Source organism: Oryza brachyantha, chromosome 1, assembly GCF_000231095.2.
Source record: "Oryza brachyantha chromosome 1, ObraRS2, whole genome shotgun sequence".
NCBI classification, from domain to species: Eukaryota; Viridiplantae; Streptophyta; class Magnoliopsida; order Poales; family Poaceae; genus Oryza; species Oryza brachyantha.
Genome location: NC_023163.2, coordinates 21,701,701 through 21,768,355, shown reverse-complemented (window position 1 = coordinate 21,768,355; position 66,655 = coordinate 21,701,701). Strand labels below are relative to the sequence as shown.

The following is a 66,655-nucleotide window of genomic DNA, read 5'->3' as shown; positions in this document are numbered from 1 at the left end:
TCTCTCAGGACCCAAACCCATCTTCCAGAACTTCTTTCAAAAGCTCAAAACCCACCTTAAGTATGATCAAAGCACTTTTTCGTCGGTCAAACTCGTCCACTGACTTTTCCTATTACCCCTATTTTGCCACTTCCGTGTAGTAACACGAAAACTAGAATACAACATGACGACTAACAACATATCATGATGGATTTAATTTTTTAATCACTTTTTAAGCATCATGGTGACTATTAGCAACGAGTCATGCTTATGGTCACAATTTCTATGTTACTATATTTCTATCATGGTGTTACTGTAATTGTGTAGTAACAATGCACATATTTTATTCATTATAGTGTTAGTATAATATGCTATCATATGTAAACAACTATATTCTAAACTAATTTAGTATGTGACTTCAATTTATATGGTAGCGTAGATATGATATCCATACAGAACCATCTGAGGACGCATGAGCGTTATTACGTTGAACTTGCAACATTACCACGTAGTTATTTGCCATATTATTAGTGTATACTGATAAATGCTCTATAGATATTCTTAAGAATCCTCTAATAGGCCTAAACCCATATATGTGATAGATAATGGCCTGGTCCGCAACGCTTCGCCTATCAACTCATCCACGACAGACCCTTTTACGGATGGCGAAATAAAAGAAAAAAATAATTTGTGTAAAACGCATATGCGACGGGTGAAACACATGTGATTGGAGTAACCTAAGCTAGGTGTGAAAATTCAGTCTAATTTTGTTCGTCTCTTTGAAAATTTGGTCTCTTTAAAACACCAACAGAAGAACGTGCTAGAAAAATTAAAACCAGGAGAAAACTTACTAACGGTTAGATTTTTTTTTGTACGGTTTTTACCCATGGCCATCCCGAAAAATTTCCGGGCCATGTACGAAACTCCAAACGGATGCCAATACTTGAGTGAAAAAATTAAAAAAAAATAGCGATGTATTATATATTATAATATAACCTGATTTGAAGAAGACACTCCTTGCAAGTTGGGACAACGAAACGCTAGCCATCTGAACAAAAATAAGTCTCGGAGAGTTCGATACTTGGGCCTCGTACCCGACAGTTTACATGAACGCGACCTCACCAGAAAATAAAAAAACAAGCAAGAACAAAATTCGAATGGAACGCTATACCTCAGTTCGGTTCAGTGTGGTTAGCTTCGGTTTCGATTTCTGGTTTATTTTTGACCATACCTAGACGAGCTGGACTGCTTATCGAAATACCTTAACGAAAAAAACGAAAAGAAGTTTCAATAGTATGAAGAAAGCGCCTATAGATGGTATATGCCATGCTATCATGTGAGAAATGTTGAGAGTTGTCATCAGTCTGTGTTTTGTACACTGAGCAATGTAATAGGAATGAGAAATGTGGCACTCTTTGGCAATGTCACGCCTTCTTCTCGACTGTCCACCTCTTTGGCTAGTTCAGGTAGAGTTAAGCTTTTAATATAAACAATTCAACAGGCCAGGCTTATTTTCTCGTTATGCATGCTAGAGTGCATGGCTTTGCCGTATTTTCATCGTATCATATCATATCTTATTATGTATACATTGTTCAAATTAGCAATACTATCGGATTGAATCGTAATTTTGTTGTGTCCGACATTCCTTTGCACATAAATAATAGATTTGTTCAATTGATGAGAAGTAGAAGAAACATCTTGTGTTTTCTTGTACACGTACTTCATAATTCTACGAGTTAAGAGCGACGATTTTCACCGTGATAGGCCAATACTAGAAATTACTCAGAGACTTAATCCGTTCTTTAAACTGGCCGATTTGCGAAAGATTTGGCCAACATATCAGATTCAGGCTCGTTGACAGTTCAATAAATTTTGGAGTCAACATTATCCACTTAGAAGTGTCGTTCACATAGCATAACTACAATATTATTAAGAAATCTGGTGAAGATAAGTTAGCATCAGAATACACATCAAGGCATGGTTCATGAATGCAGAGTAAAATGCCTAAAATGATACTACATTGCTACGTAATGTATCCTTCTTGGGAGTTACCTAGGACTTCATTTTACAGATAGATCTAGAACTAGAACGATACATTTACAGGGGTGTTGCTGGAAGCCTGGTAATTGGACAGTTGAACATAAATTATGAAGTTCTTGCGTCCTCGGTCTCCTCAGGAGCCATATGTCACGAAACTCAACTGCAGGCAAGTTAAATTGGTCATTTAATAAACCTGGTGCCCAAGAAATTAGAACTAATATTTCTTGTAACTTAACCAATTCGTGGAGTATCAAGGCACAAGGATAACAAAGGAGAACACCCGCAATTAGCTAAAAGTGAATACCTTCTGCAATTTGCACCAACGGAGAAAAATGCACTTAAATAATTAGCATTACGGTGGTGAATTATTCTGGATCTGGTATTCCAATAGATATACTCCGGTAGTCAAGTGAATAAAAAAAAATCTGTAGTGTTCTTTTTTAAAAAAAAAAAAAAACTGTACTGGTTTCAAGAAACACACACACACACAATTGATTGCAAATGGAGAGTAAAGAAAGTTTATATGAAAACATATAGAAGACACTAATTAATTAATATTAGCTAATATTGAGATCTGAAGTCGTGAGTGTAGCAGGATACAAGCCTACAGGTACAACTATTACGCTCTACAATTTTCAGTTCTAGCAAATGATACTTCACGTAGCTGATAAAATATTTAATTATTATTTATTTCCCTTATGCATTTAAGCAGTTGTTGCAAACAAGAATTCATGGCTAACTCAATTAGGTGGCTTTTAAGCTTAGCACCATCTGACATCAGTGCACATGAATTTCTAAATCAATATAATGCCATGTGACTTGAACTGCCAATGCATACTACTCCTATTTGAAAGTACAAATATATTGTTGAGCACATAAGCCAAAGCACAACGCTGGATAACACTATATTCTTGAACATATTCTTTGCACAAGACTACGAGATATAGATTTGATCCTCAATGCCTTGCAAGGTTTTCAAAACATAAGCAAACACAGAAAGTCAAACACATCAATATGTAAGCATAAGTACTGAAGCTCCTCCCAAACTTTCGTCACGAGAACACCACGTAAATGCATATCTGGAAAAGATAAAGGTACGAAATTAAGCTTAAAGCAGTGTGTCCAATATATTACCTATTTTGGTAACACAATAAGTTCATCACCACGTGCTGCTTTGTCATCCGCATGACCGTCTGAACTAGTAACTGTAGAAGCACCAAACAAATCATTCAAGTTAACATGCCCTTTAAGGGAGAAAAAGGAAGCTAATAAGGTTGAACTCAGTGTTACCTTCTGTATCTTCCCGCAACCAATCTTGTGCACATACCAATCCCTGCACTGTTGAAGGGTCCATAGTGCTGAGATACTCATTTAGTGTCCGGGCTTCACTGTCCAATGGGATAATAGATACAGGAATAGCTAAAATATCACGCGCCATTTGAGAAAGGACAGGATACTTTGCCGCAAAAGACCTCCACCATCCTAGGATGTCAAAATTATCTAAATGCCCTTCCTTTTGGCGATAGACCGGTTCCTCGAGGTACATGTCTAGGTCAGACTTAAATGATTGTCCTGATGATGTCTCCTGTATATATTGATCAAGTCCCCTTCGAGCATCAGATAGTGTGATACGGGAGAAGGTCTTAAAATCGTCACCATTGCTGTACACCGAACTCATGCAAGAATTACTGGTTCCAGAATAGAACAGAGCAGATGGATTCTTGAATGAATTTGCTGACTGTTCATATTCACTGCACAGATTGGTAAAGGTCTGCCGAATATCATCTATTGTTGTCTTTGCTCTAAATTGATCAGCGGCATAAATGAGCCTACAGAAGTACTCAACAGACTTCATCTTATACCGAGGATCCAGAATAGATGCAAATGCCATTACTGGCCTAGTAAGATCCCAGTATCCCTCGAATTTTGTCAACATGTGGTCAGCCACTTGTGCAACAACAGGAGATGGACTATTGCGCCAGGTATTTAAAAGCACATGCATCTCACACATGTCATTAAAATAGAGATTTGCAGTTGGATTTTCCACAGGAAACTTCTCCATAGTATGATAGAGTGCATCAAGTATTTCAGTAAGGGCTTTCACATCGGCCCACTCCTTCGCAGTCAGAAAAGCACTGTAGTGAGCTTCCTGTTCTGCAAGCCGCATGAGTACATCATGATAGTAACATGCAGAATCAAACATCAAGTATGTAGACGGCCAGTTATTAGGAGAATCAAGAACTAGCAGTTTTTGGTCCATCTGCAGAAGTTTAGCAGTACCCTGAAACTTTTCAAACCTTTCTTGTGAGAACTTGACATTCTGAATCATCTCACGGACTCTAGTAATTATACCAGATGTCTGTTCCAAGCTTTCTTGGACCGTAAGGTTCAGAATGTGTGCACAGGAGCGCACCTGGAACAAGTTCCCATTTAACAGGAGTAGTCTCCTAGGCTGCAGAGCTCCGAGAAGCTCTCTAGCAACAATCTCACCAGAGGTGCAGTTGTCTAGTACAATGGCAGCTAGCTTGCCGTCAATACCCCACTCATGCAACTTCTCTAGAATGATACTAGCAATCTGTTCAGCTGTAAAAGGTGCCTCCACATGCACAAAGTTCAGAATTTTTTTCCTAATTTTCCATTCATCATTGGCATGGTCAATGTAGTGGCAAGTCAAACACAAGTAGTCCATCTGTGTATTCGATCGCCACATATCAACTGAGATACTTACTCGGCAAGGGATCTTCAGGAGCACATCCTGCAGCTTAAGCTTCTCACTTTCATAAATTGTCATGCTATCAGCCCTCACTGTCTCATATGATACCATCCTAAACTGTGGTTGGAGATTCTTGACGAACTTTTGGAAGCCCACATCATCCACTATTGAAAACCGGTACCCATGCTGGACAATCATATGGGCGAGGTCTCGCCGACTCAGTTCTTGATCAAAATGTGTGCTATCATTGTCATGGTCCTCTCCTGAAGCATGCCCATCACCAGAATGGCCATCATTGGAGGTTTTGTTGTGGAGAATACGGCGTACGATAAGCTTCCGGCGCTTACCAGCGCGGCGTGTGGAAGTGGTAGTGCAGATTGCAAGGTGGTTGCGTAGATGTGTGGTGCCTGACCGGCTAGTAGCTGTGAGCTGCTTCTTACAGTGGTTACAGACAGCAACACAGCTGCCATCAGCACGGCGCTCCTTAGTGAAGTCCTGCCAAACTGCAGAACGCAGTTTCCGTGCTCGTGGATTGTGCACCACAGGAACAGGCACCACCGCAGTGTTCACTGAGCTAGTAATTGGCACTTCCATAGCTAGTGGCTCCAGCATGCTCTGTTGTATCTGAATATGATCGCCCACTGCAGCACATCCAAACAAGCACATCATGTAAAACCAGTAGCAATATATATAGTATGTAAAGATCATACAACCATACAAAAGAAAAGGTAATAACATCATTTTGACTCTCTTCTCCAGACAAACTCTCACGACCTTCGTCCAAAACACTGGAAAGCACTGAGTGACCTTTGATGTTACTGCATTTTCTCCATGCTCTGTTCTACAAGCTATAGCTATACTTCACGCGTTAAGTAGAAAATGGCAGGAACAGCTCATGTCCGAAGCAAACGATCACACTACAGAACGCCTCTGATAACACATAATCCCCAATGAAAAACCGCGAGATGCAGTGCAGCAGAGCTGCCATCCCGCCACGGCGATGGAACACGCACAAAACTACCTTCCATAAATCCCCTCACCCGCCCCGCCCGAATCCCCAGTGTCCCAAACTAACGACGCAATCAGCTGCAACAAGGAAGCGATCTGGAAAATACAGGACGAATCGGAGCCTCCAGGGGTCCAATCCCCGTACTCGAAGCCCATGAAATCGGGCACGGAACAGCTCGTAGACCGACCGGCGCCCTCAGCTAGGGTTTATGGCTACGGATACCGGACCCGATAGCGCGACGGAGGAGGAGAAGGAGGAGGAGGCAGCGGGTGGATAGGGTCGGAGCGAGGATGGGGCGGGGGGACTGACCTCGTCGGAGGCGGCCGGCGGCGAGCGGTGGTGGGTCGGGGGGGAGGAGGGGACCCGCAACCCGATCCGAGGGGGCTTAGCAGATCGGAGCCGGGGGCGGAATGCGTGGGTTGGGTCGCGACCCATTTCCGCGCGCGGTGAAGCTTTTGGGTTTTCTTTGCCGTGGCGGGTTTTCGGGTCCGCGCCTGCGCGATGGACGGCCGCGATGCAATCTGGCGCCGCCCCGACTCGGGTTGGGTGTGGGCCGCCGCGCGACCGCGACGTGGCTGCGAGAGAGAGAGGAAAGAACGGAGCCGGAGCCCAGGGTCGAAGAAAAACCGAATCCAAGCCTACGCGTGGCTCCGTTTGGGCTGGATTCCTTCCGCCTCCAAGGCAGCAAAACACGGGGGAGGGAGGGGAGGTCGCTTGTGAGCTTGTCGTGTTGGGTGCGTGAAGGCTGTTCCTGACAAGCCGGGTTCACCCTACCGTCAGCAGGGTGAATGCGTGATCATTGATCCAAGACGGCAGCATGAGTATCGCATGATAAGTGATAAATTTGTATTTTAAATTATCAATCTAAATTATTAAATTCCGAAGGATAACATTTGATAATCACACGGTAAGATGAGGCCACTATAATACGTTAAAGCTACATAGAGAAGAAATATAAAACACGACAAATAATCTAAAAATTTAGATATCTCTAACAAACTAATATAATACTCCATTCGTAATATAAAACCTTAGGAACTTCCGGTAACCGAAATTCTAAGCTCAAATATCTTCGGAACTTCCGGTGGGTCCTCCTCAGAACTTTTGAAGACTTACAGAACCGAAATCAAGATCTCAGCTTTCTTCGGAACTTCTGTTGACACACCTTTGAAACTTTCGAAGAACTTACAAAACCGAAACTCACGGCAAAATAGCTATTCAGAAGTTCTGGTCAACACATTTAGAACTTCTAGTCAAACATAGCACAACTCCAATAAGATAGCAATATATATATAATTTAAAATTATTTTCGAGCACCAAATTCATGACTAGATTTCATGCAAAACCCCTCTTTATATTACGATATTCCTAAATGACTCACAATCAAACTAAACACGCACACCAACACGATTATACAGTTTTCCTTCTCTTTTCAACATGGGCAATGCAATTACTTTGTTTCACGATGACTAGCCATTTCCTTAACAATCTCACATAAAATATTAGTACTCGCCAATTGATTGTCATTAATCACCAAAACAAATTAGGGCCTAGATGCACTTTCAGCTAGCTTGTTGATTGACCTGTGCACATGATTAATGAAAGATATGAATAGTTAACTAATAAACTGATGATTAGTCGTACATAGCAAGCAACCAAGAGCATCTACAAGAGGTATTTAAAGTTGATCTTTAAAACTTAATTTTGGGAATTAGGCTGGAAAATATATCTCTAGTAGGCTCCTAAGTATATTCCTAATATTTACGCATCCATAAAATCAGGACTCTTGTATTCTAAATTTAGGGTAAAATATGTGTTCTCAATACAAGTTATTTAGTTTTGGGCTTCTTTGAAGTAGGGTTCAATTTTTATGCTCAATATTTCTTTTGATGAACCTAAAGTTTTTGAGAAGTAAAGTATTAGCATTCTTTTGAAGATGTTCTAACATCCATTACATATAGGATGCAAATCCAATGCATGCATCCATGCAGACGAAAATAATTGGTTCCAAACAAAATACTTAATATGGTACAAAATAAGTGAGAGTTTCTCTACCCATTGTGCAATGAATCTACAACCACTTCACGGTATGCATAGATACCTTGCTCGTTGTTTGGTGCATTTTACCAGGTGCACAATGGAGGTGAAACTAGTATTATCTAGTAATCATTGTATAGTGGGTGATGCGTTAGGAAATAGGGGTCTCGGTTGTCCTTCTTAAAATTGTGTAAAGCAAAGGCCATGTGGATAGTCTTCGTCTGCACATTACGATCTAGAAAATATGGAATGCATGATAGGGGGTGGCAACAAAAGAGGAGGAAGGGGTAGCCATTGAAGCTCTAGCTTGAGCTCCAAGTGGGGGTAGAGTGAGACGGAGCTCAATGGCACTTATAGGTTGAGGGAAAAACTTGGCAACGAAGCTAGGTGGTGAGGACATGGGCCGAGGCTGGCGGCAGCAGTCTGGGTGGGGCGGCGACGACTGTTCATGAGTCTGGTGTGGTATGGGACGTGCATTGCAGCGTTGTTGGTCGTGGTGGTGGTAGGGAGGCAAGATTGGACGAGCGGCATGGATGTAGCGATGTAGGGTGGCCAATGGGATTCATAGCAGGCTACGTGTGCGAGTAACAACGAAGATGGTGTCAATGGCTAGGGTAGGGTTGCGGGGGACAACCTTTCCATAGGGATCCACTACGTGGCATGGCATGGGTGTCGTGACATGATTCTTGGAGATGAAAAGCCATGCGTCACATTGGCCAACGAGTGCGGTGCCATGAGCCATCCTGGAAGCATTTTACCGAACACTTGATGGGTGTGCTCGAGGGAGAAGGGGGGTTGTGGCCCATGGGCTAAGCATGTGTATGGGCCATGAGTAGGGAGAAGTTAGGAGGAGCGAGGTGGTTGGGCGAACTCGAGGCCATGGCCTAGGTAGGAAGGGAGGGATAGGTATTGGGGTAGAGGCAAAAAGAAAAGAGGAGGTCGCTCAAATGGATAGTAGCTTTGCAAATTTTCTTTAATTTGATTTTAGTGGGTATTTGGAATAGATAGGTATTCTAGGAAATCAAAGGAAATGTAATCAAGGGAGTTTTGGTTTTTTTTTTTTAATTGGGTTCTGTATATGGAAGGATTTTGAGACGGTGGCATAAGAAGGTTTTAATTTGGGGGTACTTTTTGATTTTGAATTATTTTGAAAGATGTCGGAACAAGGGGTTCCAAAGTGGTATTTGATCTTGGGATTCAAGTTTTCGGAGGTTATTCACAAGGAATATGGGGAAGCGGTTTTAGTGCCAGAAGGATTGATTTAAAAGAGATATATATTTGGCTCTATATCCTTAATACTAACAAAGAACCATTTTTTAAAACATAGGTTTTTTATTAAAATATTTTTTTACTATTACAAGGAAATCAAGGTGTTACAGATTGTCATGGCGGGGTTAGGAATTTTATGAGCTCAACTTAGACAAACAGCAACTTTTATTGATAAATGGTAACAAAGTGTGGCTAGCAAATAGCAATCAAACAACCCTGCATCATTTTAATCACATATACATGTTCCTTGCGTCAAGGGAGGAACACCGCTAGGGACCTCATCCCTGCCTCCTTAGTATGGGGGTGATCTTGGCGTATGGGCATTCAATCCTATAGTTAAAAAAATTAAATTTTGGTTTATAAGTATAAGCAAAAGCAATCATGGTGTATGCATCTTAGACAATTATGGTTGATCAGCTGAAGAATATCAATACAACGTGTATGAAGAAATACTCTTTGACTTATTGAAAAATTTTCAATATAAGCAGTCAGACCGACTCCATAACTGCTGACACAATAAAAAGATGAAAAAAAATTGACTTGTTGAAAAAAGATCAATGTAAGCAGTCAGACAAACTCTATAACTTATCATACAATATAAAAATGTATGAAGAAATATTTTTTAACTTATTGAAGAAATTTCAAAGTAAGCAGTGAGACAACTACATAGCTGATGATTCAAATAATTTGACATCATATCCATGGGCTAGGTTCATGGGATTTAGGTTTGGAGAGGGTGGTCAGGGAGTGCTTTACAATAAGATTTAGATGACAATGTCATATTTTCGCTTCTGCTTATGCTTATAAATCAAAATTTAAATTTTTAACCTTAAATTTGACCTTGATTTTAAGGTCCTCGCCAACTTTATTTTTTAGCCTTGCCTTTTAGATCGAATATGCATATAAAAGTTTTGTTCATAAATTATTTTTCGTTTGCATTTGACTTCACCCAATTAGAATTAATGACCCATAGCACTTCTGTACTTTACTTTAGAGAGTGTGTGTGCGCTCTTGCACATTTTAGGGTGTGTTTGGTTGACGTGTAGCTTCTATAAAAGTGAAATACTAGCGGGCAGTATTCTGTCCGGATGGGAGGGTCGACAGTGCCGCTTCTCCTCCGTATACCGTCCGAACGATATCCCGTGGTGTAGCCAGACTCAAAGAAAAAAAAAGCTACTATGAGATGTGGGAAAGCAGCTGTGGGGAAAAGGCAGAAGGCATTTGGTAGTAGAAGTTGTGAAAATGCACGCTATTGACGAAATACCCATAAGGCCTTGGGACTGTTTTATATGCAAATTACTCGTAAAAAACTAATCTATTCCATATTTAAATAGTTCCTTCATTAATTTTTGATATTTATACTGGAGGTGTTGGAGACGTTGGCGGGGCTTGAGGGCACCGGCGGGTGGAGGGGCTGGAGGGCGCAAAGCCGCTAGACATCGGCTAGAGGGAGGCCATCGGGCGTCGGATGGAGGGGCTAGAGGGCGCCAGGCATCGGGAGGAGGGAGGGTGCCAGTGGCTGAAGGGAGCCGGGCACCGGCAGGTGGAGAGGCGTTTTCTGGAGGGAGGGGCGCCGTCTAGAGGGGGCCAGAGGTCGCTAGCGGTCCGAATGGCGGCAACGACCCAACCCTAATAAGGGGTAGCACGTATGGGAGATGTATGAAGGGGAAGGGCACGACAAAAAGAAAAATAAAATGAAATGTTTTTTCTCATAACTAGTAGCAGGTGGGTAAACATTTTACCCCAAAAGACAGAGAAAGCAGGGGTAGAGGTGATTTGGATTTGTACTACAATAAAAGTAGTTTTTTTTTTACAAAGCGGACTATAACTTTTGGGCCCTTTGGTTGGCTTTTGGCTTTCGCAAAAACAAAAGCAGGTTGAAAAGCCCAACCAAAGACACCCTTAATTATGCATAGGCTAAAAATTAACGTTCTCAATTTAATTATATTACTCTAACGTAATTGGCTGAGTTTTATGAAACTTTCCTTACTAAAAATTGTCGCCTACACTCCTCACTTCCGGTGCGTGAGAGATTGTTGGATACTGCAGGTAAGTGTATCTGTCCCCATTTCGTGTGTATGAAAAAGTTGTCAGATGTAGCACTGTTTAGAGGAAGACGTTCATGTGCAAATACGCATGTTAGAACAAAGATAAGAAAATCCCTTGAATTGATTAAAGATGCTCATCGGCTAAATTCAATAGGTACATTAAAATTTGTGGTTTCACATCCTCTATCGTTATTACATTCACGGATAGATGTGTCCGTAGAAAAATGAAACTTATATATCAGTAACTATAATTTCAATGTCACGAGAATCTGCACGCAGTTGCTCGAAGAGATAGTCACTGAAGGTAGTTATCAAAGAAAAGCTTAACTTTGCAACTACTAGAATTCTAACAAAAAAAACTTTGAAACAACTGAGATCCATGCAACTGGATTCTTAGAGTTCACGTCGCCCAATTGCACAATTACACAGCTGAAAACCAACTGATCAATACGGAGAACAGTGCATATACAGGCGCGCAGGTCAAGAGGAGCGGGAGCAGATGTTTACCTGACGATACCGCATCTTAAAGAAACCGTCGCCGCCAAAATCGTTGCCGCGGGGAGGTCGAGGAGGCTCTCGCGATCGTGTTCCGCTTCGGAAAAGAGTCCTGTCCGTCGACCAGATTACACAGTACACGTAGCTCGAGTGCGATTCTTTTGCTTGAAAATCTGTATCGATCTCGAGTAGGATTGTGGGTGACCCTCCTCGAGTTCGAGTCGAATTGAACGACGCGTGCGCCCGCGAGCCATATAAACGCATGCAGGTAGCGGCTAGTTTCGCATCGATCAGAAACCAAAAAAATTCGGCGACGTACAACGAATCGACGATGAGGACACTCATGGCTCGGGGTTTTACGGCGGCGTTTCTTGTGCTGCTCGGCCTCGCGTCGCTGCTGGTGTCGCCGTCCGCGGCCCAGCAGATCAAGACCACCGACACGCGGTGGAGCTACCGCCTCCCGCTGCCCGACGGCGCCAGCGGCGCCGAGAGCCTCGCCTTCGACGGGAAGGACGGGGTCTACACTGGCGTCTCGGACGGCCGCGTGCTGAGGTGGGGTGGCAGCGCCGCCGGCTGGAGCACCTTCGCGTACAACGCCAACTACAGGAGGATCCCTCTGTGCTCGTCGTCCGTGGTGCCACCGGAGGAGAGGGAGAGCATCTGCGGGCGACCCCTGGGGATCCGGTTCTTCAGGAAGACCGGCGAGCTCTACATCGCCGACGCGTACTTGGGGCTGATGAAGGTCGGGTCTGAGGGCGGCGAGGCTCAGGTGATCGCGACCGAGGCGGACGGCGTCCCCTTCCACTTCCTCAATGGCCTCGACGTCGACCAATCTAGCGGCGACGTCTACTTCACCGACAGCAGCAGCACCTATACCCGCAGGTTCAACGGCGAGATCACCATGAACGCCGACGTGACCGGGAGGCTGCTCAAGTACGACGCGCAGACGCGGGGAGTCACCGTGCTGAAGACCGGCCTGCCGTACCCCAACGGCGTCGTCGTCAGCCGCGACAGGACGCACATCGTCGTGGCGCACACGGTGCCGTGCCAGGCGTTCCGGTACTGGTTGCGGGGCCCCAACGCCGGCGACTACGAGCTTTTCGCCGACCTCCCCGGGTACCCTGACAACGTGAGGCGCGACGGCAAGGGAGGCTACTGGGTGGCCTTAAACCAGGAGAAGATGCGGCTGGGCGCGGAGCCTCCGGCGAAGCACCTGGTCGGCGTACGGCTCAACCCCGACGGCGTGGAGGTGGAGGAGTTGACGGCCGCCAAGGGCGTCACGCTCAGCGAGGTGGCGGAGCAGAAGGGCAAGCTGTGGTTGGGCTCCGTCGAACTCGATTACATTGGCGTCTTTGCTTAATAGTGCTAATTAAATAGCGCGTAATCACGTCCTCTACGAGAATTAGCGTAGGAGTTTATGCTTGTTGTTTAATTAGAGAATAATTAAGCCTTGCCTAATGTTTCAATTTGAGAAAAAGTTTTCTAGTATATGCCGTGTGCTTGTGTCATATTTTGTAATTCGATGTCTGACTTTTTTTTAAGTAATGTTTAACTATTTGTCTAATTTAAATATTTTTAAATATTATTTATTTTGCTTATGAATTACTACCTCTATTTCATAATATAAGATGTTTGTCTTTTTTGGTTGTAACGTTTGACCATTATTCTTATTTAAAAATTTAGTATAAACAGAAAAGATAATAAGTTGTGTTTAAAGTTCTTTTGATAATAAAGTAAGTCAAAAGCAAAATAAATAATATTTTCATAATTTTTTGAATAAGATAAATAGTCAAACATTACTAGCAAAAAGGTTAAATATCTTATATTATGAAACGGAGGCAGGACTTTATTATCAAAATAAACTTTCATATATTCACATGGGCTAACAAACGTGCGCATCTTTCTCCAAGTTTTGTGATTGACGCGAGTACGCAATACCGTTCTTGGATACTTAAAAACTTATCACCTAAGAGCATCTTCAAGAGAATGTTTATATCACTTGTCATATTTAAATTTAGCAATTTTATAAAAAAAAATGTTCTCTAATAGAGTGACTATTTAACTTGACATGTTATTTGAATGGCTAAATTTGACTCTTAAATCTGACAACTCATTCCCCCGTTAGTAAAATTGATATCCATGAGTCCCACTTAGATGAAACCCCCTTATCATCCTCCCCTTTGCTCGGATTTAGAGAGTAAAGATGAAGAGTCTTTTAAAAATACTTTCAGAATTTAAGTTGTCAATACTAAAATGAATAGCTAAATTTCGATTTGGAGAATTAAAATTAGCCATTCTCTTGGAGACGCCGTAACGAAAGATGATATTAACCGGTTGTACTCAATGTGTCGTACTATAATTCATGCGACATTTGTATCGGGATTATTGCTAGAGTAGAATTTGGGCTACTACTAGGGATAGGGATAGAAATAGACAGAAATAGACCTAAGACTTGTGGGTTCTTTTATAACCCTATTTAATTCTTAAATTTTTTTAGCTTAAAACTCTATATAATTTTATTTTCATTTTTAGCTTAAAACTCTATATAATTTTATTTTCAACCCGGCCCTTAAATTTGGTTCGGCCCGTTGCCACCCCTAGCTACTACTTTTGGACCTCAGTACTTGAAACAGGTTTCCTTTTGGGTTCTGGCAACCTTCATAGTTTATGAAGCAAAATAAAATAGAAACGCCACTTCAATTGACTGGGCAAGTAGGCAAAACCTTGATTAGAAGTACGCTGCTGATCAATCACATTGTACAGCACATATGATCCCACAGGGTATTACAGTGTTTCTAGCAGCATTGCTCTGATTTTTGCTCTCAACTCACTTGGGACTTCAGTTGTTACCTGGGAAGATTGAGCTGCATCACCAAGGGCCTTCTCTGACTCAAAATTATGACCTGATGTGTTCTGGGAGAGTTCTAGGCGAGTTTGATTGTTCTTATCTCGGTCATCGTCCTTTTTCCTTTTTGAACTGGAACGATGATCCCTCTGGTGTCTATGTGAACTCCTATGATCATCATCCCCGTGATAGTCATTCCTGTGCCGATGCCTCGACTTGGAACTCCTGTGCTCATGCTCATCTTCCGAAGAGCTGTGGTGGTGCCTATGATTCCTGGGTTCCAGATCCTTCTTGGAGTGCTTCTTGTGCTTATGTTTGTAAGCGTCACTGGTATGGGCTCTAGAATGCTCTGAATGATGCCTCTTCCTGGAGTATTTATAGCTTTCCTCTGAATCATAACTCTCTTCATCGGTTTCTAGGGTATGTTTTTTCCTATACTTCCTTGCCCCGCTCTGTTCATCATCAGAATATTTCTCCTGCTTGGCCATAGTAGAACCTTCACGCTCAAATGGCACAGAGCTACCTTCGCGTTCCTTAGCTGAAGTTTGTGGATCAGACCCAGATAAGTTCAAATCACCAGTAGAGGTCTTTTCAGTTTCATTAGTGGCATCAACTGATGTTGACAGATCAGCCATCTTGCTACCACCACTCTTAATAATAGAGGCAAACATCTTTGCACGTCTAAGCCTCTCGGCCTTTAACTTCTGCTCTTTTGTCATTGAAGCTTCAGAGGAGTCAGCCTCTTTAGAGGCTGCAACAGCAGCAGCTTTTGCGATAGTGTTTGCAATCCAATCGTCATCAATAATTCCAATGCCTTCAGTTTTTAGCTGACCACTACTTGTGAGTGAAGTACCTGCCTCGCTATTTGAAACAGGTTTATACAGTACATCTGGGTCCTGAAAAGAGGAGAAACTTCCAAAGCTTGAAGTCTGGCCATTATCTCCACGGGTCTGACCAATGCCACCCATGTCCTTGGGTGTGTTTGTTCTAGTATTGGCAGGAACAAGTCCACGAGTAGCTGCCATAACAATAGCAGCAGCTTCATCTGCAGTGACATTCCGAGGAGGTTCCTTCTTAGCCCCACTAATGATCATATGGAACTTTCCCTTCCCTTGTTTCTGTTTGTCATAAAGCTGCTTCTCCGATGGTTCAGCAGAGCTTCTATCAGAAGAACTGGCATCCTTGCTAGTACTTAACCGCATCTTGCTTTTAGTTTCTTCCCTACCATGACTACTGACTTTGCGCTCCGAAGAGCTTCTTCTTTCCTTGTGCTCTGAAGAGCTTCTTCTGTCTCTATGCTCTTTGCGCTCTGAAGAGCCTCTTCTGTCTTTGAGCTCTGAAGAATTACCAGAAGACTTGGACTGAAAAAATTATTTAGAATTTAAATCAATGAGTTGCGGTTACAGTTTTCCATTTGCTTATTACTACAGGGACTACAAAACCCCTCAAACAAATAACCTAGAAGTTTAAAAACATTGTATGTAGTAATATTCTCCAGGTAAAGAAAAACTAGAAACTAAACACAGTCTGGAAGTCTGAGATTCTTCTCAAAAGCATGAGTGCACAGAACGGAAGTACATCAATATAGATGGTTTGATTGGCCAATAAAATCAGCACTGAGAAAGAAAAAAAAAAGCAACTGACAATTTACAAATAAACATGCCAGCAAGTAAATCAAGCATGCAAATAGTAACACAAAACTCCAAAACAAGAAGAAAAGCTTCCAATCAATGTGCTATTCTATGATCCTAGAAAGCATGACAATATGGAATAAAACCAAATATTTTATTACTGGCTGGAATTATCAATAGTAAATATAGGGGGGAAAGGTAGGTAGTGCATCAGCAATGAAATATGTCCACATATGAACTTACCTGAAGTTCAGAGATCAAGTGTAAGACATCATGTGCACTAAAGAAACAAACAGCAGGAGAACTTGGAACAGAAAAGCCATTATCATTTCAGGCACTAGTACAAAATGCTGAAGAATCATAAATATGTGGAAAAAGATATAAAGGAAACCAAAAGTAAACATGTGATAAATTAACGCGTGTCTTGTTCAAAAAGAAACCACTCACATGAGCCAATTAGGATTTCTGTCAGCCCACTATCACAAGATCTTATGCGAACATGTTGTTTTCACCAAGAAAAATATTGATGGACAATCAATCAAAGGATTGAATGTGTGAAGTTCTGAGAGAAGTTCAGTCAGATAAAACACTGGATAAACCAGTAAAGATGAAGGAATATATCAAACAATGCAAACCAAAGGGACTAAATACTTTTGAGTCTAGTAACAGCAAGGGAATAATAAGGAAATATTGTAAGCATAAAGCATAAACAAGCAGTTCGCATTACCTCTTGAGTTTCCTCGAGAAGCTTCAGATAATATGAGTGATATGGATTGGATGGCAGAAGAAACGGAAACCTTCCTGTTGTTCTGTCTTGTTCAATGAGTTTTCCTTCAAATTCTTTCCCATTTCTGAGAATAAATTCAACTATTTTCTCCATTGTACGCTTCAAGAAGGATGGTGGTTCCAGAACAACATCTGTTTTGTCAGAAACATCTGACTTACTTGATGCCATCATCGCATCTTTGACCTTCTCTTGACGAGCAGCAACAATGCTGCTGTCAGTAATCATTGGGTTCTTCTTGGTCAAAATAGATTTATCTTTAACTGCAACAGCAGCTGCTGCCATTGCTTTCTGAATATCCTCTGCTTCTTCATTGCGACATATACCAGATGCAGAGTTTTCATGGCCTTGCTCATGTGCAACCATGTCTTTTCCAGGAGCCGTGACTTTTTGACTAGGTGGAAGCATGCCTTCATCCTCATCTCCAGACTCATAGACAGCCCCAAGCAATGATAAGGCCCCACCTGAGGACACAGCAAGCTCACTCTCACTATTGGCAGTTTTGCAGCCTTTGTTGGAATCAGCATCTACACCATCTTTCAACACCTGAGGATGATCGACAAGGTACCGAAAGTAGCTGTGGAGATGATGGTCAGGCATCAAGAAACCAAATGTTGGATTACTTCCCTGTTTCACCCTTAACACAATCTCTGACTGCCCCCCATGCTCACTGACAAATAAAGCAGTTCTTGCAATTATTTGATGAACCTTCTCAGAAGGAGGCTGCAAATTAAAAAATATGGGAGAAAGCATTCTCAGTAAGGGTCTGAGTGCATTGAAGTACAAGATTATGATCAAAATTCAAATGAATTAGCTAGTATATCATAAGAACATGTATCCCATGGCAGTACTCTTTTCTGTTATGTGTAGCTTTTACATCATTCTAATCCCACCTGCCTATTCCTTACGTCATGATATATGTAAGGTAACAATGTGCATCACTAGTAGGAACCCCATCTCTGCTCCAACCATCTGAAACAGGCATTTAATCCTTAGAAGAACATATGCACCTTGGATATTATGGCTGGATCAGCTGAAGAATATTAATACACAAATGTATAAAGAAATAAATTTCCAACTTATTAAAGAAGCTCAATGTAAGCAGTCAGATAGACTCCATAGTCCACATACTTACCAGCTTATTCAACACTTTGTCAGGCACAGGAAAAGATGGGCGATAATATGAGCTTAAATTATTTGGATCATCTGAACCAACAGTACTCCAATATAAGAAAGGGACAGCATTATAATCAGCCTGCCCTGTATCTGTTCCATTTCCTGTATAAAGAAAAGATGTCAGATGTAGCATTGTTTACCATAAGCAATATAAAATCTAATGTTGAGTGAAGAGGAAGATGTCAATATGCAAATATGCATCTTAGAAGAAATAGAAGAAAGCCCCTTACTTGAACTGATTAAAGATGCTCATCAACTAAATTCAAGCATCCTTCCTGCAAACTTACAAAAGGTACAACACAAATGTATGGGTCCAATTAGCACTGCTAGTTGTGCTACATGTGCAAGTATTACTCACTCTCATCATATTGAGCTCCATATTAATGTAACTATTCCCTAGTTTGGGTGCTAAAAGAAAACATAGTCACTACAGGTATTCAACAGAGAAAAGCTTATCTGTATTACTAAAATTCTAACAAAAGAACTTTGAACAAACTGAGATTCATTCAAGTGCGATATTTCAGCAGATTGAACTAAATTAACATTTTAATCCAGCAGATCGAATATCTGCAGATCATCCAGGTGAACCCCCTTCGATCATACAACCCTTAGCTTCATCGGGATCAGCTCAGAGATCAGAACGATGTGAGGTCGCACCCATTTCATGGACTTATGATGAATCTTGGTAAGGCTTTGTTTCGTGGTTCAAAACAGCGTCATCAAAACCATCCAAATGAAGCCTTGATAAGATTTGAAAAGTCACACAACTGAAACCAAACAACATTATTACATCACAAATTATCTTTGGTGTCCTTAATATTGCAGGGGCAACTCTTGCACGCAGATCTCAGCAACATAATGTATGTTCCCTTAGGTGTTTAACTCTAGTTTGATCCCTACCAGCTACAGCAGATTTTATTCGATCACTTCGCTTCCCATTGAGAGCAAAGGAGACTAGAAACTACTGAGTATTTGGTTTCCAGCTTCTGTTAAGAGTATGATTCCTAAAAAGTAGAAAGTACTACTAAGACTACTAAGATGATAAGCAACACATGATTCCTAGAGCTCGCATCCCCAAATTTCAGCTGCTGATGAATACGGAGAAAAGTGCAATACACGATAAGGACAGACCGCAAAGGCAGGTCAAGAGGAGCGGGAGCAGACATATACCTGAAGAGACCGCATCTTGAGAGCCTTCCCCGCCGAAATCGTTGGCGGGGAGGTCGAGGAAGCGCTCGCGGTCGAGTTCCGCCTCGGAAACGCCGTCCGGGGAGGGGGCGGAGAGGAGGGCCGCGGAGTAGGAGCGGCGGGGGCGAGGAGGGACACGGTCGAGCAGGTGGCGAACGTCGTGGCGGTCTAGGAGGAGGTCGTCCGCGCCGACGGCGGCCCATGGGACGAGGGATCCGCCGGAGTTGACGACCTCCGCCGTCGGGTCGTCGTCGAACAGCAACGCGTGCCGGCCCACGATCTCCAGATCCATGGATGGGTGAAGCGGCTGCGCCTTCCTTCTCCTCCGATTCGATTCCGCAAGGCGGCGGACTATCCGGGGCCGGGGGATCGATGGAGTTAGGGTTTCTTCGATTCGATGGCAGAAACGGGACGCTGCGGGCAAATGAGTTCCGTGGAATATTCCTCGCTACCCTGAGTCCCTGACCATGAAGGGTCCGACCATGAGGCTACAGATATGCTACTGCACTTCCAAGCGCTTTTACAGAGTATAATTAACTACTGACCCTAATTTATCTGATAACTAATTTATATAATAGTTATATATAAAACATTAATATATTCTTTCTCATATCATACATATTTTGTGTCTTGAATCTTGTGTTATAGCTAACTACAAATTAGTGGTTGACTGCTCTTCTCTCCTCTCTCTTATCTTTTTAAAATATGTTTACAGTTGGGTTATAATCTACAATTAACATGTTCTTATAGCAAAGTCAAGAGAAAATCTAATTGCTACCTCTAAAATCTTTTTATATCATTATTAAATAGCATATTATATATATATAATAAAAATATATTATTATCAAGCGTAGCTATTTCATTCACGTCTAAGGTGTAGAAACATATTTATGCATATTTCTCTTCTAACCCAATAGAAAGCAAAAACATCATTAAATCACATATAAATGATGCAAATATGTATACAGTATGTGTTTTTTTAGTATGAGCACAAATATATATAAAGTTGTTTATACACTTTAGACATAAATGGACTAACTATACCTAGGCCGGGTTCATTTCCCCATATCTAAACACTACATTCCCTTGTTTTCTATGCACGCATCCCAAGCTACTAAACTGTGTATTTTTTTAAAAAAATCTATAGAAAAGTTGCTTTAAAAATTCAGGTTAATCGATTTTGTAGTTTAGAAAAATTCAAATCTGGATTAAAATTTTTAATAATTGATATTGAGGGAATAGTCCATCTATAAATACAACGTGGAAAAATTTTGAATTAACAATTAAAAAGTAATTATTATCAGGATAAGAGACACTAGATAGCTACAATTTATAATGATGTGAGGCCACCATACCAGTTATACTATAATCTAATCGCACAAAAGAACATGTGGAAGGTGAATGAAGAAATATTTTTTCACATACATAAATCGAATTTTTTAAATTTTGAATTTTATTCATTAAATAATTTATAAATTTAATTTTATATTTCAAAAATTCACAGAACTAACCTCCTGCCGCCCTCTAGGAGGATGGAATACTGACGTGGCAAACGGACACCCGGCCAGGAGGGACGACGGGCAATGGCGGGTCGGCCCATTTTGCATTTAACTCCTTTCCGCCCTCTGTAAGGGCGGCAAGGGGTAAATGCAAAATGGCCGCATGCGGCTGGTAATTTTTTAATTGAACGCAGTTTAGTATAAATATATGTATAATATATGTAACTATGTTTAATCACAAACATTTTCTTGGTTCAGTGGTCACCACCACTCCCTTCTATCCTGATGAAGTCGAGGGGTCGAACCTTCATAGGAGCATATTTTTTGTTTGCGGTGGGTAGTGACCACTAGGTTAAGGTAGTGGTTGTGATCAAATAATTACATACGTTATATATATATATATATATATATATATATATATATATATATGTATGTATCAACCCGCGGTTAGATCGAAAAGCTCCGGACGCATACTGTAAGGATGGCAAGAGACAAATTGCAAAATTGCCACCGTGCCGTTGTCGCTTGTCTCCAACTCCCTCTCCACCGTTTGCCACGTCAACATTTTGTCCTCCTAGAGAGCGGCACGAGGTTAGTTTTATAAATTTTTAAAATACAAAATTAAATTTGTAAATTAGTTAATAAATAAAATTCAAAATTCAAAAAATTCTACATAAATCCGAGTCTGTATGGGCCGGAGCCTGGGACGAATCTAATAAACCAGACACGGTCTCTTAACGCCGGGTGGCTCACGTAGAGCTGGCGACACCGCAACGATCCGGAGTAACTTTTTGCTGTGCGAGCCTAGTAGGGCCGTAGGCACGCCATGTACAGCCACGTCGTAGTTGGGTCGGCTCGCTTGGGTCATTTATCTTAGCGAGTTAGGCCCCGTTGGGCATGAGAGGAAGAGGGTTAGTTAGCCGGGAGAAAATTAGTGCTACATCTGTACCTTTATCCCATAATATACGATGATTTTAACTATTTATTTATAATTTTAATTATTTATCTTATTCAAACATTTAGCCAAAATATAAAAATTTATAAGCAATACTTAAACTATTTTAATAAATAAAATAAAATAATACTTTCAAACTTTTTTTTAATAAGACAATTAGTCAAAGGTTGCAAACAAAAAGTCAAAATCTCATATAATCTGGGATGGAGGGAGTAATATATTAGTATATAATTAATTATTTATTTATTATAAAAATTATGAAATAGATTAATATGTTTTTTAAAATTTTTTTATAATTTTTTTTATTAAAAATATATTGTTTATCAGTTCGGAGAGAGTATACGCAAATAGTGAGAGAATTTAGGGTTAGGATGGGGAGAGCTGGACGCGGTCTTACTCGGTTCCAATCGTTAACGTTAAAGAGCGCTGGACAAGTCTCGTGATCTGAGTCGTTAATATATCTTATTTAAATAATTTCTATAATTTATAACATTATTATTTTTATCATATATTAATCTAAGAATAGTCATCAACTAGTAAAGATTTCACTAAATACAATGATTTAGATATCATTATAACTACATAATAGTTAGAAAGTCCTGAATACATAAAAGTATAATGATATTTTATACTTAAGGAGCAGCTCGTGAGATGACTCCTTAGAGCATTTATCTATTCCATCCCTCGTCCTGAAAAGAGAATGAGAGATAAAAATAAGCTCCAACAGAACATCTATCATATCAGATGTTATCCATATTATAAGAAAAACTCTATATTTGGAATAAAATTGATGATATCAAAATTAGATTGGCTATTGGAGATGATCGCTCAAGAGCTAAAGTCTAGTTTAATTCAAAACTATTTGTTCCAACAAACATATTTACAAATTATATATATATATATATATATATATATATATATATATATATATATATATATATATATATATACACACACACACTAGAAAAATGCCAGTTGCACCAAGTCAAGTTAATTTTAATTATTTAAATTAAATAATTTTAAAAATAATTGCATATCGAGTTATAAATAGTAAATTGTAATCCATATATAGTTGGTTTGAGATGCTACATTGAACCCTGTTATATGATTTTCAACCAATTCCTCTAATTACTACTCCCTTTAAATTTTTATTTGATGCAACCAAATTAAAATTTGAGTAGAGAAAACACAGAAAAATTCAAATTATATAGAAAAACACATAAAAATGAGAATGAGTAGAAAACATATGAAAAGTTTCTACATAAATAATTATATGTAGAAAAACACAAAAAAAGAGATTGTGTAGAAAAACACATAAAATGAGAAAATGTAAAAATACAAAATACTAAAAAATGAGAATGTGTAAAGAAACATAAAAAAATACTTATGTAGATAAAGAACATAAAACTGATGTTTTTTTTTATAACGGACATCACTCTAACCATATGAGCTAACAAGCTTTATTTGCTTATTTTTGACAACTGCAACAGAAGGCACGTAGAATCACTTTTAATTTTTATAATAGTTATATATAAAAACAAAAATGCCCATGTGTTACATTGCGTGAAGTTAATTTTATTGTGCGCACTAAAATAGACTTTGAAAATAAGTTTTAAAAATAAATTATGTAATTCTATAACGGTAAAATCAAAACTGATACGAATTGAACGTGGATTTTAAGTTCGATTCGATTTAGACGAAACATCTGTTTGGTTTGTTTTTTAAAAAAGCAGAACCCTGAAGCTATTGCAAAAAATCAAATTTGCAATTCCAGTTTTTCTAAAAAATAAATAAAGGTAAATTGACTCACTTTACTGATTGACGATGTGCACACACACGGAGAAACGGATAGCTACTGCTGAAAAAAGAAGTTAAAATACAAAACATCTCAACGGGGGATCGAACCCACGATCTCTCTCTTGTATGAGACCAACACCTCTTCCACGGGACACAAAAGTAATTGAGCGCGATATTTATTTATAGATTAATACAACACGATAAAACACGGAAACAGATGCCACGGCAATCAGTGACCGACTCGGTCGTGGTTAGGCGTCGAAACGACGGACCAAAGGTATAGTTAGAATCATTATTTTTTTATAATAGTATAATATAGATATATATTCTTAGCCATCGAAACAAATGCTTAAAAATAAAATACTATTAGAAAATCAAAATCAATGCTAAATTTATCCGCACCGCAAGATCCGCGCGGACGTGCCACGGACCTGGTGCACCGCACTATCCAAACAAACGGAAAAGCAGAGCTTATTACGGAACAGAAACGCCTGCTATTTCTCCCACGCGCCGCGGGCAGCACGGGCACCATCTTCTTCAGCGCAACTCGCAGGTGCCACGGCGCACGCTGACACTGCGACCCCACCTCGTCGCCGTGGCTGGCACGCATGCTCGCCAGGTGGGGTCATGGCCCCACATCACTTCGTGGGGCCCACGAGTCATGGAGCCATAGCGAAACTTCCCAATTCCGTCCCAGTTTTTTCTCCTTTTTTCCGTTCCACCAAATCCATCGGCCCACCACTCTCCGCATATAAAAGGGATGCGATAAGGAAGGCGAAACTAGACTCGCCTTTTTCACGGCGCATTTCCCACTCCACCCATCCCCATCGCGTAGTGGAGCCAGAGAGAAACCACACTCCAAAACCCACACCGTTCCCCATGGAGAAGGGCGACCAAACCCTCGCCAACCGCCCCGCCGCCGCCGTCGACGGCGAGAAGGCCATGGTCACCGGAGGCGCAGTCGGGGGCGACTTCACCGCCACCGCCAACGGTCATCCCATCAAGTCCTACGCCGACGTGGCAGCCGAGAAGACCATTCCCAACGGCAACGGCAGCGTCGCGGAGGATGAGGTCGCCGTCACCGCCGCCGAGAACCCCGTCAAGTCCTACGCCGCCGTCGTCGCCGAGAAGACCGAACACACCGGCAGCGTCGCAGAGGACGAGGTCATCGTCAACGGCGCCGAGAACCCCGCCAAGTCCTACGCCGCCGTCGTCGCCGAGAAGACAGAACACACCGGCAGCGTCGCAGAGGACGAGGTCATCGTCAACGGCGACGAGAACCCCACCAAATCCTACGCCCCAGTTGCCGCCAAGAAGACCGTGCCCGACGGCAGCGTTGCAGGGGATGAGATCACCGTCATCGCCTCCGACTCCGACTGCGTGAACCCCACCAAGTCCTACGCTGACGTCGCCGCCAACGCTGAGATCTGGGACCTCCGCACCGCCACCCGCGCAGTGGAGGAGAGGCTCGCCGCTGCCGACCGTGAGTACAAGGGGTTCTCCTCGAAGACCGACAGCTTGAACGGGAGCGTCTCTCAGGCTAGGGGAAACTTGGTCAAGCTCGAGTCCGAGGTCGCTTCTTCCGACGCGAAGGTGGCCGCGCTGCGGGAGGAGCTCAAGGAACTGGAGGAACTCTTCAAAGCAGAGAAGGATAAAAGAAAGGCGGACACGCTCAACTCCGAGCAGCTCGACGGCAAGGTGAACTCCTTGCGCCAGGTGAGGCCCTGGCTCCAGGAGGAGATCGATGCCCTGAGGAAGAAGGCCGCTGAAGCCGCCGCTGGCCCTGCCGTGGAGGAGGAGAGCGTGGTTCCTCCGTCGACTGGGGAACGGGTCGCGGTGAAGGCTGGAGCCGTGGCCGTCGGGGCCGCCGTTGCAGCCGCTGCCGTGCTGATCTGCCTCCGTCTCAAGAGGTAAACTGGTGATCTGATGCACAGGAAGTTTTGATCTGCCGCAACAGCTTATGGAAGATTTGATGAGTTTTTTTGTGTTGATGATGGTAGAGTACTGGACTGAGAATAGTATGACTTCTATGAACTTGTTGTTGCTTAATAGCCTACCAAAACATAGGGATCTGGGGATTTTTTTTATGTTCCATCACTGTTTTTCGTTTTAGCATTCTACGTATGACGTGGTGACACCAAATGTCTAAACATTTTGTGATGCGTAACTGAGAAACGCCGTATGGTTCTTGGCGGTTATGCCATTTTCTCCATCCTGAGCTTCTGATTAGTTGTTACTGATGGTGTGCAGTTTGCATATCTGGATGTGTGCGCTTCAGTATATTGCTTGATGGTTTTGGGATATCCTTTTTAATGAATTGATTGATGGAATGCGCTGATATGTGATATGTGTTACAGTTGATTAATATGCTCTGCGAGTTTGCTATCTGACCTCTAGACATTTTGTGCTAATACTTGCGGTTTCTAGTTGTAGTTCCAGAATCGGCTTCCTATCACGGAGGAACTATAGCTATTATGTCTAGTGTTGTTTTTATGCCTATTCACTGTATCTGTCTGGTACATGCCTTTTGACCTGTACGTACTTCCTCTGTAGATGGTTATTCATTCCGGAAAATATGTTGGGCGGGGCAATTTTTCACTGTCTCACTTATATTCATTTTGGGGTCTAGGATTGGTGCCCTTGCATGTCCTTGAATTTGGAAAGAAATGTTTGATATGCACTGTAGCTGTGATTGATTGATGCCAATGGCCTTGAAATTTTTTTGGGACTGTTTTAATACAAAAAAACGGTGTGCCCTACTTTGGTTATGTGGTTATATTTGTGCATTTTATTTGCATGCTTATGTTGCCGATTATGACTATGGTCTATGGGAAGCATTTGCTGTTTATATTTCAACATATTTTGACTTGTTTTACAATAAATTTACTGTCTGGGATTTTGCAAATGAACGTTGTAAAATATATGTTAAAGAGTATAGGGTGATTCATTTATCCTAATGTGTTAGGTTATTGATATTGACAAGCTAAAGATAGCTCGATTTGTTTCTTGATTGTAGTATTTGGTTATTTTATAATTGGGTTCAATTGTCTGTTATTCTGTTATCATTTTGGATACCGTGGTACTCCCTACTATCTGTTACCATTCTGCAGCTTCTGATTGACTATTTCTGATCATCAGTGAATCAATCTTACAATGGAACTTTAGTCTGACTCCTTTTATCTAGAATGAAAGGATTCAACACACCACTTTCAGAATTGAAGGTTTTGATCATTATCGGAGTTTATAAACCATATTCTTATGAGCGCTGTTTCCTACTTCATTTGTTAGTAGTACCTAGCCAAACCATTTAATTTGATAAATGTTGTATCTTGTAAAAATGATTTGTGTTCATGGTGAATTTTTTTGTTGCGATGATTTAAGTGTACAGTGCAGTTAGTCAGCCAAATAGTAATTCAATATGCAATCATACACTTCTGTGTGAATTGCAAAATGTAGCCAGTTTGCTATTTGGTTGCATCTCAGTAGTCAGTTGTTCCTGAAACGATTGTCTCTGGTTAGTTATGGAGTCGCTTTAGTCTTTAAGTTGATTTTGGAACTGAATTAGTAATTGCCTATACAATACATCGTACAGTAGGTAATTGGTGTGTTGCAATTTCTGCATAACTTTTCTACGTTTATTTACTGCGAAGTATGAAGTCTAGCGGAATATCATATTTCTGGAGATGATCTGTGCCATTTTTTTCTGGCTAGCGAGCTTTGTTGATGAGGATTGTCAGTTACTCTATTTAACTTGAAAGTCAACACAATGTTTTTATATCCCATTTCGGAATAATCAGCTCTCTGAGATAGTAAGTGGGATCTGATATGCGCGAATTATATGTTCTTTGGTGTTCCTAGCCGCTGTGTTCAGTTTTCTTTGAATTAACTCTGTTGCTGATTCTTTTTGTTGCTAAAGCTTGTTGATCTCTCTTTGAGCTAGCCATCTAGGCCTATGAGTTTACCTCTGGCACAGTTCATCAATCTATAGCTGAAGCCCCTGTTTTGAAAGCTTTATGTTGTGGTATAGTAGCAATGCCTCTGGCATGGTGCTGTGCAAGTGCAACATTTGTTGCCTGGTTCCGTTCACTGGTTGTAATGTTGCATGTAAAAGTGTTGGGTAGCATCTGATCAAGGTCCATTTAACCAGCCGACATGCAATTAGAGACGGTTGGACGCGTTGCGTTTGCGGAGTAACTCATCTCCTTTTGAAGAATGGGGGTGGACTGGTGGCGCATTTGGCTCCATAGCTTCTGTTACTGATTTTCTCCGTGATGCAATTTGGTTACCGCCCCTCATTTATCGACTCAGGCGATAGTAAAATAAGCTAAAAAAAGCGAAAAGACATATTTACAAACAAAATAATTTATAAATAAAACATTTATAATATGCTTTAGCGATTTAAAAGTTAATGTTGAAAACTAAAAATCCAAAATTAACTTTGATTTTAAGATTAAAAATTTAAATGAAACTTAAACAAAAGCGATGGGCCGTCACCTGTCAATTTCAGATATTGAATGCAATTTTCGATGATTTTGATAAGATCTCCGAGAAAAACTAATGTTAATTTGAGTTACAAGTATGAATTTGGACGCACTAGGTTTTTCCTTTGTGATGCAATACTGCAAGTCTGCAAGGGCGCTGTCATGTCACATCACACTACTATCGCCAGTTGCATAATAAAATTTAAATCTAAACGTATTTGTTCTCGAAACTTTAGAAAGATATAATATTACCTCCGTCCCATACGAGAGTCATAGATTATATGAGATTTTAACTTTTTTTTAGTCTTACCCGTCTTTTTTTAAAAAATTGAAAGTATTATTTATTTTTTTATTTTCTTTATTATTAAAAGTAGTTTAAGTATTACTTATAAATTTTTATATTTATATCAAAATTTTGAATAAGACAAATGGTCAAAAATTATAAGTGAATAGTCCAAATTCTCTATATTATGGGACAGATGGAGTATCTAATAGTTCATCTATTTTAATATAAGAATATAACATATGATACGTAAATATAATAAAATGTTATATATTTTTATTCTAATTTTACCTCTAAACAGATGTACTAGACATACTTATGACGATGAACATACTTATATTTGTATAATAAGGGAATAAAGAAAAAGCCAAACATCATATTTGTAAATAAAAAATATTTTACGAATAAAATTTTTATATAGATATCCTAAAATAAAACTTCGGTGAAAAATTCCTAAAATCAACTAAAATTTAAGTTTGAAAATTTAAATTTTAGCTTATAAGGATAAGTATAAGCAAAGATGCAAATTTAGGCCCTCTTTGATAAGTAAATTCATATGAATTTTAGAGGATTTTATTTCTATAGGAATTTTTCCTACAAAGCCCTTTGAATAAAAGGAATGAGCCCTATGAAATCCTATGAAATTCCTATGGAATGTCATTTCCCATATAAATTTTGGAGGAAATTTAACAAGAGTTAGAACATCATGGAAAAAATCCTTTGAGTTTTATCTTTCCTTAAATTTCTATTTTTCTCCTGTGGTCGAATCAAACGGTTATTCCTATGTTTTTCTGTGTTTTATAATCCTTTGTTTTACGCTTACATTTATATCAGAATCTTATATTTTTTCTATTTCTCAGTTTTTTTATTTCTGTAATTGAAAGGGACCTTATATCGATTGGATCATTGATAACCCACCTATTCCAGAAACACCACCTAAAGACGGAGGCACGCGCAAGCTCAAGGGCAGTAGTCCAATGCACACCAATGGACTAATGGAGCAGCGGACCCCGTCTTCATCACGTGTTTCCTCTTCGGTGGCAATCTGATGCGCCCTTGATCGACCACGACGGCCGATTCATTGATCTTCGCCATTTTTCTTTTTCAGTGTCGGGCAGCGTAGACTGTGGATGGATCGAGAAATTAACACAGGTGTCTTGTTGATGACTCTGCTACGTGCAATTCTGTTATAGGTTAGTTTGGTCGTTCTTCTTTTTCACTCTGGTTCTGATTTAAGACATGGTGATTTGCTGAAATGAGATACGTTAATATGTAAATCTGTGTTTGCCACGTTTGTCCGTTGTTTCGAATGATTGTAACGAGATTTTGCATGTGTGGGAGTGGAACGTGAGAATTTTCCGTTGATCCATTATAGACGAGAGCGAGTTAATTTGTTTGATGAGAGCCTTGATCACGCCGGTTACCTTGTTCGCAAAAGAAGATCACGTCGGCTGTCTCCTCTCGACCGGTGGGGATTGCGGATTAGCAGCGTGACTGTGCGAGTTCATATAAATTCCCACGCAAACCCAAGCTTTGTACAACAACCTCTGTCTGACGGTGACGGAGCCACGCGTAAGCGCGAGAGAACCCACGGACACCACGGCAATGGCGGAGGCGGAGAACCACGAGAACCCCCGAGTACTATTCACCTTCGTCCAGCTGATGGATGTTCGCGAACACCTCGTCGACAACCCCGACAGAATCGCGACCATGCTCCGCGGCGCGCGCGCCACCGCCGGCAGCTGCCAGCTGCACCAGTTCGCCGACGTGCTCCTCGTCCTCCGGGCACCCGGCTGGCGCCTCTTCCACCGGGCGGTCGCCGTCGACAAGCACGCCTGTCGCCTCCTCCCCGCCGTGGGCCTCGCGGTCGTGACCGTATTCGCCGTCAGGATCGCGTACGCGCCGAGTCGAGGCGCGGCGTGGCGTGGTGCCGTGTCCACCACGACCCCCGCGATGTGCTAGTTTTGTTTCCTAACTTTTTCTTTTTTTGGAGGCTCATCATGTGCTTTGCTTCCTCGTCTCTGCTCCTGAATTTTGACATCCGAGAAATGGTGATTTGATATCCAAGCCGATATTTTCCATTTTTTTCCTGCTATTACTCCTCTTGTAGCTATTGATAATTTGCAGGATCTAGTATAAATTCTTGGTGGTTATTAGAACATCCTCAGCAGCATATCTATCCTATCCTACATCATAAAAATAAAAGATAGAGAGTAAAAACTAAGCTCTAGCAGAACATCTATCTCATCTATTTTGGATGTCATCTATATTAGGAGAGAAATTTCATATTTGGATGTTCTCTCTTCATCTTTCAAAGAGATACAGAAGATGTCATATATAGATGATCTGTTGAAGTAAAAAAATATAAAGAATGATTGTCTTAGATGATCATCCAAATTAAGATACACATGGCCAACCGTTCGTGAATTTTCCAGAATTTGAAATCCACGATACTACCTCCGTCCTATAATAACTTTAATTTTCATTTTTCCGTGTCCAACGTGTGACCATTTGTTTTATTTAAAAAATTTGTATAGAAACTTAAAAAAATAGTCACGCATAAAGTACTATTTATGTTTTATCATCCAGTAAGAATAAAAATATTTATCACAAAATTTTTTTAAATAAGAGAAGAGTAAAAACATTGTATGAAAAAATAAAAAATTATCCTATTTCAGAACGAAGATAGTAGCTTTTATCTTGTCAGTTCTCTCTCCCATGGTCTATGCAGGGGTAGTGTTGATTGCAAATTAATTTATCCATATTTTAATAAATAACACCGTTAATTTTTTAAGCACATATTTTGATTATTATTTTACTAAAAACTTAAGCAATAATCATTTATTTTATTGTTATTGGGTTTATTACTAAATATATTTTAATTCTAACATATATTTTAAAATATTCTCATAAATATTCTAAATAAAACAAATGGTTAAACACATAATAGAAAATTAACAACGTTATTATTTATCAAAATTCAGAGGGAGTATCCCCTCAGAGCTAACTTAACATTCTAACCTCCTACCCGTACAAACAGATTAAATTCGTCTGCCATCAAAATCACGTGACTTTGTTATTAACATATGGGTTTAACGAATACTAGGTCATAAGTTAGTAACAAAAGTACGTAATCTCAATCTGCATAAAACCGCCCCTGATGCACCCATATATACGTTCGGTTGCTGGGTTGCTGCTCTTGCTTCCATTCGTTTATTATTTTCTTTTCCCATACACAGGGGTTCTCTTGATCTGCGGTCGAGTACGCGGTCGCTTCTTCCGACGCGAAGATGGCCGCTCTCCGGGAGGAGCTCAAGGATCTGGAGGAGCTCTTCAAAGCAGAGAAGGATGAGAGGAAGGCGGACCAGCGCAACCCCGAGCAGCTCGACGGCAAGGTGAACTCCTTACGCTACCGTCGCTACGTGAGGCCCTGGCTCGAGGAGGAGGTGGATGCCCTGAGGAAGAAGGCCGCTGAAGCCGCCGCCGGCCCTGCCGTGGAGGAGGAGAGCGTGGTTCCTCCTCCGTCGCCTGAGGAGCGGGTCGCGTGGCTGGCGAAGGCTGGAGCCGTGGCCGTCGCGGCCACCGTTGCAGCCGCTGCCGTGCTGATCTACCTCCGCCTCACGAGGTAAACTGGTGATCTGATGCACAGGAGGTTTTGCTCTGCCGCGGCAGCTTGTGGAAGATCTGATAAGTTTTTTGTGTTGATGATGGTAGAGTACTGGACTGAGAATCGTATGATCTTCTATGACCTAGTTGTTGCTTAATAGTATAGCCTACCAAAACGTAGGGATCTTGGGACTTTTTATGTTCCATCACTGTTTTTCGTTTTAGCATTCTACGTATGACGTGGTGACACCAAATGTCTAAACATTTTGTGATGCGTAACTGAGAAACGCCGTATGGTTCTTGGCGGTTATGCCATTTTCTGCATTCTCAGCTTCTGATTAGTTGTTACTGATGGTGTGCAGTTTGCGTATCTGGATGTGTGCTCTTCAGTATATTGCTTGATGGTTTTGAGATATCGTTTTAATGAATTGATGGAATGATTTGATCTGTGGCATGTGTTACAGCTGATTAATATGCTCTGCTATCTGACCACAAGACATTTTGTGCTAATACTTGCGGTTCCAGAATCTGTTTCCAACCACGGAGGAACTATAGCTTGATTATTATGTTTAGTGTTGCTTTCATGTATCTGTCTTGTAGTACATGCCTTGTGGCCCGCGCGTACTTTCTCTGTAGATTGTTATATGAAATGTGGGTATTCGTTCTGGAAAATATGTTGGGTGGGGCAAATTTTCACTGTTTCAATTTATTCACTTTGGAGTTCTAGGATTTTGGTGCCCTTACATATCCTTTAATTTGGAAAGAAATGTTTGATATGCAAATCTAGTTGTGATTGATTGATGCCAATTTGGACTGCTGAAATACCAAAAACGGTGTGCCCTACTTTGGTTATGTGGTTATATTTGTGCATTCTGTCCAAGCTGAAGAAAGGAGCTCCGATCATTGTGTAATAAAAATGAAAATGAAAATAAAATTTTGAAGGAAAAACTAGAATGGCAATATGGCATTAGTCAAACTCTCTAAAGTGGAAATTTGCTACTCAAATCGAGTCGATCGAGTGAATCAGCACGGCTCCAAAATTTACGTGTGCGACCTTAATTGGATTCGCAGCTCTTAGCACATGTATAAAGGTGTCTATTAGCTGACTCTCTTAATCGCTACGTAAGCAAATTTAGTGACGTGAGAAAGAGAGGAAAGGAAAGAGAAAAACTGTTGTCATGTATGGCAACGGCTTAGAGTCGACTCTTAGCATTTATTAAAGGAAACTTTGAAGCATGAGAATGTATAAAAAGGAAACTAACTTAATAAAAAATATTTTATTGCATTAATGAAGAGACCACACCTGACTCTAACTTTATACGTATCATTTTAAAATAGATTCTTATTGCTGACGTGGCTTGAGATAGAGTCCACAGTAAGTTCTACTGTTAAATATGCCCTTAAAAGTAGTTGGCCGCGTTCTTTTACATCTTGTTAAATAATATATTTATTTTAATGTATTCATAAAATATTTTTTTAACTTTGTAATAGTTAATTTTATAATTTATGCTATAAATAGCTGTTATAAAAATCAAATAATCTTTTAACTTTATCTTCGTTGAGCAAAATACGCAGTCAGTAGGAGTATAAAGCTAACGTCGTGCTCAAGTTAACCCGGGCACTAACACACTGACAATCTGACATCCCTGCGCCAGTCTCCTGATCTCTCTTTTCCTTTCCACTGCAAAATGCCAAAAACTCCCTTTAAACCGAACAGCGCCATTTAAAAGCATCTCTAACAGCTTATTTATCCCATTCTCTATTCTGAAAATAGAGGAGGAAGACTACAAATTAAGCTCCAACAGAACGACTATCCTATGATCTATTTTTAGATGTTATCCATATTAGAAGAAAACCTTCATATTTAGATGACCTCTCTCTATCCTCCAAAGAGATATAGAGGATGTCATATATAAATAATCGAGTGGAGTACAGAGAGATATAAAAGATAAAACTAGTTTAGATGATCATTCAAATGAAAATATGGATGACCAAATTTAGATGAGCTGTTGGAGGATGTTCTAACGTCCAAAGCGCAAACACCCACCCCGCCTGCTGCAGCCCTGCCACGGCCCCTGCTCCAATGGCGAACGCGTGCCTGTTAGCAGCCCAGCTCTATACTATGAAATTCAACTCAAATAGCTAGCATCTAGGACGAGTAGTGATAATTCTCAAGGAAACAACAAGGAAAAGAGTGATGAAACAAGGAAGTACAAGTGATAGGAGATTCTGGAAGCTTCTAGAACTTGTAGAGAAGGAAAGAGGAGTAGGAACAGAGAGATCGACAAGGTTCATCGAACCAGGTCGCGGTCGCCGCAGCTGCCCAGTGATCCTGCTGTTTTCTTTATATTGCTGCTTCATCGTTGCTTGGGCTGGGCTTGGAGAATGTTTGATGCGGCCTATGGTGCAGCCCACTTAAGCTTCTGACAGTGCCGTGGTCCCGTTGACGCCGTGCAGCTTGTCCTCGACGTCGCCGACGCCAGGATGCGCCTGAACGGCGCCCGCCTCGCCACCACGCTGGAATAGTTCCCTTGCTCGTGCGAGATCGGCGTCTGGCGGCGCTGTGCGATGGGCGGCAACGCCGAAGCCAACGAGATCGTGAAGGGAGCGTTCGCAAGTGACAGTGACCGTGAGTGAAACCAAAGCACATAAAACGAGAAAAATCATTAGTATATGATTAATTGAGTATTAACTTTTGTAAAGTTGAAAAATAAATTAATTTGATATTTTTAAACAACTTTTATATAATTTTTTTTAAAATAATTCTCCATATAACAATTCAAAAAACGATGGAGAAGTTTTCGTTACATTATCACTTGCGAACGCGCACCAGCTCGAGGAGACCGTCCTGGGCGTCCTGGAGGAGCGCCTGCGGATCGTCCAGGCCGTCTTGCTGCTCGTACGTCGCGCATGGTCCGTGCCACCGCCACCGTCAGGAGAAGCACGCGCCGCCTCCCCTGCGTGCCTGCGTGCTCCTCCTCGCGGTCGCTGCGCTCGCCTGCGCCGTGACGGGGCGCGCGGCGTGGCGCTGGGACCCCTCAGGATCTTCGTGATGGTCTCCGCCCTGCTGCTGCTCGTCCTGACTCCTGAGTGCAGTGTGCGAGAGATGACGCTAGAGGCGCAACACTTACCGCTGCACCGTCGGAAGCAACGTCATTAACTTCGTCTAATCGTTGATTGTTATCTACGTTTTCTCGTCTTGATACAATTTTTTTTTGCTGACTATGAAATAGACATGGGTTTTGGGACTTGTGTACAATTATTTCGATGTTCATGCAATCAGGCTTCACCGCTTCAGAGTTCAGAATGTGCATTTGTGTCTATCTCCCCCTTTCTTCTTCTCCACCTCCTTCCGTCCCTACGTTCTTTTCAGCACTGTGATGTAATTTGTGAGTGAACTCGCCACGATACAGTTGCTGGCTTGCTGCTAGTCGTTCATGCACACTCACGTTGTCAAACCTTTCTCCTCGGCGTTTTGGGTGCCTTTCACCTTTCGATTTGTTGTTGGTTTGAACAGAGCTCTGGTACGTTCAGAAATCAGAACGCTCGGCTTGGTTTGCCTCGATGGCGGCGGCCTCCTCGTTGCCGGGCCTTCGCCTTTTCCGACGTCCTTCGCAAGCGGCGCTGGAATGGGGCGACCCAGACGTATTTCAGCCCACATTTGACCGTCCGATATGCTTTGAGATTGGTATATTTTGATGGACAAGTTAGCCTTTGCACGGGGGCCTGCAAATGATAGGTGAAGCAAAATCAGCAGGCATGCATTAGTGCATGTGCTATAAAGCCAGCTATAAATATATTTTAAAGATATAAGAGATGAGAGAGAAGATGAGTAAGCTATATAAACTCTAAGACACATGGTGTGTATGACATGTGAGACCATATATTAATATTTTATAAGTAACTATTATATGAATTGACTATTAGATTGATTATATATGAATTGGAGCTGATAGTTGGCTATACTATTGAACTTGCTCTGAGCAAGTTCAATAGTATAGTCAACTGCTAGCTTTAATTCATCTATTTTGTCTTACAATATTTACCTATAAACATCAATACATGTCTTAGAGCCAATTCATACAATATTTACCTATAAACATCAATACATGGTCACACATATCATATACATATTTTGTCTTAGAGCCGGTGTGCAGCTGGCTACAAATTAATAGCCAACCTCTTTTCTCTATCATCTTATCTCTTTAAAATATGCTTATAACTGACTTATAGTCTGTTACTGTACCTTCTCTTAGTGCACTAAGATTACGAGCCAACAAAAGTCAGCTGGTAGGCCTGCATAAGCTATACAAATAGTTGGCCTAAGGTCCGCTCTATTTCTTAATGTTTATTTAACAGTTAGTGGCCGTTGGATCTAGAGATTTTTTTTTTGTCCTTTGTCATATCGGATGTTTGAACGTTAATTAAGAGTATTAAATATAGACTAATAGCAAAACTAATTGCATAAATAAAGGCTATTTCATTAGATAAAATTTTTTAAGCCTAATTAAGTCACGATTAGCAAATGTTTACTGTAGCATCACATTTGCTAATCATGCATTAATTATGTTCAATAGATTTGTCTCGTGAAATAGTCCAGAGTATGAGGTGGGTTTTATTAATAGTCTATATTTAATACTCTCTCCACCCAAATTGATCATCATATAAGGCTTAGAAACAAAGATCAATAATCTATTTAATTAGCATTGAAAAACTAGAGTCATACATCCCAAGCTACATGCATACATGCAAAATTGAAATTTGCAAATCACACCTAAACAGATTGGATAGTTGCATGTAAGCATTTAATGTGCATGTGAATCAAGGGGGTTTCACACTACAATTAATGCATGGTAGATTCTCTTCTCTTATATGATGATCATTTAGGATATCTCCTTTTCTCTTATATGATGATCAATTTGGGATAGAGGGAGTACTTCTAATTAGTGTCAAACATTTGATATAACAGGGACTAAAAAAGTAGGGTGGAAACAAACAGACCCTTAGTCTACTACTGTGAGTATCTATAATGCTAAACTATAGTACTTGAGAAGGTATCAAGAGGTATCCAAATTTCAGTATAAAATTTTAGTACTTCTTGGTACCTAGGTACTAGTAGGTATCAAATTTTATACTAAAATTTTAGTACCTCACCGTACCTACTCAAGAGCTATAAAATTGCTCTAAAACTTAAAGTTTTACATAACAGTATTATTACTTATGGACTTTATGATGTTTTTTTTAAAAAAAGTTGCAATGTAATTTATTGTAAGTTACGCTATAATTTTCAAAACTACGTTACAATGTGACTTGTAAATTTTACATTGGATTTGGTCTTCTTTTTTTCTTTTTTTTCATGAGCATATGCAAAATGGTGTATGTTATGGCGTTTATGGTGTTTTTTTAGTTGTTTTTAGGTTTCTATTGTTGTCCATGAGATTTAATCCAAAGGCTACAAAATCTGTGTGATTTGTCCATAAAAAATTGTCAAATGATGGATAGAAGTACGGATCCTCTCTATAATGTGATAGTCAGCTCTTCAGACGTTGTTATTGTGCTTACCTCTGGCACCGCACAATGGAGCCTGCGGTAGCTTTGCATTGCACCACCCTCTAGGTCCCACGTGAATAGAACCCACCTAATCGTGGGATGATTGTTTGACTTTTTAATAAAAAATTAAACGGTATATTTATGAAAAAAAATAATTTATGAATAAAATTTATATATATATATATTCTTAACAATCTAAAAACTAAGATTGAAAAATAAACTTCGGTGAAAAAACTTTAAAATCAACTCTAAATTTAAGGTTAAAAATTTAAATTTTCGCTTTAGAAGCGAAAAGATAGGGGTGTCACTCATTTTCTTATTACACTTCTCTCGGCCTCTATATGCCCCTATTGCTCATTTGGTTATGATAATCTCATCACTCTTTTTTGTACTTGGCCAACTCAAATCGGTAAAATATTAAAGTAGGGAAGCACTATACATGATTAAAATATAAATTTGTAAGAAGAAGCAAACAGTCAATGACATGGGTTCTTAATCTCCTTGTACTCCCTCCGTTCCAAAATAAATTAATTTTTCACTTTTTACCTATAATTTTTGACTCTACGTCTTATTAAAAAAATTTGCGATTAATATTTTTGTTTTTATTAGATTATAAATCATGAATAATACTTTACGTGTGACTAATTTTTTTCTAATTTCCTGAAAATTTTTCAAATAAGACGAATGGTCAAACATCAGACACGGAAACCGAAGAATTGGTTTTTCTGGAGACAGAGGAAGTAGAGTTTTTGCTACTTTTTCCGCACCATTCACTCTCCATGTTTTCAACTCGTCACTTATTTTGTCAATGATATGGTCCGGCACATTGCTCACATTCATGAAGATTATTGTTTCCTTCGTTCCATGTCTCACACACACTAGGATAAACATAGAGCGAATCAAAACCAAAGTTAGTTATTCTGTCAAAATGTGATAGGTAGGTTCGCCTCGTTATACATGGCATTATGTCCAGACCAGCGCCAACAGATCACATGCTCTACTCTTTCAATTAGATGTGCCCCTTCCTGTATTAGGCATTCCTAAACAGTGAAGTATTCTTTCAGAAAGCCCACTATAAGCCTAGTCCTTATATCCTTACTCTATTGCACATTGATACATGTTTCATAAACCATTATTTTCTTCCTCTTGGAGCACTTGTAAAGATCCAACGCAAGGAATTTGAGTAATTTGGAGCCAACCCAATTGGATATTCAAAATAAAGTTTTCCTTCCACATCCTCTTGTCACCTTTTGTCACGACAATGAAGATGTCATTGTCCATTCTGTTGCATGGCACAGTGGTTCCATTCCATAGCTTTTGTGGGTTGCTTATTCAGACCAGAGTCATCTCATCCTAAGCCCTTATGCAAACTTTCATGGTAAGGAGTACCTAGATCACCCAGATTAGTTGGTGAGCAAACTTGTTCCCCATTGATTTGCATTTTACTCTATTGTGCTCATTCTCTCATAGCACCCACATGAATTTCCTTAACACCTTACTGATCCCAATGATGATTGCTTGGGAAACTTGATGCCGATTAGCATGTATGATGGTATTGAGCTTAAGATGGAGTTGATCAGAATTCTATTCCCCCTAGGTATATGACTCTATTCTTCTAGCCGACCATTCTTGCTCTAATCTTATCATGGATGGACTAAAGACGTATTTTTCTGATATTTCTAGGTGTGAGTACCAATCCTTGTTATGTCATAGTGAAATTTGTTTTCAACCCGACGAAGTTTACAGTGATCGTGTCTAGATCTACTGCTTAGTAAATAAGAGTTACCAAGCTTTTGGATATGTTTTCTTTTGACCTCGTCATTGCTCCAAAAAGCTATAGGATGTATAATAGGTCGTCCATGTCTTGTTGTGCTAGACCGAGGAATATCATCTTGTCACCCGTATAGTTCTAATTTGGCATGACAATTATCAATGCTTGGCTTCTCTTTATCTTGATGGCTCGTCAGAACTGACGTTGTGGTCTGAATTGATGTTGTGAATAAAATTCCTCTTTTCTAGGCATTAATCTTGATGTGGAACAATTTCATGTTGATATCACGCTATTTTAAGCCACAACATCCGTGAGCATCGTTGTTTCATGGAGCCACTACTACACAAATCCCTACAGGTGTAGGTTGAGAATCTAGTGAGTTCTACTGGCGCCTATTACTTATTAAAAACAAACACATTTAACCTACCACAGGCAAAAAAGAAGAGAAGCCGACTTGAATCAAGCCAACGGTTCCTAACGATCATTGCGAGTTGAGGATAGCCTTAACTAGGGATGACAATGGGTAAATCCATATCGGGTATTGGTACTCCATGACAATGGGTAAATCCATATCGGGTATTGGTACTCCAGACTCATACCCGCCAATGTTGATGGCGTGACAACAAGGTTTATACGGTGGAAATATTTTCCCCTAGGTTTAGTAATAAAATTATTTATTAAAAATGATTAAAAAATTCAAACTTATATAAGTTCATAATTAAGTCACTCAAACATTAAACATAGTAAATCCGATCGAGAGCAAGTTTAATAGTAAAGCCAATTTAGTAGGTATAAGCTTATATTATAGTCAACACATATAATAGATTAGCTATAAGGTTGGCTATAACTTTTATCTCTTATCTCTTTCTCTTACCTTTGTATTTAATGCATTTTTTAAGAGTTGTTGTATAGCTAGCTCTTGCATGAGAGTCAACCCCATTTCTTTTTATTATCTCTTTTCTTCACATCAGCTTATAGCCAACTTATAGTCTACCATTATAATTGCTCTGCTGAGTGCTGATAGTAGCGGCAGAGGAATAACACTGTAACAGTCACGAAGCACGGGAACAGGCAGCGTGGATGCAAATTGACAAGTCACAATTAAGGCTGGCCCAGAGCGTCAGCGTCACCATCTCGTCACAAACAAAAGGGGATTGTTTGAATTATTCAAGAAAAAAACCAAACAATATATTTACAAATGAAAAATATTTTTTAAACAAAAAAAATTATGTATGTATTGTTAGTTATCTACTTCCTCCGTTTCACAATATAAGGCTTTCTAGCCTTAACTAGATTCATATGGATGCAATTTAGATATATATATATATAAATTATATACATTCATCAATTGATAAATTTAGATAATGTAGAAAGTCTTATAATACGAAACAGAGGTATTACAAGCTAAGGTTGAAAAATAAACAATGATAAAAAGTCATAAATCCACTTTAAATTTAATATTGATAATTTAATTTTTAACTTATAAGTACAAATACGATCCTAAATAAACAAGTGAGTGATGCGTGCGAGTGCTAATCAGACTTCAGAGCCAGTAGGTAGTTGGCTCACTGGGGGCATTGGGAGAATAATTTGGGGACCATTTCGGAGTACCCCACGTTTCCGCCATTTGTTGATGGGTCTCAGATCTGTTACTGGTAGGATTCATCGAGCACCGATGGTGGATGTAGAAAATCTACGCCAAAATACTTTTTTTTCTCTTTCGACGGCCATTTGATATTTCAATTGACGATTGAATGCCAATCGTTCGTCTTTTTAAATAGCTTTTCTAACTATATAAAATTAACCGTCAGTATAAAATATCTTTGATAATAAGTTAAATTATAAGAGCAAGTTCAATAGTATAGCCAACTACTGGCTCTAATTCATCTATAGTCAATCTAATAGCCAATTTATACCATGTTTATCTACAAAACATCAATACATGGTCTCATATGTCATATACATATTTTGATTTGGAGCCCGTGTATAGTTGGCTACAAATTAGTAGCCTACATCTCTTTTTTCTTTCCTCTTTTCTCTTTAAAATATATTTATAACTGGCTTATAGCCTACTATTGTACTTTGTACTGCTCTAACAAAATAATTAATATTATATAGATTTTTAAATAAGACAAATAATTCATTATAGTTTAAAAAGGTAACGACTTTAAATAAAGAAATCGTGGTGGGTAGTAATTTCGGCTTTCGTCTTTCAGCTAACGACTCTGTTCGGAAAATGACTCATGTACTGCCCATGCAAAACCCCTGCCCGTGATGACTGTCAGGTACAACCACAAAGACTGCAGATGATGAATTATGTATGCACAAGCATCGAGATTTGCCACTAATATACTAACGCATGCGGCAGCAATGACGCCAGCGATGAATAGTTGAATACGCGTACGGTATTTCTGGTAATTTACTGTAGTTGCCCGTTTGTTGAGTATATATACAGGAGGGAAAATGCTTCACGCGTGTCGTACGATCCGCTTATGACGCGCACGGCGTGGCCGTCGACAGAAGCAGCGCCGTGCGCGCTCGCGGCCGTCACCTGTAGACGGATTGTACGGCGCGCGTCGTATGGATAGCGTCACTCTATACTGGAGTACTAGTTACAGCAGGTAGCTTTGGGCTTTGTTTAGTTGCCAAAAATTCATAGTAAAAGAGTCATATTAAATGTTTGATAAGATGTCAGAAGAGTTTTTTTGGATATAAATGAAAAACAAATTTCAGATTTCGCCTGGAAACCTCAAGACGAATTTTTTGAGTCTAATTAATCCGTTATTAGCATATGTTGGCTACTGTAACACTTATGTCTAATCATGTCCTAATTAGGTTTAAAAGATTTATCTCACGATTCTCTCATAACTATATAATTAGTTTTAATATTCATATATATATATAATGCTTCATTTAAGTATTTAAAGATTTGGTATCACGTTTTTAGAACTAAACAGTGCCTTTGTCTTGGTCATAAGTTCCAAACTGCTTGAATTGATCAATCAGCGGAGGGACAAACATGCGACCGGTGATGTGATTCCACTCGTCATCGATGACGCCGTGAAACATTTCCCCCTTCTCCCGGCCATGTTAACCACTTCAAAAGTCTAACGAGTGAACTTAGTCACTTACACGTGTCAGCTAACCCTTACAAATACAATGCTATAATACAAACTTTTTATATGCAAATCTATTATATATACAAAGTAACAGAAAAACGAGTCTTCACGTTGCTCCTCACGGGCTAGAAATTCTAAGATTAATCAAAGAAAAAAGAAAAAAAAACCAACCGGACAAGTAAAAAGATAAAAATTGCATTGACGGATGTGAATTCCATCTCGCCGATACGTTCATGTAGTCCAACGTAGTCTTGAAGCGTCCCGCGCAGAACGAAATAAAATCGAGCCCATGTCCAGGGGTAAGGCGCCCTCTCCCGTAGCGAGAGGTCTCCAATTCAATCATGCCTAGGCGCACGTTTAATGACAATATTTTTTCTTTTTTCTGCAGCCGTTTCCGTCTGTTGTTTGATTTCCTTTTTCTTTTTTCTTCAGCGCTCGCCGGTCCGCGTAAAAATCTAAGAACACATGTTTAACTGTTTGTTTGTGAAAATTCAAGTTCACCTTTATTTAAAAAGAACCTAATCTAAGAAAAAAAATACAAGAAGGTTTTGATATAAAATTACTAGAAGTTACAATTTTATTTTTCATAGATTTACAAGTTTCTCTCATAAACTTGAGGCTAAGATGTGCGAGTGGCCCGACCTAAACTAATGCCATGTTTAGTTCCAAAATAAAAATTCCCACGCTATCACGTCGAATGGTTGGATACATGCATGGAGTATTAAATATAGACAAAAAATCAATTACATAGATTACGTGTAAATTGCGAGACGAATCTTTTAAACCTAATTGCATCATGATTTGACAATGTAGTGCTGTATTATATATATAAAGTAATAGAAAAAGAAGCCATCACATTCGCTCTCATGGGCTAGAAAATCTCATATTAATCAAAAAAAGTCTCATTAGAAATACAATTTTGGGAATTAAAAATAAAAAATAATATAAAAGAGTGCAGCATGGGTGGTCCAGGAGTCGCGTGGATGCCGATGTGATCGTGAGGCGCATGTGTAGTAGTTTTGTGTGTTTGATTAGTGGTTTTGTTGCGTGATTTGGAGAGGATCTTGAGTGGAGGTCAATTTGAAAACATCTATAATCCGATTAGAAATATAGTTTTGAAACTAAAATAAAGGAAAATAATATAAAAGAGTCCATGGGTAAATACAGTTTAAAAAATCCAAATTTTGTGTTAAAAATTTTAAAATAATTGATATTGAGGAAAATTTAATTTCAAATTAACAATTAAAAATTATTTATTATCAAGATAAAAGATTCTACGTAAAGATACTAGCCGCGCAATTTGCGCAGGCCACGATGCTAGTTTTCTATATCAAAACTTTATATTTACAGTTCTTAGTATATAATCTTTATAGTCTATGATGATATTTTTAATATAGATATATTTGCACTAGATTTTTTATACTCCCTCCGTCAAAATAATATAAGGTGTTTTGTCATTTAAACTTGTCCTATGATATAAGAGATTTTGTGATTATGACATAATACTTTATTGTCCATCAATAAAATTTTACATCACTTTATTCTTTAGCTAGTAACTTTTATACTACTTTATATCCCATCAATCTACTTTTGTACTATATTATTTTCCGACCTATTATCTTTTCTTTTATGACATGACTTGCACTATTTATACCTAGTTAATTTTTGCAAAAAAAGGCACAATCCATTATATTATGGGACAAGAGGAGTATGTTAAATTTGCTTTTATGTACTCCATATATTTTATATTATAAGATTATCTGGATTTACCTACTCCATTTGTTTTATATTATAAGATTATTTGGATTTGTCTAGATTCATCAATATATCAATGTATGTTTTGTATACATGTATAGATTTATTACCACATATATGAATCTAGGCAATGTCAGAAAATCTTATATGAAAAAGAGGTAATATCATTTTTCTATATATAAACTTCCTATATGTAAAGACAATACTTATATGCACCAATACCAAGTATAAAAGAATACACACATAAAACTTTCTAGGTACGTAGAACCATTCATACGGGTTAGCGGGCACATGTGTGTTTACCCAGTAGACCGTCCTGCCCTACTTCTGACCAGCAGGATACCGTGCAGATCTATTAGCCGTAAGAAAAAGTTTAATAACAAAACCAATTTAATGGGTATAAGCTCATATCAGAGCCAATATATATAATAGATTGCCTATAAGGTTAGTTTTAATTTTCATCTTATATCTCTCTCACACGTAATTAACGTATTTTTATTAGAGTATATGTATAGTTAACTCTTACACGAGAGTCAATTCTACGTCTTTTTTATTTATTTTCTCCTCCACACCCCTTTATACATAAAAGTTATAGTCTACTGTTATATTTGCTCTAGGCCCACCCCAGTGAGGCAGTAACAGATGAGCCCACGGTGGAGAGAATGCATTCCCCATGTGGCTCCATCTCCATTTGGGTGGATTGGTTCATAAATTCTTAACGGATCCCGGCGTGGCGTTTTATGACTTGTGTCTCGTCTCATCGCGGAGGTACAGCCAAACTGGTGTCACTCAGTGACTGGACCACCACTCGCAGGCGGTAGCGGGTGGTGACTAGTGACGCAGCAACCTCTCATCGTGCGCCGCGCCTCTATTTACATGCTCCGTTCGGCGTCGCCGTCGCCCCCGCCCCGACCTCCACCGCGCGCACCTGCTCGTATCCCCGTGCTCCTCTTCGCGATGGACGGCGCTGCGACCATCACGAGCGCTCGGAAGCCAGTGGTGCTCTACCCGTCGCCGGGCATGGGCCACCTGGTCTCGATGATCGAGCTCGGGAAGGTCTTCGCCGCCCGCGGCCTCTCCGTCACCGTCGTCGTCGTCGACCCGCCGTACGGCAACACCGGCGCGACGGGGCCTTTCCTCGCCGGCGTCTCCGCGGCCAACCCGGCCATAGCGTTCCACCGTCTGCCCAAGGTGGAGGTGCCGCCCGTGGCGTCCATGCACCATGAGACGCTCACCTTCGAGGTCGCCCGCCTCTCGAACCCCGGCCTCCGCGACTTCCTCGCAGGCGCCTCCCCGGCCGTGCTCGTGATCGACTTCTTCTGCAACGCGGCCCTCGACGTCGCCGACGAGCTTCGTATCCCCGCCTTCATGTTCTGCACGTCCGGCGCGGAGATCGTCGCTTTCTTCTTGTACCTCCCGGTCCTGCACGCTCAGACCACGGTGAGCTTCGGGGAGATGGGCGAAGAGCTCGTGCGGGTCCCCGGCATCCCCTCGTTTCCGGCGACGCACTCCGTCCTGCCACTCATGGACCGTGACGACCCGGCCTACGGGGAATTCATGAAAGCGGCGGCCGACCTCTACCGCACCCAGGGTTTCCTCATCAACACGTTCCGCTCGCTCGAGCCGCGCGCCGTCGAGGCCATGGCCGCGGGGAGCTGCACGCTTCCCGGCGTCCCGACGCCGCCCGTCTACTGCATCGGGCCGCTGATAAAGTCGGAGGAGGTGGGCGAGAACCGCGGCGAGGAGTGCCTGGCGTGGCTGGACACGCAGCCCAACGGCAGCGTGGTGTTCCTCTGCTTCGGCAGCATCGGCCGGTTCAGCGCGGAGCAGATCAAGGAGGTGGCGGCGGGGCTGGAGGCGAGCGGGCAGCGGTTCCTGTGGGTGGTGCGGAGCCCGCCGAGCGACGACCCGGCGAAGAAGTTCGACAAGCCGCCGGAGCCCGATCTGGAGGCGCTCCTCCCCAAGGGCTTCCTGGAGCGGACCGAGGGCAGGGGCCTCGTCGTCAAGTCGTGGGCGCCGCAGCGCGACGTGCTGGCGCACGCGGCGGTGGGCGGCTTCGTGACGCACTGCGGGTGGAACTCCGTGCTGGAGTCGGTCGTGGCCGGCGTGCCGATGCTGGCGTGGCCGCTGTACGCGGAGCAGCGGATGAACAGGGTGTTCCTGGAGGAGGAGATGCGGCTGGCCGTGGCGGTGGAAGGGTACGACGTCGGGGAGGGCGCCGTGAGGGCGGAAGAGGTGGCGGCGAAGGTGAGGTGGCTGATGGAGTCTGACGGCGGGAGGATGCTCCTGGAGCGGACGCTGGCGGCCACGCGGCGGGCGAAGGAGGCGCTGCGCGACGGCGGCGAGTCGGAGGCGGCGCTGGCGCGGCTGCTGGAGTCGTGGAGCGAAGCGGCTAGCGCCTGACGCTGGTGACGTGGGAGAAATGATTGGACGAGGTTGGGCTCTGTGGTTTGGTCGTGCATGACGCCACCAAACCACAGAGACAACCTTGGGTCTTCTGGCTTGACTTGAGTAGTCGTCTTCAACTCTTCATAGCTTTTGAGGTTAAAAAAAAGATCAGAAGACAAGATCGCGTGATTTCAGTTTAATCTGTGTATTGCGTGCTGGTAGCTACTATTACGTGACTGTCTTGCGAGCTCTTTGGACCACAATCAATAAAAGGAAGTATTAACTCTCGCGCGCCATTTAGAAAGTAGTTTTTTAAACATGTACACCCGTTACTTGGATGTGATTTAAATAGTAATAAAAAATATGAAAATTTTTGATAAGATAGTTTAATACGAGTTATATCACTTCACCAACATGCAAGTATAAATTTAACTTCTACAGGTTATAGCAAAAATAACAAAAACAATAATGAATATGCGTATACTTAGTTTTAGTTTTGTTTGTTTCTTTTGCTACAACTTGTAGAAGTTGAATTTAAACTTATATATTTATGGAGTCATATAACTCATACTAATTTATCTTATCAATTTTTTTCATATTTTTTTATAACTATTTATATTTATATGATATACGAACATAAGATGTGCATACGCCCTTTGCTAAAACCTTTCCCGCGCCATTTGTCCATCAACGCCGGCCTCATCCTGGTTTCAGCAGTCAGCACACCCCACGGCACTACTGATCTCTCCCGATTAGTCAGTCTTAGTCTCCCATTGGGCCTTGCCGCCCGGCCGAGGCTTCTACGACCCGAACACTCATGGCGGGCCAAGCCGCAGGAGAGGGAGGAGGAGGACGTCGAACAGGGCTTCAGGCGGGAGCTGCAGTGTGTGCTGGACCGAAATTGCGTTGAAAAGGCCAGGCCCAGATGTGCGCTGTCGCCTCACACAAGCCTCGCCGTCGCTCGTTCCGGTTTTCCCCTAACGACGGCTCAGGATGCGGCAACGGCAACCCGCCGCCCGCCACCCGCCACCTGCGAATTCGCATGCGGGTGCTAGGCGCCGCCGGGGGCTGGCGTTCCTCGGAGCCCGTGGGGCGGCGGTGGCGGCGGCCATAGGGACCCTGGAGCGTCGCGTCGTGGCTGGGCTTGTCGCACAGGCTTTCGTCAGGATCTCCTCTCTGCCTGCGCGAGGTCGGCGCGGTTGCCGGTTGGCCGCATGAAGCAAGGCGCGTGCGTGCCTGCTGGATCCCCCCGACGCCAGCCAGTACCATCTTCAGCGCGCTGGTATGCTTTGCCTTCTCTCCATCCGGTTCAGTAATTCCTTTCCCCACAAAAAAGATCCCGATAATGACATAGAGTAGTATCTTTTTTTTTGTTTTTTGTTTTGTGGAAACTGGATAGTGACATAGTAGCTATACCATTTGCATTGTTTAATATAACATTATATTTGTACAATTTACTACTACATATCTATGGTAAATTGGTAATCTTGGAATAACCATATAGGTATAAAGGTGCAGTTCTGCACATTGTTTTTTGTCACATAGCAGCCTGGCTGATTGAGGAGAACAAGGATTTCTTTCTCATTGCCTTATAAACCAACACCACATAGATACAAAAAAATATTGTCAAAATTCCACTTTAAAATTCAAATAACTAATGAACCCCAATTGTAAAAGAAAGGGTCAAGGAAGATATGTTACATCCCTAGAGAGGGTGAAAGAAAACATTATACTTGACATTATGAATTATGATGAGCCCGAGCGGAGTTCGACAAGTGAAGCATAGACACCATCTTTGATGTTCATCAATGCCTCATGCCTTCCTTTCTCCGCTATTGCACCATCCTTTAGAACTGCAATAATATCAGCACCTTTGATTGTCGAGAGGCGGTGCGCCACAATAACAGTAGTCCTGCCAACCATCACATTATCTAAGGCATCCTGCACAATGCGCTCAGATTCGGCATCCAAGGCACTTGTTGCTTCATCCAGAAGCAGTATCTTAGGATCTTTCAATATGGCCCTCGCAATAGCCACCCGCTGCTTTTGGCCACCAGATAGCTGCACTCCCCTCTCCCCAACGGTGGTGTCATATCCTTGGGGAAGGCTTGATATGAACTCATGTGCATTGGATGCCTTTGCAGCTTTGACGAGCTCCTCCTCAGTGACATCCCCATGCTTCCCGTAGGATATGTTGGCACGGATTGTTTCATTAAAGAGCACAGGCTCTTGGCCTACTAGTCCCATCTGATCCCTCAACCAATTGACCTTTAAGGTCTTGATGTCTACTCCATCCAATGAGATGGTACCTGACTCAGGATTGTAGAATCGCTCTAGCAAAGCAATGGCTGTTGACTTTCCACTACCACTCTCTCCAACAAGTGCAACGGTCTGCATAAATCCATATAGTAAGTTTCTGGATAGTTAACGCAGAATATATAACTACGCAAGTATGCAACAAGCCAGCAAGCATATAAGTTGCCTAACCTTGCCAGAGGGAATGTGCAGGGTAAAATCACTGAAAATCTGAACATCTGGGCGGGTTGGGTACTTGAAGCTGACATGTCGGAAATCAATGTTGCCCTTGACCTCATTCAATGTGCTACCCTCATCACTGTTCGAGTCAATTTGTGACTTCCGGTCTAGCAAAGCAAATATTGAGAGAGCTGAATCCCTGGCCTTTGTGGAATCAGAAGCCATTGCACTTGTTTGAGATATTCCAATAGTTGCCAACACAAGTGCAAAGAAAACCTGCAAACAACGGCTAATTGTGTCAAATCACCACGTAAAAGCAGATCTCTTGTTTAATTATCATGGAGGGATGAAGAGTTTAAGAAGAAGAAAACTCTGAAGAGTAAAAAGTTTACTATTTTTAACTTTTCATTTACTAACCTTGAAAACGTCACCGAAAGTAGTTTTATTGTGGCGTACAAATTGTGCTCCGACATAGAAACAGAGACCGTATGTTAGGTACAACATCAAGAATGAGAAACCAAAACCAAGGCCTCCAACCATTCCTGTTCTGACCCCTTGATTCTTTGAAGCTTCACATTTATTATCATACATTCTCATCACTCTTTTCTCAGAACAAAAAGAAGCTACAGTCCTGATGCTGCTTACTGCATCAGTAGCCACTTGACTTGCATCTTCATACAACATCTGCAAACCAGGGATTTATTGTCACAAATTATGCAATTGTGAATAATATATCTGGAGTGAACATTGTTTCTCATTATTCTTCATGAAATTCAGAAATCATACATCCTGAACTTAATAGGACCATAGTCTTAACTTTAATGTAAATTAATTAATATTTGGTTTCAATAGTTATCTGCAAAACATTATCACAAGAAGAGCAACAACCCTTTGATCAATTACCTTGGCGTCTTCACTAAACCCCTTCAAGAACTTAACTTGAGCATAACCTTGGAGACCCACAAGTGGAATCACACAAAGGATGATCAAAGTGAGCTTCCAGTCCGCTATCAGTGCTATGACAATTCCTGTGATAAGTGTTGAGACGACCTGGACTGCCAATGCGAGGTTGTCTCCAACTAAACGTCGGACATTCAAAGCATCAACTGATAATCTTGCACCAAGCGCTCCACTGTAGGATGAAATTTCACCATCAGTACACCATGTAAAATTCCTTGATCTTTAGGAGCAACCAAAAAAACCAATAAAGAAAGGGCAACCAACCTGGAATTTTTAGGATCATCAAACCAAGCAACTTCTTGGTGAATAATACTCTGGAAAGACAAGGCACGGACACGCTCGACAAGTTTACCTCCAGCTATTCCAAACATAAAGTACTCCACTGGTATTGATATTATCGACAGGATACCCAGGACAACACACATCAAACCCCAAAAGCTAGAATCCTTTTTTAGTTTGTCCGCTGGCTCAAAGAAAGTTTTGATGGCATTGGAAATCATTACTCCAAACATTGGGAAAAGCACTCCATGAACTGCTGCAGCCAGTGATGCTAACAGAAGAATCGGTACCTCTGGCTTGTTTAGACCAGCTAGCCGTCCAACTGGAGATTTCTTTTGGACCTCACCATCACCACCATGCTCTGTCTGTTCCCCAACATTCGAATCATTGCCTTCAAGCAGTTCAACTGAGCCAGGAAGGCCAAAGGGAAGGGCTAGAGAGTGCCTGCTACTATTCCCTGCAGAATCCCTGCTAATCGATCGCTTCAATGACAAGCTTCTACTTTTAGACCTTGAATCAGATACATGTCGGTCCAATTTCTGCTCTTCTTCTTCACGGTTTTCTTGTAGCCGAATAAGTTGCGAATAAGCACCATCGGTGTTCATCACCAATTCATCATGGGGACCTATGAAAACATTCTTGTAAGAAATTGATCGCTACAGTTAAAATAAGATGAATACAAAATGAACAATGGGAAGGGGATCCTAACCTTGTTCAACTATCTTTCCTTGTTGGACAACTGATATACAATCAGCATTCCTCACTGTGGTCAAGCGATGAGCAACCACAAGTGTGGTTCTGTCCACCATGATCCTGTTCAGTGCCTCTTGAACTATCCTCTCTGATTCCACATCCAATGCGCTAGTAGCCTCATCTAACAGAAGGATTTTTGGGTCTTTAAGTATTGCTCTAGCAATAGCAATTCTTTGCTTTTGTCCCCCTGAGAGCTGTGCACCACGTTGGCCAACCATTGTATCATAGCCCTGGTATGAGATTAAGAGAAACCATTAGACCCAGCTCTGATAAAAAAAAAAGAAGAAAAACTTGGACTCACACACACACACACACACACAAAAGTTAATTTATTGGAGTTATCACATACATCAGGTAACTTATCAATAAAATTTGCTGCATTAGCAAGCTCAGCTGCTCTCCTAATCTCTTCAATTGTTGCATCCTCTTTGCCATATGTTATATTATCTTTAATGGAGGTCATAAAAAGCAATGGTTCTTGGCTGACAAGGCCAATCTTTCCTCTTATCCAACTAAGCCTCAAACTCTTGATATTAATCCCATCAATCAAAACCTCTCCAGCCTGTGGATCATAGAACCTCTCTACAAGACTAATCACAGTGGATTTTCCACTTCCACTCTCCCCAACTATGGCCATTGTAGTGCCACTAGAAACATGCAATGAAAATCCATCAAATATCAGTTGCTCAGGCCTCGCTGGGTAGCTGAAGTACACGTCCTTCAATTCCACATCCCCCCTGATGTCCTCCAACTGTTTCCCAGTTATATCGTCAGGATCAATATGTGGTTTTCTCTTGATTGTTTTGAACAGTCTATAAGCTGCAGATTGTCCTTCTGCGAAGGCTGCCATACATGGGGTTGCGTTCCCTAAGGACCTGCCACAAGGAAATGGAAACTTTTACCTTCATTCGTTAAAAATAAAGCATCATTACTGCAGCTGTATGTTCTATCTTGGTATAATAAATTGAGAAGAACTCACATTGCCCCAGTCATGACAGCAAACAAGATATTAATGATGTCTCCTCCTGAGTATCCTTTGCTAATTACCAACTTGCCACCATACCATATAGCTAAACCATAGCTAGAGAAAAATATGAAGAAAACAGAGCCCATTCCAAAACCATTCGTAAGCCCTTCCTCAACAGCTGCCTTGTAAGCTTTGTTTATGAGTTTATTGTACGACGCAATGGCCTGCTTTTCACCGTTGAAGGAAACAACCTGTTTTCAGAGTGGAACCACAGTAAACTAATGAGTTCATGCCATTTCAGATGGAGGATTGGAGGCAGGGAGTGAAATTATTCTAACAAATGAACTTACAGTTTTTATGGCTCCGAGTGTCTGTTCAACAACATTTGCTGCATCGCTATAAGATGCTTGCCCCTTGCTAGAGATTTTTGCTAGCATCTTAGATACAGCTCCACCAGCAACGACAACAGGAGGGATGCATGCCAACATTACAAGGGATAGAAGCCAACCTTTCACAAATGCTACAACGAAGCCACCAACGAAGGTAGCCACAAGTTGTAGAAACTTGCCAACCTGCAGCATTTCATTACAGCAGAGATTATTTATGCTGTATGCCAGTTTGTGCTATTGTTCTTTAGATGAAGTTATATACTGCATGTTCTATTGAACTTGGGAGAAGCAGATTACCTTCTCACCAATAGCATCCTGAACTAGCACGGTGTCACCGGACATTCTTGAAACTATCTGTCCAGTCGTCATTTCCACATCGAAGAACGCTATGTCCTGTTTCAGTACCGATTTGAGGTATAGAGATCGAATGCGTGTCGCCTGCCGTTCTCCAGTCATTGTCCAGCACGCCACCTCTGCAGAGAACGAAATGGCACTGGTTATTTACAGTGATGTGAGCACCATATGCCTTGAACACTTGGGATTCTGTTTCTGTCTTTCTACTATCAGTTATAGTAGTTTTCTGAAACAAAAGTAGTGCTTGTTTAATTTACAGTTTGACATATGCTTATTCATTTACCACTTTCTAATGGAAAAGTAAAAGAGCATGTGGTTATGTTTCTCCTATATCTGATACCACGAATTCCTTTAACAATAGCATTCTACAAACACTCTTAAAAAATTGTAGAAGAGAACTTTCGTGGACTGTGATAGCATTTATAAGAGATTTTTTTTTGAAACTGTATTAACCAAAAGTCAAACTTTTTTTTTGAAACCAAAAAAAAAAAGCTGATTTGAAACCAAAAGTCAAACTTTGACTCTCTGCATTGATGGCAGCGTGCAGGTTTGAAACGTCAGTATGGGCAAAAGCTGATATGGAGTAACGAGCCAAGTTGCCAGTTTGTTAAGCATATGATATCTCAAGGTTTTCTTAATGGCCTCATGACTAATTTGCTGATGATAATACATAACTAGCAGCAACAGTTGACACATGTGCAGCGTGCAAAGCGCAAATGCATACCAAGAGGCAAGAGATCAGGAAGGTCTACTCATACTTACGAAGAAAAGAAGCAACCGCTGTTCCAATGCCCAGGTAGACAAAGTTGAGAACCGCCTACAGAAATTGAAAGAAAATGACAGCAGGGTGAAAAGTGCATTCATGTCGTCATTACCTTCAATAATGTGTTATTGTAAAGGCAACGAATTCATAATGTGCTAGTTAAGTTCAAGCTGAATTAAGTTAATTGGAAAAGAAGTTGGCTACAATTTGATCTGATTTTATTATTAATCACCCTGATGGCAAACAGACGGTAATTAAGAAACTGCAAACTGACAAATTTGACAGTGTGGATCGTCTCCACGCTCGTTCAAACAAGGATTAAAAAAATTATAACGTGTCGATCTCTCTGATCCCTTGATATGAAAAAGATTCCAGCCATTATCCATTGATACTCTGTTGTCTCTTGTAATTACCTTATTTTAGAGTCGCAATCATTTGGTATAACATATTTACTTTCTTGATCTATCACTATTTACTCCCTCTATTTTTCATTTGATGTAATTAATTTTTAGATTTATATTTGACCGTTTATCTTATTTAAAAATTTTATGCAAACTAGCAAAATACCCATGCTTTACAATGATACATCAAATGCTTCATAGATTTTTTAAGAGGGATAAATTTGTATTCTAGAGATAAAATAAGATATTAATAACATGTAGAAAGACTATTTTTTTAACACTAAAAGATGTAGAGTAGTTGGTAAAAACAGAAACAGGGGGTGGGATAGCAGATTCATTGCCACCGCCATTGCTTTCTTTTAAATTAATATAGATATGCAAAACTATAAGTCACTCTTAAAGTTTCTTTAGTAATAAATCAGATTATAATAAAATCATTATTAATTATATAATTTTTAAAATAATAGTTAAACGTAGACAAAAAGGAATGGTGCGAAATAAAAAAAAAGCATGACAAGAAACGTAGCTTTCAGAAAGCTAGCACACCGTAAAGTCTGCCTGTTAAAGCCAGCTCCCAGGTTAACAAGTAAACAAGCTACAATTCCACTGAATGATTTAGGAGAAATAAACAAATTTTGAAAAAAAAACTATTCTTAACAATTTTTTTTGAAAATCTCAAAAAGGAGAGAGAATAAGAACAGTACTATATCCCAGAAAATAAAGTGCAAATATATTTAGCTGAGGCTGTTCGATTAAGTTTGGAAGGTCCACGAATTATCCCAACTTGTAGGAAGAATTGATTCCCAGCGAAAATTACATCTTTCTTTTTTTTCTTCTTTCTGAAGAAGCAGCAAAGGAAAAAAGAAACGAGGCGAGAAGACGAAGCAAGAGAAAACCAGAGGCAAATCAACGACGGGCTAATTAATACCGCCAAAAGTCAAGCACGCCGTTCTCCCGGCACAAAACAGCAGCAGCAACAAATTTCACCGGAGCTTTCTCAGGATCAAACGCCCATCTTGAAAATGGAGCGGAATTGAATTGAATTTGCCGAGCTCGATCGAGCACGCCGGCGTGCCGCACGGTGATCCACGGCGTACGTTTTTGTTGAGCAAAATGTCATGGAGGCATGGAAACGATCGACGGCGCGAGCGAGCAATCCATCGAGCAAGGCCGCCGGGCGCCCCGGCCGGAAGTTGACTAGCTGCTGGCAAGGGCTCACCTGGATGACGGGGTGGAGGACGTTGTCGGCGGTGGCGCCGCCGAAGGCGTTGATGACCTGGCCGAAGATGACGGTCATGAGCGGCTGCGACACGCCGTTTGCCAGCGCCGCCACCGTGCCCACGGCCATCAGCAGCAGGTCCGTGCCGTCGGCGTACCGGAACAGCCCCGTGAACGACACCTTCTTCCCGACGTCGCCGTCGTCCTTCTTCACTCCCCCCTCCTCCTCCTCCTCCTCCTTCCTCCTCTTCCCCGCGTCCATTGCTGGCAGCTTGATGCCTTGATTCAATCACAGTACGTACGTACACAAGAATCAAGATACGTACGCCGGCTAGCTATCCCTTGATCGGCCGGCTGCCCGCGCGGCTGTGCCTCACGGCTCAACCAACCCTCCTCTCGCTGGTATTTATGGGGTCGGCCACCAGCGCTGGCTGCCCACACCGCCGCACGCAGGCAGGCCGTGGTGGAGCTTGGAATCGAAGCGGGAAGACGGGGGAGAGGAGGGGGTTGGAGTTGGAGCAATAGAATACCACTGCCGCCAGCTGTTGACAAATGGTCTCTGAAGAAGATGTTCGGAAGGAGTGCTATATTATTATTTTTTTTATTTGGCCTTTCAAACGTTTTCGTTCGTTTGTACTTTGCATGTGTCTTTAGGAGAGGTCGTCGACGCATGTTACTCCAGTAAGATTGGGGTATGAATCCAGAATTCCAGATGGAAAGTGTATGGATGATTAGTATTTCTCTATCTATGTTATAAGACTTTTTTAATACGATTGCATATAGATTAATTATATGGTTTCTATATATCTAAATCTATTAGCATCTATATATAAATCTATGTATTAAAGTCTTGCTTATATGATATGTAGTTGACAAGAACTCCCTTCATATTTTTTTATATGACGTTGTTGACTTTTAGATCACGTTTGATCATTCGTCTTATTCAAAAAAATATATAATTATTAATTATTTTTTTATAATATGATTTATTATTATAGAAACTTTAATTATGCATTATAATTTTGCATGTTTGGATATAAATTTTGAATAAGACGAATGGTCAAATGTGATTCTAAAAATCAACGGTGTCATATATAAAAATATGAAAGAAGTATATATTGCTTAGGCAGAGGGGCGGAGGCATGGGGCTTCGTGGAAGGATAATGGATAATGGCTTCCTCCGGTTTTACATACAGGTGGCGGGCGGCAGGCGGCGGATTCTCCCGCTCCCAGTCACTCTTCTCGGCGACGGGTAGCGGGCCGGCGGCAGTGCCTCCCTCTCCCTGCTCGGCTGCGCCCCCACTCTCCCTCCAAGGCAACGCGTCATAGGCAACAACGCCTCCCTCTGCAGCCAGCGCCCGTGCCGGACTGCCGAGTGCCGCGCCGTCGTCGCGTTGTGGGCTGTCACTCGGGTGAGGGTACCCAATGGGTACACGTCACCGTGTTGGTACGGGTACGGGGGAATTTTGTACCCGCGAGTGGGTATGGATATTTTAGCCGGTGATTTTAGTTGCAACGGGTATGTGTATGGGGTATGAAAACATGTTAGGTATGTATCCGTTGCCATCTCTAAGATAATCATATTCGAGTCCCTTACTTTCATCATTTAGCACAAAATAAAATTTCATAATAACTAATGTTTAAAAATATATTCACATAGTTAATTAAATAGGGATTTCCTCTAGACTCCTATAATCAATAACCGTTTTTTTTTCCAGAATAATCGAAGATATTGGCCTATTAAAATTGTTGTGTTTAAGCATGACGTGAGTAGGGGTTGATCATTGACGAGTTAAAAACATACCTCGGCTCGGCTTGGCTCGACTCACTAAGACTACGAGTTCGAGCCGATCCGAGCCACGACTTGTGTCCACCCTAGACGTGAATTATGTAATGGTATTTTTAAGGTTTTATCAAACAAAATATATTTTTTCATGGTGTTTACTATGTACGTATACTTATGATCAACAACGTAGCTTCTATTATGTTTTATGTAAGTACCACCATAAAGTTGGCAATAAAGCTTAGAGATGATTGCAACAACAAAATGGCATAATAATAATTTTGCACGTCCCAATACATGCTTCTGAATAAATGTTATTAAATATATAGCCAATGTAGAAGTGTAAAATATTTAAAAATTATATTGAAATTTGGTGTCTCATTACTTTGTCCAGAACTTCTTGCTGTGTATTGTTCTACTTCTGCTCGCTCTGGAACTATTACTGCAATAATGTTATGAATAAAAAAAGAGAATCATATGAAAATCCACGGCTTATTGCCCCCCAAAGGCATAAAGATCAACAGGAGACCTATGGAAACTTCATACAAGAACATTAATTCAAGCTGGGCAGATGTAAAACTTGGCTAAGGAATGGATGTGCCATTCATTATATTATACCCTTTAACCATCGTGTTCATTTTCAAAGCACTACTCAACTAGAGACCTATATGTTTTACTCTCTTAACTATCAAAACCGGCCAAAATAACACCCTAAGGCTGCATTTGTTTAGTGGCTAACTAAGCCAGATTCTGTCTCTTTACACGCACACTTCTCAAACTGCTAAATATTACGTTTTTTATAAAAAAATTATTGAAAAGTTGCATTAAAAATCATATTAATCTATTTTTTAATTTTTTTATGATTAATAATTAATTAATTACATGCTAATATATTACTAGGTTTTCTATGTGTTATTTGCGCTACTACCAACACGGCCTAAGTACAATAGAACAAGTACAATAGCACAGTTCCTTATAGTGCCTTATAGTATCTTTTACTTACAGTTAACTAATTTTTTCTCTTACCATGGCCTCGTTCGGTAGGCAGGATATATCTTATTCTTCTCGTTTTCCGCGCGCATGCTTCCCGAACTGTTAAACGGTATATTTTTCTTTAAAAAAATTTCTATAAGAAAGTTGTTTTAAAAATCATATTAGTTTATTTCATATTTTTTTTAATAATTAATAATTAATTAATCGTGTCCTAATCTATTGCTACGTTTTCCGCGTCAGATAAGTTAACTTATCTTACTCCCTACCAAACATGGCCTATGTCATACAAGAAAAACCATTTTTTTATATTTTAAACTAATAAAAATTGGGTTATATTGCCCTTGGATGTGTATTTTGGTTGGTTTGATGGCTGAGGGGTGTAAACAGTTTTATAGTTTTTTTATGCGGGAATCCAATTTTGTAGTTGATGTGTGTTTCTTTAAACAAAATCACAATAATTAAGGGGTTGTAATATGAGCTTATCTCTTTATTCTATAGTGACTTGTTGGTAAGGATCCAACTATAAATCTCAACAACGCGACCAATTAAGTAAAATCGACGGCTAGGATTATCTGAGCCAGGTATGTGTGTCTAAATTTTATTTCCAACAACAAAAACGAAAACGGAACCGAGAACGATTGAGGTCTCTCGTTCACGGGCAGGGTACGACGTGGAGTCCTCTACCCTCTGATGCAGTGTTTACTCGTACTCCTTATATTATAATCAGGAAAACTCTTTTAAACCTTTAAATATATATCCTTTTGTTTTGATGTGTGTAATTTAAATGTTATAAAAAATTAGAAAAGATATATGATAGAGTATGTGTGATACTCTCTCTGATTTTTTATGTGACGTCATTGACTTTTGATATACATTTGATTATTTGTCTTATTCAAAATTTTACCTAAATATGCAAAATTATAAATCATGCTCAAAGTTTCAATAGTAATAAATTAAATCATAACAAAATAGTTACTACCAATAGAAAATCTAAAAAATACCATTGACAAACCTTTAATTCTAAGAAATGCCATCGACGAGTGTGAGTTCTACAAAATACCATCAAACAAACAAATTTGTCTAAGAAATGTCATCGCCGTTAGAGTTCCGTTAACTTTTTCCGTTAAGTGCTATAATATGAATAGTGATTTAACGGCAAAAAATGGATGGAAATCTAACGGCAATGATATTTCTCAGATAAATTTGATTGTACGATTGCATTTCTTAGAACTCGCATTCGTCAATGGCATTTCTTAGACTTGAATATTTGTCAATGACATTTTTTAGATTTTCTCTAATACTTATAGACATTTTTAAACAAGACGAATGGTCAAACGTAAAACTAAAAGTTAATAGTGTTAAATATAAAAAATGGAGAAATATATCATTACATAAACATGCATAATAAAATTTGATTTCTACAAGTTATATAAAATAAATAATATGACTCTGAATATACGTGCAGCAGTAAGAGTTTAGTTTGTTTTTATACAATTTATATAGAGGTGGAATTTTGGTATACATATTAATCATTCTTATTAAACTTTTTCGTAAGTGATTAGGGACATTGTCCCGAGATTATAATCCATTTCCATATTACCGGCACATCTCGTATTCTCGTATGATCGTATCAGGCTATCAGTGACGTCAGGGTTGACGTCTCCGGTGGAGCCGACGAAATCACGACGGTCCCGATCGGAAACCTCGCGTTAGGTGTACGTGATGTCAACGAGCAGAGTCGAATGGTGGGTACCTCACCCGAGTTGAAAAACGACGGCCGAATCGAATGGATCGTTAATATCGCGCGCGCACCGAGGGACGCTTATTTCTGAAGATCGAGCAGGCAGGCACGTCCAATATGAAAGTCTCATTTTCCCCCTCTATTTGAGTTTATTAGCTAACATTTAAATGTTTAGCTTTAAATTTAAAACTGATTTTAGAATTTTTTTCATCAAAATTTATTTTCTTTAGATTTTAAATCGCTAAGAATTTTGTTTTGGATAAAGGCCGTAGCCCAGTTTTTTATTAAAGCATGAAACAAAGGTTAGAGGACGGGATCAATTGGTTTTAAAACAGTACGCAAAAAAGATCGTTAAGATTACTCATATAAAACTTTTATTTATAAATTATTATTTTTTAACTAGTCACTTTTGACGTCGTTGATTTTTTTATATAAGTTTGATTATTCGTTTTATTTATTTTTTATAAAATATGTAAAGATATATATATATATATGCATAAATATATATTTAATAATAAATGAGATGATATAAAATAATTAATAATTATGTAAATTTTTTGAATAAGACGAATAGTCAAACGTGTATAAAAAAATCAGCGGCGTTAAATATTTAAGAACGGATGGAGCATGCCATTTGTCTTTTTTTAAAAAAAAACAGTCAAACAATCGCTCGTATGCTATGCCTATGGCGACGACAAGTGGATTCGACCCGCTGGAGCAAAAGAAAAGACCAGATCGGTGGTTCAACAAAAACAAAAAAAACTCAAAACTAGCCGTCTGTGCAATCGAACAGATCAAACTCGATGAACTTTGGTTTTTTTTTAACTGGTGATGATTTGATATAATCAAATCGTTTTTTAATTTGTGGCAATATATCATTATAAATTATGTTAGTACACTATATTTATTTTTTATAATATAACCTTGTAATAAATATATATGCGTGTTTGTTTATGCATATTGATTAAAAATAATATGCGTTAAATATAACATTAATAAATAAAAACCAGTTGTTCGATCCGCGAACGGACGACTTTCACAGTCCGATTTTGTTTTCTTACTACGCTGGCCGCTAGCCGCTGCTACCTGGGAAGCCAGAGATGGATTTTCGTATGTTTATATTCATAGCATTACAATAGGTCTAAATGTCTAATTCAGTTCTAGTTTGCTACGTACAGTATGAGAGAATACTACTAACTACGTACACAAAGCCACGTCGTATACACGCTAGCTGCACGAGAGAGGCCGCATGCATGCTGTATTAATATGGCCACTCCGGAGAGTTCTGTGACGCAACTAAAAGGGGAACGCGGAATTAATCACAAGGGGAATTGCCAATTATCACGAGCGAGCGATCGACGTCAAGCTGTGAACCCGTCTACAGAGGCAAGCAGATAGCGGCCGCACGCCATTAGATTCGCATATATTCAAGGGCCATCTTTAGGTTATTGATGGAAAAAATATCAAACGATACATTTACAAAAGAAAAATAATTTGTAAATAAAACTTTATATACCTGCACACAACAATATAAAAGTCAAAGTTAGAAAATAAACTTTAGTTAAAGAAATACCTAAATCTACTTTAAATTTAAGTTTAAAAATTTAAACTTTAGATTATAACCCAAACCTGGTGTCAGAGGATGGCTTATCCGTACCTGTCGATCGATATGGTCCTGCCGAACCCGATTTGTTTTAGAATTAACATTATTTTAATGGAAAATCAAAAAATTAGAGGACATCCCTGGAAAATCGTAATTTAGGCCCATGTATAGTTCGATAGAATTCCTATCGAATGGCCAGCAGTCGACTAGGGAGGAGATCGGAGTAGATCACGAGCGATGCAGTTCGATAGGGCTTATCGAACTGCCCTTGTTCGATACTTTGGAAGTTAGACAGCCCCCTGTCAAAATGCAGCATTCGACACGTCCGGTTGGCTCAGCAGTCAACCAGGTGGTTGGCTCTGTCGAACTCCCTCTGTTCGATAGGTCCTAGTCGAACGCCCACCGTTCGATAGACCACTAAATTTACGATTTTCTCCGGATGTGCTCTACTTTTACGATTTTCCATTAAAATAATATTTATTCCCAAAAAAAATTCGCCGAACCCCTATTCACTTCCTGCATTGAAACTTTCGCTACCATCCACCGGCCATGCACGTCTTAATTTGCACGAATCTTGGAATTAATAGCCAATAGTTCCACGCATTCAATCAACAAAATATAATTCAATGCTCGATCAAATTCAACAAAAATCATGGTTGAATAGTATAGGGTGATTGACGGTATTTCTCCAAATGAAAAATAATTTATAAATAAAACTTTTATATACATGTTTCTAGCAATCTAGACAAATAAACTATAATAAAAACCCTAAAATTCAAATTTAAGGTTGAAAATTCAAAATTTGGCTTATACACATAAACATAAGAAAAAAGATGGGTGCATGTGTGTTTTGAAGATGAAATTTCATTCCTTGATTTGGCATCAACTCCTTCCTTATATGTCAACTAAGTAGTCATAATTTTTTTAAAAAAATGACAAGATGAAATAAAATGAGTTATATCATATAAAGACACAAGTTAAAATTCGACTTCTATAAGTTATTATAACAAAGAAATTAAACTAAAATTAGAACGCACATATTAACAGTTAAATTTATCATTTTTTGTTAAATTTATAGAAGTCAAATTTAAAATTTCATATATATTGAGTGATATATCTCATATGAATCTGTCTTATCAAATTGTTTCAATTTTTTTTAATAACTATTCAGATGACATATATAAAAGGAATAAATATCCACCGAGTGATGAAATTATTTCTTTTTTACATATTTTTGCCTCACCAATCTCTTTAGCATGCGTTTAGTTGAAGGACGAGATGGGTTAGCACGGGACAAACCTATTTTTTAGTGTATCTTTTGAACGAGTCCATTTTTTATTTTTTATGGTGTTTGGTTTCACGCATATACCATGGGTTAATTCCCGAACGACAATATTCTCCCAAAATCCAGGTCAGTTTCATCTCTGAAAAATTACGTACCGACTAATCCAACCCCTAAAAAAATAGGTCCATTCCATCACTTTCCTCTCTAAAATAGATGTACCCACACTATTTCATTGCTAAAAAACATGACTATTTTATTCCTATAAAAACATGATCATTATATTCATTGTGCCAAATGAATAAATAGGATAATTGGGACGATCCCTTAAAAAAAGTATAGAGATAGGACTAAGTATCCCACTTCATCCCCAACTAACGCACTCTTAGTGCGCCCTAGAGAAGGCACACTCATGAAAGTAACCAATCCTTAGCATGTCCACTAAAAGAAATTTAGAAGGCACGGTCGTAAAAGTAATTAATTGTATAGTTATCTTTGTATACGTATAAACTACACTTACTTATATGCTTTGGTGCATCACATATGCAAATAAATAAGGGAGCATCTTTCGTACCATCTAAATATACAAATGCACGTAACTCTATATATGCACACGTGCAGCGTGTGATTATACCTTTTTATAACATTTTATAATCACTGAGAAACCGTTGAATATAGCATTTTATAACATTTTATAGTCACTGAGAAAGTATCTCGATGTACCAAATTTCTTAGCGTAAAATTTTAATACCTTCATAAGATACCTAAAATGTGGAGATATTAAGTTTATATATAAAAAATGTGATAGCTCAAGTTACCATATTTTTTGTATAATTTTGATCTAAATTTAAACTTGCGACAAATCTAAGACTAAGACGATTGAGTAGAAGTAATATATAATTGAGGGAGTACACACGTGGAAACAAACGTGCGTGCAAATTTTGTACACGACTGGTCAATATTCAACGCAAAGGGATCAGTACTTGCACCGCAAGGAAATGTCTTTCTGGTGAGCAACAAAGCGACAGATGATTACGTGATCGACTATAAATGCCGCTTGACAGGTATACGTAAGTACGTACGTATAACTAGTTAGCTAGTCAGGTGCAGTGTCGTGGAAAACGGCCAACTCGGCCGTTTAGTTGGCCGTTTAATCGGTGACGGTGACGGTAGTAAAATCGTTCCGTATCGATGATACGGTAGTTATTTTATGTTTATAAACGTTAAATTTTCGTAGTTAGCGATTAATCATCCGTTTTTCTGTTTAATCGTTCGCATAATCCGTATAAATAGAAAAATCTACCACCACAATAGCTAACCTATCTAGACTCTATACATTTTATTTTGGTATGTTTGATATTTCTATCATTGGCAACTAATTATACTTATATTTGTGACTATGTTTACTACCATTTATATTTTATTATATTTTTTACAATTTATAATAAAAATAAACTAAAAATATTACTATTTGGAATGAAATTCTAGCCTTTACACGACATGATTATTTTTATGATTGCTCAAATTAAAATGGTATAAATACATCAAATATGATCTTAGACATTTAAATATCCCCAAAAGAAACAGTAATACTAATGTATACATATATTAACATAAACGTTATATTTCCGTATAATTCGGATTAATCGTCCGTATTCCGATTAATCATTTGACGTCACCCTCTCCGTTTGACATCCGTATTCCGTTTTCGACGGTGTCCACCAACATTATATTGCACTTTGATAATCTTTTCACGTATTTTCTGAAGGGCATGATCGATCAGTTTATACGTGATATTCTCGTATATGGTATTAATATTTAAGATATACGAGAACTCGAGAAGATATGATAGCATGCATGACAGTGAGAGTCTGTGAGTAAGCAACAAGCTAGCGTACGACAACACAAGTCTTGTCCGGACAATTAACGCAACTGGAATATAATTCCAACACCACATTCATTTATTTTCCTTGCCTCACTGATAGGCTGGCATTAGTCAATGTTGACATGTGAGAAGCAAAAAAATAGTTTTTATATACAGAATTCCTGATTGTTCGTACAGAATCCCTATTTTATTTGAATTACCGGTTTATAATACTTATTGTTCGGAATAAAAACATGACCGAGAAATAGTTTTGATCACTATTTTTATTATATGTACATACACACATATATAATATCATTAATACATGGTTAAATATAAGGTTTTATTGTCTTTTATATTAATGTATGTATATACATAAATTATATATGATTCTAAAGTATATATTTCAAAAGTTATATATTTATGGTTAAATTTTAAAGTTTGATCTTAGTCCTATTCAAAATAAAATAAAATAACGCGTATTACATAACCTGATAACCGGGGGGACTAAATTGGAGGAAAAGAGGACGAAGAAAATACACCCTCGCAGGTTTGAAAACTGGCATTTCGAAGTTGGAAAGCGACGACCTCGCTTTATGTGGCTAGTAGTAGCAGTTGATCAAAAGTAACCTTTTGTTACTCGTTTGGTGTCTCAACCGACCCTCTCCTTGAAGTTCAAACACGCACGTTGCGACACGCTGCCTTACGCTGGATTGCTGAGGACACGAGCGTACCTTTCTGCATGCTAGTCTCATAATATGTAGGCTGTGTTTTTTTTTATAGGTAAAACATAAATAAATATTTTATTTTTTATAGCTATTTAATAGTATATATTGAAATTAACTGTTAAAGACTGGACATATATCTTATTATCAGGTGTAGTTACCTCTATGTCTAAGGTACATAAACAACTGTATACGTATTTCTGCTCTCACCTAGTAGAAAGTACAAACTATATGCCTAATTGTATCATTCATATTATATTTAACAATGTCTATACTTTCTGTTAGGTGAGAGCAGAAATAGGTATACATGTGTTTTTGCATCTTAGATATGAAGGGAGTAGATACATCTGGTAACAGGATCTAATTTGTATAGTTCAAGTGTGAGAGCGAAAACCAATAAATAATTTGGTCCAAAATAACATATTCGTATAGCATAACCAGTACCCCACCATCCCACTAAAATAAAACAATTTCTAACCTACACCATTTATCATAAAATAAAGCCATTTCTCTACTTGTCTTATCACTTCAGTCAATCACAATTATTCTCCATTTAATTTTCTCATCTACTTTCGCTTCTCAACCAATCAAATATTTTGTCAATCATTCTGACCTTTTTTTTAATCCTGTACCCCATGACTCTAGATATAGTTACATTTTGGGATGAAGGGAATAATACCATATAAAAATACTCCCTCTTTTATCTTTAGCATTAAAATTTTATTATAAAATGTAGTTATTTTACACTTGCTTCTTCGATTTATCTCAACTAATCACGACCATATCTCGATTAATTAGCTTTTCTACATGATTTATCATCTTAACCATTCATAATTTGTCTTGTTGATGTCGCCTTATTTTTTTAATCACTTAAAAGTAGTATAAATGTGGCTATATTGAGACAGAATATTTAATTTTACAACCGAGATAGTGTTTCGAGGAGGATATAAACAGACCCATTGTCTCATATGATTTATCATCTTGACATAAATACCTTTCATGATCTTTATTATTATTATATCGCCCAAAAAAGGGCCTCTATGGTGCAATATGATAAACTATTTATTAGCATGAACTATTTACATTTTTCAGCTACTGGAAAACAATGTGCATAGTTGTATTTAGTTTTTTCATCCCCTGTTGTCCCCATAGTGTGACATCGGCAGCAAAGAGGAAACCGCAACCCCCTCTACCTCCTCACATGCCCCCTCCATCGCCAAAGCAGGCCACAGGAAGGATGGCGGCATGACAGTCCTCCTTTCAGGTAGAGAGGGCGACTTTCACTCTTAAATAAAGGACATTGGAGATGCGAGAGGGGATTGCTAGATCCGTACATCCTAGAAAGGATCTGACATACACAATGATGGAAAATTGATAGTCTTTCCTCAAACTTTTGGACAACGACATGGGTGGGGATGGACATATTCGACGCGGTTTGACCGGATCTAGCCTCTAGTGTTGGGTAGTCTAAGGCGAGGAGAGGTCAGTTAGCAGCTGGATGAGTGCTAAGTAGTGGTGAAGAGTGTAGTACGTGAGGAGGCATGATGGGGAGAAGGACACCAGATTAGGCTAGATTCAGGGTCCATAAGCCTAGAGAGAATAGATTCCCCCATGGTAACTATCGATAACGATGGTGTGCATGTCATTCTGGTCTTCATTGATGATGGGTGTGAAGGAGCGACTGTTC

At 40.0% G+C, this 66,655-nt stretch overlaps 6 protein-coding genes and 1 non-coding gene across 11 annotated transcripts; 3 read left to right on the top strand and 4 right to left on the bottom strand.

Moving 5' to 3' along the window:
- Positions 1-1,814: 1,814 nt before the first annotated feature.
- Positions 1,815-6,180, bottom strand: LOC107304085 (zinc finger BED domain-containing protein RICESLEEPER 2-like). Of its 2 annotated transcripts, XM_015836451.2 has the most exons (4): positions 6,051-6,180; positions 3,310-5,373; positions 3,154-3,224; positions 1,815-2,179 (listed from the first exon to the last, which is right to left on the bottom strand). In XM_015836451.2, the coding sequence occupies exons 2-3, from the start codon at positions 5,342-5,344 to the stop codon at positions 3,154-3,156; spliced, it is 2,106 nt and encodes a 701-aa protein (XP_015691937.1). In that variant the 5' UTR covers positions 5,345-5,373; positions 6,051-6,180; the 3' UTR covers positions 1,815-2,179. The 2 variants fall into 2 exon arrangements, with proteins under 2 accessions (XP_015691937.1, XP_040385938.1); XM_040530004.1 differs by lacking the exon at positions 6,051-6,180 and having other exon boundaries at positions 3,310-5,402.
- Positions 6,181-11,889: 5,709 nt separating this feature from the next.
- LOC102721878 (protein STRICTOSIDINE SYNTHASE-LIKE 10-like) lies at positions 11,890-13,108 on the top strand. Its single transcript, XM_015834191.2, has one exon. It carries the CDS (start codon positions 11,922-11,924, stop codon positions 12,948-12,950), a length of 1,029 nt encoding a protein of 342 aa, XP_015689677.2. The 5' UTR covers positions 11,890-11,921; the 3' UTR covers positions 12,951-13,108.
- Positions 13,109-14,218: 1,110 nt separating this feature from the next.
- Positions 14,219-19,666, bottom strand: LOC102721210 (transcription initiation factor TFIID subunit 1). Of its 4 annotated transcripts, XM_006644502.3 has the most exons (4): positions 19,197-19,666; positions 17,986-18,128; positions 16,794-17,573; positions 14,219-15,796 (listed from the first exon to the last, which is right to left on the bottom strand). In XM_006644502.3, the coding sequence occupies exons 1-4, from the start codon at positions 19,504-19,506 to the stop codon at positions 14,375-14,377; spliced, it is 2,655 nt and encodes an 884-aa protein (XP_006644565.1). In that variant the 5' UTR covers positions 19,507-19,666; the 3' UTR covers positions 14,219-14,374. The 4 variants fall into 4 exon arrangements, with proteins under 4 accessions (XP_006644565.1, XP_006644566.1, XP_006644567.1 ...); XM_006644503.3 differs by lacking the exon at positions 19,197-19,666 and having other exon boundaries at positions 14,221-15,796; positions 16,794-17,883; positions 17,986-18,075; XM_006644504.3 differs by lacking the exon at positions 19,197-19,666 and having other exon boundaries at positions 14,221-15,796; positions 16,794-17,822; positions 17,986-18,069.
- Positions 16,273-16,336, bottom strand: LOC121053354. Its single transcript, XR_005811037.1, has one exon. It is a non-coding gene; the product is annotated as a small nucleolar RNA snoR101 (small nucleolar RNA).
- A 4,527-nt stretch (positions 19,667-24,193) lies between the features above and the next one.
- LOC102707544 lies at positions 24,194-25,675 on the top strand. Its single transcript, XM_015838693.2, has one exon. The coding sequence runs from the start codon at positions 24,345-24,347 to the stop codon at positions 25,377-25,379; it is 1,035 nt and encodes a 344-aa protein (XP_015694179.1). The 5' UTR covers positions 24,194-24,344; the 3' UTR covers positions 25,380-25,675.
- Positions 25,676-44,813: 19,138 nt separating this feature from the next.
- LOC102720923 (UDP-glycosyltransferase 88B1-like) lies at positions 44,814-46,781 on the top strand. The gene has a single exon (XM_006644501.3). It carries the CDS (start codon positions 44,907-44,909, stop codon positions 46,431-46,433), a length of 1,527 nt encoding a protein of 508 aa, XP_006644564.2. The 5' UTR covers positions 44,814-44,906; the 3' UTR covers positions 46,434-46,781.
- Positions 46,782-47,981: 1,200 nt separating this feature from the next.
- Positions 47,982-55,180, bottom strand: LOC102720647 (ABC transporter B family member 4-like). Its single transcript, XM_006644500.3, has 12 exons — positions 54,979-55,180; positions 53,358-53,412; positions 52,539-52,714; positions 52,203-52,424; positions 51,865-52,103; positions 51,235-51,760; positions 50,842-51,115; positions 50,118-50,757; positions 49,797-50,025; positions 49,311-49,577; positions 48,906-49,169; positions 47,982-48,809 (listed from the first exon to the last, which is right to left on the bottom strand). The coding sequence occupies exons 1-12, from the start codon at positions 55,105-55,107 to the stop codon at positions 48,165-48,167; spliced, it is 3,666 nt and encodes a 1,221-aa protein (XP_006644563.3). The 5' UTR covers positions 55,108-55,180; the 3' UTR covers positions 47,982-48,164.
- Between the last annotated feature and the right edge of the window lie 11,475 nt (positions 55,181-66,655).

Bases quoted from the DNA above. Each gene is read 5' to 3' on its own strand.
- LOC102720923 (XM_006644501.3), top strand. From the start codon at position 44,907: ATGCTCCGTTCGGCGTCGCCGTCGCCCCCGCCCCGACCTCCACCGCGC.
- LOC102721210 (XM_006644502.3), bottom strand. From the start codon at position 19,506: ATGGATCTGGAGATCGTGGGCCGGCACGCGTTGCTGTTCGACGACGAC. The intron at 18,129-19,196 runs GTATATGTCTGC...TTCTTTATACAG, and splicing joins TCAAGATGCGGTCTCTTCAG to GAAATGGAACAGATACAGGG. The intron at 17,574-17,985 runs GTAAGTATGTGG...TTTAATTTGCAG, and splicing joins ACAAAGTGTTGAATAAGCTG to CCTCCTTCTGAGAAGGTTCA.
- LOC102707544 (XM_015838693.2), top strand. From the start codon at position 24,345: ATGGAGAAGGGCGACCAAACCCTCGCCAACCGCCCCGCCGCCGCCGTC.
- LOC102720647 (XM_006644500.3), bottom strand. From the start codon at position 55,107: ATGGCCGTGGGCACGGTGGCGGCGCTGGCAAACGGCGTGTCGCAGCCG. The intron at 52,715-53,357 runs GTAAGTATGAGT...CGTTCTCTGCAG, and splicing joins AGCGGTTGCTTCTTTTCTTC to AGGTGGCGTGCTGGACAATG. The intron at 49,170-49,310 runs GTTAGTAAATGA...CGTTGTTTGCAG, and splicing joins CTTTCGGTGACGTTTTCAAG to GTTTTCTTTGCACTTGTGTT.
- LOC107304085 (XM_040530004.1), bottom strand. From the start codon at position 5,401: ATGATGTGCTTGTTTGGATGTGCTGCAGTGGGCGATCATATTCAGATA. The intron at 3,225-3,309 runs GTAACACTGAGT...GTGCTTCTACAG, and splicing joins GTTGCGGGAAGATACAGAAG to TTACTAGTTCAGACGGTCAT.
- LOC102721878 (XM_015834191.2), top strand. From the start codon at position 11,922: ATGAGGACACTCATGGCTCGGGGTTTTACGGCGGCGTTTCTTGTGCTG.